The sequence below is a fragment of the Lonchura striata genome, chromosome 22, assembly GCF_046129695.1.
Source record: "Lonchura striata isolate bLonStr1 chromosome 22, bLonStr1.mat, whole genome shotgun sequence".
Taxonomy (NCBI): domain Eukaryota; kingdom Metazoa; phylum Chordata; class Aves; order Passeriformes; family Estrildidae; genus Lonchura; species Lonchura striata.
Window position 1 is genome coordinate 11,355,827 of NC_134624.1, and position 56,455 is coordinate 11,412,281.

A 56,455-nucleotide genomic window follows, 5' to 3' on the forward strand; every position below is an offset into this window, starting at 1 on the left:
GGCTCGCCCCCGAACCCCGGGCTCTCCCCCGACCCCCGGGCTCGCCCCCGACCCCGGGCTCGCCCCCGACCCCCGGGCTCTCCCCCGACCCCCGGGCTCGCCCCCGACCCCGGGCTCTCCCCCGACCCCCGGGCTCGCCCCCGACCCCCGGGCTCGCCCCCGACCCCCGGGCTCGCCCCCGACCCCGCGCTCCCGCCGCCCGCTCGGAGCCGCGTGCGCAGCCGCGCTGCGGCCGCCAGGGGGCGCGGGCGAGACGGGCGCGGCCAAGGACGGCGCCGCAGCACCTGCGCTCGCGCGCTCCCGCCCCGCCCGGGCCATTGGTGCGCGCTCCCGCGCGGGGAGGCGGTTGGCTGGCGCGCGCGTCAGTCCGCGCTCCCCCGCCCCGCCCCGCAGTCCCTGCCGGGCCGGGCCTCGTCCCCGGGGCGCTGAGGGCGCGTCCCTCTCGCCGAGAGGGCCGGGGGCGTCGTTGGGGGCACCGAGTCCCGAACAGGTGAGCGGCGGACGAGCCCCGCGTGCCCGGCAGGAAAGGCGGGACAGGCCGCCGTAGCGCCTCGTCCCTTCGCCTTCTGCCGTCCCCGCTCCGGGCGCGTGTTGCGGGCGGAGCTCTGCGGCGACAGGCCCGGCCGGGCGCTCTCGCTCCGGCGGCGCCGCTTGCGGCAGGCCGGCGGCTCCCGGTTGGCCGCGGCGGCTCCGGGCGCCTCCTGCCCGGGGCAGGTGCGCGGGCGGCGGGCTGGGCTCCGGCGGGGCCGGGCGTCGCCTCCCCGCTCCGGAGCGCCCGGTCAGCCCCGCGGCCTCTCCCGGAGAGGGCCCCGCGCCCTCCCCGCCGGGAGATGTCGCTCCGGCGCGGGGCCGGCGGGCGCACGGCCCCGCCCGCCCGCGGGGCTCCGGCACCGGCCCGGTGCGTGCGGCGGGCACGGGCAGCCGGTGCTGCAGCTGAGCCCGGGCGGACAGCAGGAGCAGCCTTGGTACGGATGCGGGGTCTGGGGGGAACAGGTGGAAGCCACCTGGAGTTGGCTGCGTTCTCCTGTGTCCTTAGGCATAAATTCGAAAACTATTTGCGTATCATGTGGATGAAACCGTGCGGGGCTTGTTGAGAGCCTTGACTGCGATCTGATTTCAAATCACTTCAGATAGTTTTTGGTCTAGCTTCTGCAGCCTCATGTCAGCCTGGGGCTTTGGCATGATGGAGGAATGGATGTTGAAATTCTTGGTTATAGAAGCACATCGTGCCTTTTGTCTGTGGTTTGTTGTTCTGAACCCTACAAAATAGAGCATATGTGTTCTTGTCACACCAATTATTGAAAAAATTGAAATGCGTTGGTGTCTCTGAAATAGAGAAGAACATTCCTTGCCTCAGAAACATTATTTATGAATGTTGCAGTCTGTCTTTTATGTCTAGCTTTGATAGTCAGATATTTCTTCTCTTGTTCACCATTCGTGCTATGCCTGGTAGATATTCTTCCTGCCTGAGAAGAACGGGAAGCTGCTGTAAAGGGCAGAACTACACACATTTGTTTGTTCATTTTCCGTATGTTGCCCATCCTGCATGATGTAGCACGAGTTGGAAGAAAAATTATTACAAAACACTTTCAAACCAAGTTATTTTATTTGTTTTTCAGTTTATTTGCCTTATTTTAGTGAAGACATCTAGAAGTTCAGGTGCATAGTAATTACAAGGTTTGCACTTAAATAAAATGCCATGTGATGCAGGGCAGACAACAGGCATCATGTCTGTAATTGGATTGAAATACTTAAGTAGATGCTAACCCATTTTTAATTTGCTGTTTTGATTATTCTATGAACTGGGATCATTTACTCATGCAGAGATTGTCTATTGGATGAGTTTTGGGTGTGTCAAAAGAACACTGCTTTTCTGGCAAAAGATAGCTTGATTTGATGCTGTAGGAATTGCATATAGTTATAGTCTAGAAGACGGACTTTTTTAAGGGAGAGGTTCCCTAGTGACAGAACAAAAATAAAGACTGTAATAGAGGCACAGTTGTAACACCAATTGACCTGCAGTGATTTTTTTACCTTTATCAAAGTAACATGGGCTTTAATGAGATTTTCATGTCAGTCTATATAAAATAAGCTGTCTTTGAGAATTTCTTCTCGCTTGATGTGTACCTTTATTAAACATTAGGTTTTATTAAAGATGGTATAAAGCAGAAGAGGAGAAAAGGGAAGAGTTATGTGTAATGTAAATATCACCAAAATGAGTTACCTAAGCAGTATTTTCCTCAGGTTTGTAGCTGTTGATGTTTGCTGTAACAGCAATGGCTTTATTTGCTGATACAGAGATAAAAGAATTATTGTATTTGGAATTGTGTCCATTTTGCTTTGTTTAGTTAAACCTTGAAGAAGATGGTGTGAGGATGAGTAGCATTTACAATTCATAAAGCACCTTGAAAGAAGTGAGTGAAGCCAATAAATAATGTGGGTTCGCTTGGACCTTGTGTTGATTGACAGAGTGAAGGAGAGTTACAAGCACATATTTGGAGTATATTTAGTTATGAAACATAGAGTACATTGCTCTTCTCTCTGTGATGTATATGTACTTCTTTTGAGTTTGGGAATTTATCACATACCAATGAAACTAGAACAGGGAACTAACAATGAAAGTTGTGAGGGAGAGGTAAGAATAAAAATACCACAGTACGTGTTTCAGGTGAGGAGTGCATAGTTTGAGAAGAATTGACTTGTAAAATAAATGTCACCATAATCCTGTTTGCTGGTATTTACAGGAATGTTATGCTTTTAAGCAAGAGATAAAACTACTGAAAAGCCAGAGCTAGACCCAGCAACAAACTAATGGAGGTGTGCAGCAAAATGGGTTGAGAGCACAGCTGTCTTATTCCATCGTAAGTATGCAATTGTATTTAAAGTTACAGCTTTCACATTTTCACCTACATTTGATAATCAGAGATTACAGAAGTGTCTGTCAATTCTCTTCAACTCAAGTTTAGAGAACTTGAGTTGTTGTAGTATTTTACTATAATTTGCAGATATATCTTTCTTTTCCTGTAACTGAAGATTTTTTCCTTTCATGAGGCTTCCATTAAAGTAAAACTTCCCTTGATCGTCTAAGATATTGAAGTTTGCAGACTTGCTTGAAGGGTAGTGACTTCTGAAGGAGGACTTCTGCTGGAGAGAGCACTGCAGTTCTGTCTTGATATGGAACCTTGATGTAAAGATTTTGAGACACAGATAAAATTCCAGTCTATGCAAAGTTCTTCAAATGGTTTCTAATGATTAGAAACCCGCACTGTATTTCTTAATTTGTTTAGGTAGTCAGATGGAGATCTGTCTACTATCTTTACTTAGTAGAATTCAATTTATTGTACTTTTTTTAGCTTATACAAACAATTTTGATCATACTATTACTTCCTGATGCAGTAAGTAATGTTGCAGATAGAAGAATGGAGAGAAGAAAACACTTAAGAGTACATTTGTAAATATAATAAATGGTTATTAGAGTGAGCTTTGTAATCAATGGATATATAAAGACGTGAGGCATATTCAGAAGAATAGCATTGGACAGCATTGTCAGCTTCCTACTCCTTCATGGTTTTAGCAACTGAAGATTGTGCGAGATTTGAAATACTTTTTGACAGCCTTTTGTTATGAAATTTTGCATACAGCTCTCAAACTAGGAAAACTGAGACATTAAATTCATTATTATTTTGAAAAATAAGACATCCTTATTTTTATTCCACTTATAGAATGTTAGCTTACCTTTTTGGTATAGTGATTGCCATGTATGTCTTTGTATCCAGGTTGCTCTATGAAAGTTAGTTTGAAAAGTTGGTATTTTAATTGTTGTAGGGCAGCTTAGTGACAACAAAGGGACCAAGGGCAGTCTAGTGTAACATGTGACAAATCAAGTAAAGCATGTCATAAATGCATGACCTGTGCATTAGGTGTTGTTTTTAATATACTGTTAGATGTAATTCATATCAGTTACGTATTCATAAAAACCAAGAGTTTAGGACTTGGATTCTGAAGTTGTTTCTTGAACTCATCACAGCAGCTGCTTCTCTGCTCATAGTTGAACTCATTTGAGTTCATGCACTGGAAGGGTGGAAGTAGGAGAGTTGAGAGAATTTTAGAAAGGGAAGTCAACTTTGAATGTACTTTTTCCTGACTTAGACTTGATCCATTGGTAGCTATTGGGAAATGATGCAAGATTCAGTTTTTTTCAGCCTATTTACTCAGGGACAATGCATGTTACTGAGGAATAGTAGTTATTTACTTGAGTGATTTCAGTTTATGGTCAGCTGAATTAATCCACAGCCCCATTTTATTTCTGTTATGTTTTCATTATATATAAAATGAATATAGTAAGAAGTTACTATATTCATTAAATATAATAAGTTTCTCAGAAAAGGATGTGCATGAAACTGTTAAATCGTTCATAGTGTATTTTATCTGTAGGTGGTACTGTTGCCTAAAGCACAATGAAATATATTAAGGATTTCCTGGTGAAATGGACACTGAAAATACACAAGTGTTTGCTTTGGAAGATCTTTAAAAAGCCATCACATTTCTATGACTAATCTTCTGTAGCCTAATTGCTTTGTTATTAATAAACTTAGTAGGCAATTATTATTTAAATCCAAGCTTTCAAATGCTCTAAAAATTTTTCATGTTGTCCAAATGTCCACCGAGATCTATTGTTTTATTACTTCAAAAGGATTTTTTGAAATTAAGAGATTTTTCATATAAAACATTATGACTATTAACACAGCTCAACTGTGTGGTCTCATACCTGTGTTTTTACGTGAAGTGGACATCATAAAAGGCCTCAGAGTGGCATACAGATAGTTATTTTCTGAAGGAAGTTGGGTTTACATGGGTAATTTCTATAATTACTCTAGGAGATAGGGTTCTTTTCCCCTCCACTTTGCAGCAATCATGTGTGAGGGGATGAGAAATAGGGTTTGAGATGTGATACTTACTGGATGGGGCAAAAATGAAGACACGTGGTGTTTGTACTTTTGGGAAAGGATGCTGTTAGGAATTAAATGATCTTGCATCGGTGTTGCTCAGTGCTTTTGAGGTTTGTGTTTCTCTAGGTTAGCAAGTATACATGTAGCACTCATCAGCTGCTGCTTTGAAAGAAGTAAAGAAATTCTCCTCTCCAAATCCTTCCAGGATGGTTTTTTCTGTCACTGCAATGACAAACTGCTTCTAAATTGTGCAGGGTCAAAAGAATTTTGAAATCCTTTTGAATGTACTTTTTTTTTTTTTTAATAAAGTTATGATACTGAAGTAAAAGAAACCTAATGATGGAGGGGGTGGAGAAGATATGTAAGCATCTGGATGTGGAGAGCAAGCAGTGCATTGATTTAGATACTGCAATGGTATTTGCCTTTTTGTCTTTATTACCAGTACAACAAAAAGATGGCACTTCTCCCCAACCACCACCCTGCCCTCAAGAGAGCTGAAGCTGGACATGATGTAGACGGTGATACAAGTTTCACATCAGTGACTGATTGCAAGCACAGGGGCAAAAAATATAACCCTGTTATTGTTTCATTCTGTTTTTGTAATAGAACCTTTTTCTTCCAGTAGTTAGCTGTGCTAACATACTTTGGTTTGTACTCTATGTCCACAGCATCTGAGTATGACTTTGTTCATGATTCATCAAGGAAAGAAATGTTCTAGTGGTGAACATCTGGAAGAATAGTTTAGGAATGAAGAAAAGGAAAATGAATACAATGATGAAAAACAGTTCAGAACTGAATATGAGCTCTGAATATATGGTGTGTTGTAAACATGTCTTCAGGCTGGGTGTTGCCAGTGGACTGTAGTAGTATATTGTTGGTCTTGCTAAAGGTAAAAAGCAGGATTTTGTAGGTATTCTTCATTGTCTTGATCAATGCCAATTAACCGTTGTGATGTCTGATAGCAAATTCTGGAAGGCATATTCTCTGAGGAGCAACTGACAATTTTGTGTTTATCTAGTCTGGAGAAAAAGAGGCGCTGAGCAGCAACCTCGTTGTTCTCTGCAGCTTCCTGAGCGGGGACAAGGAGAGGGAAATGGTGATCTCTTCTGCCCAGAATCCAGGGTGGGACATACGTGAATGATTCAAACCTGCACCAGGGGAGGTTCAGACTAAACATCAGTAAGCATTTCTTTAGCTGAGAGAGTGGTCAAATACTGGAGCAGGCTTCCTAGAAATGTGGTTGGTGCCCCATGCCTGTCAGTGTTTAAGAGCCTTTGAACAATGCCCTTAATAACATGCTTTAACTTCTGGTCATCCATGAAGTGGTCAAGCAATGAGACTAGATGATCATTGTATGCCCCTTCCAACTGGAACTGGTCCTTCTAAATTTATTTATTAAAAACCACAAATCCTACTGGTTACTTCCATTGGTTCTAACCAAGTTTCAGTGCCCAGGTAGGGTTCTAGTGAACTTGAATTGTTCTCACTGAACCAGTTGTACAGCTAATTTAAGCTTAAGAAAGAACATTTATCTTTTGGTAGAATGCTGAAGTATTTTTTCCTAAAGGCGTGTTGCAGCTCTCAGTTCATGATTCAGTGGTATTAGGAAAACCATAATCAACTAATGAAAGTAGTAAGTAAATGGTTTTTGAAATCAGCTAAGCCAGTTGACTTGTGGAGTCTGGAATGGCTGAGTCAGGGCTGGTAAGAGGCATATATAGCTCAGTATTCTGGTAAAATAATGGTTCTAACGTTTACTTCTGTGCTTGGTTTTGATGGTGATATTTTTGGGTTTTTTTCAGTTGTTTTTGCACTGTCTTCAGTTTTGCTTCAGAAAGTGCTACATATCTAAATGGGTTTGTCAAATTGGCAAAGAAGAACAGACAACCTCTGGTGTCTGTTGCATCCTGATTTATCCACTTTGCTTCTGGCAGCCTATGAAGGAGATCTACTGCAGTGTGCCTGTGAACCTTCCCTGCAAACAGATAAGGTGTTTCCTTAGTTTTGATTTTTAGCACTGTTTGTGTAATGCAAAATTTTAATAATTAATGTGAGCAAGTTGAAATAAATTGTGTGAATCAAAAGCTGTGAAAGGAAGTTGTATGTCATTTTGAGTGACTTCTTATGTTTTATTGCCAACATTTTGGTCCTTTAATAATTTCTGGGATTTGAGAAATTTCTTTTTAATCTTTTTACTGTGAAATAATGGCAAGTGCAGGGGAATATTATTTTTAATATCTTTCCGTATGTTGTCTGACAGCCTCTTCATACAGTGAGCATAGCATTAGCTCCTGTGTTACTTTGTGTGCAGAGTGATGCTTTCTGCAGGTGGGGAAACACTCCAAATGATCAAGTGGACTTGACTTAAAGGATAATTGCTTCCTATGACTTTTTTGAAGGTAGCAAAACAAGTGGGTGTGTAGAGAAGCATTTTTTCATAGATGTGAATCTTGGAGAAATCTTTGCACATAGGAAAAAACAGTGCATTTTTAGTGCTTGTGTTATATTTGGAACATTTTGGGGGACGAGGTAAGGCGAGGGGAATCTATTTTGATCCTGTCTAGAATGAAAGTTTCTAGCCTTGCAAGATTTATGTACGTGCTGAATGTTGAAAGGCAAAAGTCTATTAGTGCTTTTGAGTTTAGGTATTAAAGCATTTTTGTCTCACTTTGGTAAAATGAACATTAAAACTTCATGTAAAACGGAACTTGGGCATGGTACAAATTCACATATAGGATTTTTCTTTCCCCTTTCACATCGTTATTGATTCCTCATGCCCTGGAGAAGCTATTCAGAAAGGCAGGAATGGAGGACACAAGAATATTTTTGTGGCCTTAATGTAAATGCCACATGTTAAAGAAATTACATCTACAGAATTACTTTCCACTTCAGGATTGTAAGGACTTTTAAGAAGAGCAACTCCAGACCTAGAAATACTGAGCAGCCTGTCAGTGCTCAAAATGAGTTAACTTTATCAAGAGAAAATAGAAAAGAAATTGACGCTTGCCTTGTTTAGCAGAGAAGATTTTGGCATTATTTGAAGCAAAATTAGTGTCTCATTTCATGCGAGATCCTGAGGAGAATTGTTTGTCATTGTAGGAATGAGAAGTGAAGACTTCATCTTTCTAAAGAGAGTAAAATAAGAGGCTGTTTTTATTCTTAGCTGTTTTGTTTTTTCAGAATTTTTCTGTTGGTGTGATCAGTGTTGTGGGTGGGGACACGAGGACGCAGCAGGAGATGTGGCAGTATCCCTTGCTGCACATATGAGCAACTACAGATTTTGCTGAAAGAGTCCATTTACAGGAATCAGTGTCAGTGCCTGCCATGGGGTCATCCATGTGTACTGTGGGGAGTGATGACACAATCATGCTGTTTGCTCAGTTAAAGAGAATCAGAACTTGAGCTGACTTGCTAGTTCTGTAAGCAGTTTGTGATAGCCTGCAGTTTCTGAGACTTTGTCCTGCCTGGGAGAGACTTAATTCAACATGAATGACAAATAATCCTTTTTTCCCCCTGCATTTCTTGAGTTGAGTGGAAGTAGGGGTAAGGACTTGGCATGGCTTTAGCAATATTCAATTGTACTCCTTCACAGTTGGTACTTGAAAAAGAGAAGAGCATCTATCTCCTAAAATAATCTTGTTTCCTAAGTCCTTCCTAAGCTCTGAGTAGGAAAAATGAAATATCTTGTATTGCTGGGTTATTTTCTGTGTGCATTTTGGGTTTTTTTATAAATTTAATTTATTCCACAAATAATTTGCTTTGCAGGAATTTCTGTTTTCTCTTTTCAACCAGTGCTGGCTAAGCTGAAACTTCCCACACCTTGTGGAGAGCATGTATAAAAGGAATGACCTCATGGCCAGTGTGATGGTCACCTCTGCCACTCCAGAGGTACAGTTCATTGGGTTTTATTAGCTCCTGTATCAAAATGGAAATTTTGTCTTGTTTCAGCTTTCACAGAAGCCCTTTCCACCACTAGTCAAATACCACACCATTTGTAAATAAAAGAACTAAAATGGCAAGGAGTAATTGTAGAACACTCCATGGTTTTTGGTGTTCACAGCCACGTTTTTTTATTGTTGTTGTTAATGATTATTTATTTTGTTTAGTTTTAAATAGCACCTTTGACCCGTTACTCTGTAACTTAGAGCAGCCATCGATTATTGGTGAGTTCAGAGCAGTGTAATATACCATCAAAATGGAGTCTGACAGAAATAGAACCCAGAAATATACAGCTGCTTTTGTGTGACAGCTCTTTCATTTAGTCTATGATTTTAAAAATGGCTTACTTAATCTGAGAATTTCATAGAGCTAGAATTTTATGTCGCTGTAGTTTTTGCAGAAAGAAGTTGGAAACATTTGTGTACAGTGCAAAACTAAATTTGGTGTCTGAAACTTCTTGAAGTTCATACATTTTCCTGTCATTACTTAGTATTTTTACACATTTATTTCCTGATTTTGAGATTAAATTAATAATTTTGCAGATAAGCCTACTATTTTTTCTTTGTAGGGTAGTAGCAGCTCAGATTCTCTGGAAGGGCGAAGTTCAGATTATGCCAATAAAAGCTATGATGCAGTTGTATTTGATGTGTTGAAAGTAACTCCTGAGGAGTTTGCCGTAAGTATAAATACTATTTTTGCATTTAAGCTTGTATAATACTTAGGGTTACAGAGTACTAAAAAATACATTAAATACTTTTTCTTAAAACCAAACCAAACCAAACCAAAACAACTTTTAAATAAAGCTTCAGTATTTTTGAAACACAAATTTCTGATTTTATCAACTTCAATAAAATAAGCCTGTATTGGGATTTAATCATTTAGTACTGAACTCACACAGCATATTTGTTTTACTGTATAAAGTAATTTGCATTTTTTAAAGTCTTTTAGGAGATCCTAGCATAGGTTAGTTCTGGTTAGTGGGGAATATGTATATGGTTTCTAGTTACTGAAGAGCAGATAGAAGTATGTCATTGTTAGCTCTATATATTACATGATAATTCTGTCTTCATTGCAGAGCCAGATAACATTGATGGATATGCCAGTATTTAAAGCTATACAGCCTGAGGTAGGTTTTCTTAAACCATCTGTTTACATCTTGGCAATTCAGTGCCTGAGGAAATGTGGGAACTCAAAGATGCCTTTTTTTGTTCAAAGATGCTCATCTTCTTGCACTGCACTAATGTTTTTCTAGGTATATTCCCTCTTAGTACTCTGAATCTGTAATCCAGCATGAGTTACTTTGGTTTGTCATCTGTTGCCAAAGGGGATAACTGTGCTTTTCTGGATGTCTTCTTGTCTACCTTTGAGTGGAGTGTTTCTTCAGGATAAGTTCATCAAGGGTAAAAATTCTCTATTCTCCCTTCTGCAGCTGTTTTTCAATTCATGTCTGATTTCAGACGTTTGACTGCTGCCTCTGGCCATAATCTCTGGCCATAAAGTGTTAGACTGCATCAACTGCTTTATAAGCTTCTTAATTTGTACAGTCATTTTTAAGATTCAGAATAATAAATGCTGTGTTTAGATCAGCCCAAACCCTTAAACATTAGTGTATTATTGTCTTTTAAGATTTTAACTTTTTAAGAAAGACACAGAAGGAAACTCAAGGCCTGTTGAGGAAAAGCAGTCAAGGTTAACATAGACATTTGAAAATTAGTAATAAGAACTTGAGAAATGAATAATAAAAGTAATTGTCAGAATATGACAGAATTGCATAAAAATATGATAAATTCATTTACTGCAAAAGGTACAATAATCATGTGTCTCCTGCTTCAGGTGTTTTTAATATAAGAACATGTATCCATTGTGGGCTGTTATCTTCTTGTCCTAAGGTTGGAGTATCCTGATTGTATAAAGGGCTGCCCATGCCTTCCCATAATGTCAGCAGAACTGAATGTCTGACATCAGTAGGGGCAGTCAGGTTTAGAAGGTTTTGAGTGGAAGCTCTGGCCACCTAATTAGGTCACTAACAAAACAAGTCATCATTTATTACAGTAGTTCAGAGAGATTAGCAGGCTTCTATTTTGAGAAAATATAGGAAGGAAATAAAAAATTGGTCTATCTGTTGTCTGTCCTACCTGTCAGATAATGACTTTTTTTCAGTGCTAAAATGTATTAAGAACACCAAGACAGTTTTATAGCTGAAAATGCTTTCATGCTTCTGAAATTACATGTGTCCTCCAGGCAGTTGGGGAGACATTTCTTTCCTGTGGGGAAGAAAATGGCAAACAAATAATGCAATAAGAAATGAGCAATGCCCATAGAAAAATCTGCTAGCAAAAAATTTTCAATATGTACAAATTGATACATAGATACTTTTCCATGAGGAAGTTTTATTTAGACAAATATCAAAACAAAACAGAGAGGGTTTTTTATTCTAACTACCTTTGCCAAAAGCAGAGGTAGTCATACTCTGAGGAGATGAATTAACTAAAAAATAATATATATAAAACTATAGATGTTCATTTTTAAAGCGAATTTTGCATTTACTTTAGTTGCTATGAAAACTGTGCCATACTATTTTATAGCAAAAAATATCCCAAAACAATTGATTTGCTGTTCTTCTTTTCCTTTGTAATTGCTTCGTTTTGCCTTTTGGAAATGAGATTTCCTGAAGTGCTACTCTGGCAAATAGATGTAACCCACTGAGGAGTGATCAGAAGGAAAACTATTGTATTTTCACCTTCTGCTAGAATGTAATTCTTTGAATATGTAGCAGTTACCATGAAGTACTAGTTGTTAATTGTGCTTCCTGATTTTCATTTTATTGGAACTGTCAATATAGTTTGTCAAAACTAAGCAACTGTTTCTATCCTGAAATTCTGCCAACTGTAGGACTAGGTTTTAAAGCAAGAAATAGTCTGTGTATTTGTCATGAAACTGCCCCTTGCTATTAGTTAGTAGACTAAGAAAGTAAACATTTTCTAGTTGAAGTTTAAGGTTTTATTATTTTAACATGACCTTATGCATAGATGAACATGCCTAAGATTTTAAATTTGGTTGCTAAGTCTTATCTCAAACACACAAACATCCTTTAAGTATGGTATTTGCTGAGGCTTTTTCCTGCTTTTCAACAGCTATTACTATAAAACACGTCTGCATTTTACTTTGCAGAGTTTAGAAAGAGAATGTCTAGTTAATAATTCTTTGTTCTCCAGCACAAATAATTATGCTTACATTTTAGATTTTTATCTGACTTTATTTAGATTTTTTCCCAAGTCCTGGAATTACAATCTCCACAAATTTCAGTGTTTTGCACTTGATGGCAATGTTTGCTGTGACTGTGCACATTGAGGAAACTGCCAGCATCCCTCCATGCCAGAAAAAAAAAAGAGATGACGTGTAATTCTCAAACACAGTTATATTGTAGCACTATAAAAAAATCAGCAGGAGCATTTTGAATCACTCACTTGTATCAACCTTATTATTCAGTCTGAATTTAAACCTAGTCAGATAATTTTGCCATGCACGGGATTTTCCATTGTTACTCACTAGCCCTCTTGCAACTGATTAGGTTACTGATCTCTTCCACTTTTCTGACAAAGGTAAGTTTTGCTGTCCCTAGTAGAGTGTCTGAGATTTTTTTCCCACATAAACGTGATTTCTAGTATCATAAGACCAGACATGGACTGTTCATGTGTCCTGACAGATGCAAATTGTCATTTTTATCTGCAGAAGTTTAAAGTCCTGGAGATGGGAATTCAAAATGTGTTTGGAGCTGGAAGTGCTTTTCCTGCTGCTCACACAGGCATGTGCAGATCTCTAGAGTGCGTTCCATGTATCAGCATTACAAAGTGCTTTACAGAGGCAGAATTCTCTTTGGCTGACTCTGCCTTTTCATATGAAGGTGTCTAAAATTAGTATTGTAAATTTGGAAAGTTGAACAACATTTTGAATGAAATGGAGATTTGTGGTTCTAAAAACAGAAGAGTGATTTAGAGTTAGTGTTATGAAGACCTCATTTCTGTTTTTAAGGCAATTTTTAAATGTGTTTCCTAGGAACTAGCCAGCTGTGGATGGAATAAGAAAGAAAAACACACCCTCGCTCCAAACATTGTTGCCTTTACTAGGAGGTTTAATCAGGTATATAATTTGATTACTGTCATGAACAGGTACTGTTTGACAGTTGTCTTTGAGTATAAAGTTAAACAGAACTACTCACGTGAATTAAAACCTATTTTTCCAAACAGGGATTAAGATTTTTAAATTGCAACTCCTGTTTTCAATTGGTTTGTCCACATTTTCATATTGTTCCTCTAGACCATTTGTTCCTAATTATTAGTTCCTGATTTGTTTTGCTATGGTGCAACATTAGCAATTTTTTTATATTTTTCTGGGTTTCTGGGTGCTCATTCAGTTACTTTGTTGTTGTCTCGCTTCTCTACTTCTTATGCTGGTAATGCTTCAGGGCAATTGCAGTGATACAGATGTGAATTCATGGAATCAGAAATATTTTCTTTCCTTAGCCTGTTTTCTTTCTGGAACATTGCCAGTGTTTCCAAATATTTCATCTAATAGACTAATAAGTCCATTTTTTTATAATAAATTAAAGTTGTATATGTTTACTTTATAGGTCAGTTTTTGGGTTGTACGAGAAATATTAACAGCACAGACCTTAAAAATAAGGGCAGAAATATTGAGCCACTTTGTGAAGATAGCTAAAGTAAGTGCAGATTTCTTACACTACCATTCAAAACCTTAATTCTTTTGTGTTTGTTTCTGCACTACTCCTGTGAGCCCTTTCCAGTGTGCTAAAAGCTATTATTCCCTTTTTTCAGAAGCTTCTAGAACTGAACAATCTTCATTCTCTTATGTCTGTGGTGTCAGCACTGCAAAGCGCACCTATCTTCAGGTTGACCAAAACTTGGGCTGTAAGTGTTGCCTTGAACCTTGTCCTTTCTGTCTTGTTTGAATTCTGAGGTTCTTTGGAATTTGTCATATTGTAAACTCTGGAGGAAGATACTCTTATGTTTTTAGCAATATGAGAACCACTGACAAATTAGTCAGAAATAGTGGTCATGTTTTTTCATAACTTAAGACCTACACTAAATGGCCTTTTTTTAACAGGTAGCATGTTTTCAAGCGTTGTGCTGCTTTGGATGATGATGAGAAATTTGATCTTAACTGGACTGCTGTCCTTTACTCTGGGCAATTCATCAAGTTACTGATTGTTAGTTTTGTGTGGATTTGTCTTTGAAAATTTTATGATCTTCGTTTTCTCTGTAGCTTTTGAATCGGAAAGACAAGACCACCTTTGAGAAGTTAGACTATTTACTATCTAAGGAAGATAATTATAAAAGGACACGAGAGTACATCAGAAGCTTAAAAATGGTTCCTACAATTCCATATTTAGGTGAGTGTGAACAATTACCTTATTTATCTGTAGCTCATTGACAGACGAGTGCTAATGTACCATGTTGTGCACCTGAAGAACCCTCTGTGTAGAAGAATGGTTCACTCTATTTCATATTTGGAAAAATTAGGTCAGGTTGAGATTTTTGGGCTATACATATGTTTACATACTTTTGGAAGGAGTTTTTCTCTCAGGTGCTGAATAAATATATGTGTAATTCAATGCTAAAATGTATTAAAAGGGAGACCTACAGTTAAAATGCTTTCCCGTCTTGATATTGTCTCCTTTTCTTTTGTGATAAACACAGAGTAGCCATTTGATGAATTGGTTTTTTTGGTCAGTATTTCACCTGGAAATATTTCTGCACAAAGGTTATTGTTAATCAAAACAGTCCAATATAATTAATTGCTTTCTGGCTTTATTAGTGATTTAGTCAGATGCTAAACTGCAGCTAAAAAGAATAAAAGTTTTTAAATTGGTGACACTGGATAGCAAGACCTCAAGAATTCTGCTTAGCCTTCCTGGGCCAGAATTGCTATCTGTATTGTTTACCCCTAATGCCTCAGTAGCCTTATCTTCTGTGAACACTTTCACTCTTGCTTTAAATACACATAACCTTGCATGCACAACACCTGGCTGGCAGGATTTCTTCAACTCTGTCCAGTACCACATTCTTTTGCTTGAATTGAACATGGTAATTTTTACCTTCACTAGATAAACCCTACCTTGTTCCTTACACAGCTTGAGGCTACTCCTGACATTATGGACTTCAGTCATTATCTGTTGCCTTCACTGTAGATCTTCAATTACCTCTCTTCCAAAAGGAAGAGTCCTTGGATTACTTGATCATGCCTTGTACAGATGCCACTTGGCATCCTTGACAACTTGCCTGGGCAGCGTTTCAGTCCTGTATCCTTTTTTTAGGGGAAGAGGGTGCACACGAAGTGTACTGCCTGCGAAATTCAAGATAGAAGTGCAGGTTATATTTTATACAGTTACTTCAGGAAGCTTTTTGTGCTCTACTTAATAATTTCTGACATTCAGGTACCTCAAAGTTTAGTAGCAATCACAGAGTAGCAAGCATGAACTGTTTATTGTAATGCTAAGATTGTGCCTTTATTGACACTGGTTTGCTCTTCTTGTTTTATATGGAAAGTCGGTATTATTTGTTTACCCCTTGTATGTAACACTGTCCGTAGATTTCCATCTTCTGTTTTACTATCCAAGCAGTTTATCTCCCCTAAATCCTTCCATAGTTCCAATCAGTCTGCCTTTCTCTTTGCTCCTCTCAATTAGTGAATATCATTAGGAGATTTTTGTTTCTGTTCCTTCCCATTTTCAGATCACTTATGAATAAGTCAAGCAGCATGAATCCTAGTACACCTTGCTGTGGAAAACAATCAGTACTGCTTATCTAAAATATTTATTATTTAATGAATTTGATGACCTTTCCTAATGGCCATACTTTTAAAACTGTATCGAAAGCTTGGTATGAGTTACTGAAACTGCTATGTAAATAATTTCAGATTTGAATGAATATTTAGCTTATCAAAAGAGAATATTCAATTGAGACTTGTTTCAATGAATAAATGTCTTCTCAAGGAAGACAACATTACTTACAGAACATCTTTATTCTTTGCAAATGAACAAGTAGACCAATAGATTATTTTAGGAGTACGTACTGAATATAAAACAACTGAATTGAGAATGAGCAGGTGTGAGGACTTGCAGAGTTCTTGGGGATCCTGTTTTGTGCTGTAGAACCTCTTGTCTCACTGTAAGAAAGGTACTTCATTGAGAGAGAATGGTTCTTATTTCATCTGTAGAAGCCTGAGATTGCTTAAAATGAGCTGGAGAATGTACTGGGAAATTAAAACTGCCACTGAAGTTTTCCAGTTACTCTGGTTTATAAGAATTAGCTCACAGCCTTGTGTGAGAAATGTTTTAATACTACACTGTTACTACAAAATCACTCCAAGTCACTTTTATGCAAGATTAAAAATATTTCTGAAATGAACATGTATGTTACAAGCCTAATAAAAGACTTGGGTAATGAAGGGAAAAAATCTGCATGTTTCCTTCCTAATCCAACTGAGTTACAGGCTTGAATCTGAAATTTCTGCTGGTCTTTAGCCAGTCTCTTTGAGACTTTGAATCATCCTGCATATGTTGTATCTTGTTTCATATATGAGAGACCCTCTCCCTGCTGATGGCAAAGACAAGGCAGTGTTGCTTTTCTTGTAAAGTAAAGCTTTGCCTGCATTCTGAGAGGTGCAGTTGGACATTTTGTGTAACATAACTACTGTTGTGTTTCCAACCACAGGCTATAATATGAGAGACTAATACTGTTTAAAAGTACCTGTTAAACATTAAATTTTTGTTTGAATCAGAGGCAGACTATTGTGTAGTAATCTGAACTGTAACAAGATGAAATCTCCACATATCAAAATAACATTTGTTACTTTATTAAGGGTTACAATATTACAGGGGTAATCTAATATATTATAAACCCTACTTTTAGTTATATACAGCACATGCTACATACACATCATACTGTGGTAAAGATATGATGAGGTGCTAAGGGAACACACACACACAAACACTCAGTGTCATACAGGCTGACTATAAAATATGTTGAACTTCTGGAGGCTTTTACTCTGCTTCTTTTATGCATTCTTTAACTTGTATTTTTGTAGTAGTTTGATTGTAATGGGTGTGTTAACAATCTGTTATAGAAACCTATTTCAGAAGAATATTAGAATTATGCCAGTCTGTATTTCATAAGTGTGACTGACCTCTAAATATAAATGAGTAAATCTGTTTAATAATTTGATAGTAATAATTGTGAAATATGATAAAAATAATTTTTTTGTTACTGATAAGTTCTCTATATAATTTTTTATCTAAAGGCTATTAAATAGCTTATAAACTGGTATCCATCATTTGCCTGCAAAGTTGGATAGACCCTTTAATTTATATCCAGTCATTTCTGATTATAGAGGCTACACACAAGGTAATCATTGAAGTCAGGCACAAAATACTGTAACAGTTGTATAGTATAACATGTTGGCTATAGAGCACATAATACCTATTATAAATCTGGATTCATTTCCATATGCAAGTAGCTACTTCATTTTGGTAAGAACATAATTCATGTTTTTAATCTAAAATATTTGAATTAATAGTGAACTTTTATAGTACCAGATTATTTAAATGTACATAGTGAAGGGAAAAGGCCAGATTTATCGGGACAATAACAGTTTGAGTATCTGCTCTCAAAACAGAATTATATAGTGCTAACTTTATTCATGGTAATTAACAAAGATTACATAATGATCACACTAATGTACATATACAAGCTACATAGTTCAAAGGATATGATTCCTGTGTCAAATGATGGCTTATAATAACAACAATAATAATAATTAAACTCTTGCTGTACAGTTTGTAATATTTCCTGTATTTGAGAATATTTATACATAACATACAAAAATACTTAAATGTGGTGGCAATATTTTTATCATCCAGACTTAATTTACAGGGAATAAAAACCAGGAAGTTTATCTACAGTTTTCATCTAAACTGCAAGTTCCAATAGGACCAAGAGGTGTTCTGAATGTTATTACAGTTCCTTTTCTTCAGCTCTTTTTCCTGGGATGATTCTTGAAAATATAATATACAAGCTCTCATACCTTACCATTAAATGTACAGTATCTTACATTCCTCATTTCTGAAAAGATAAATTCAGGTAATAAAACCATAGCTTTATGTGATTTCTAGAACAAGAAAGCAAACCAAGAGAAGAATTATTTCAGTGAAATGTGTTAGGGTTAGGTCTTATCATCATAACAACTTTCTTTAGTGAATATGATCCTCCCCGAAATTCAGCCCAGTAAACACCATCCTGATATCGACTGCGGTAGTGTCCTCCACGATACCAGACTCCATTGAGATTTGAGTGAGCACATGCATTGTACCACCATCCTCCCTTCTGGTAATGAGCACAGTTACCTGTAAAAGAAAGCTCCAGTTCAAGCAAAGTACAAAATTTTGTTGGTTGGTTGTTCTGGGCTTTTGTTAGTAACTATATGTTTAACGTGTAGATATCCTGTGGTACAAAGTCAACTTAGGCTTCTTCAGGAACCAGCTAAGTAGTTAGGTTCTACAGATAGAATCCTTTTTGTTACTTCTCTTGCCTAAAAATCAGTGGGTGTTACTGCCTCAAATAACCCTTCATAGCATATTTTACAGACCCTTGTCTGCTGTAAAAACTTTTAGTTTTGTTCTTAGTATATGTAAGGGTTGAGACATCAGTTTGTATTTCATAAGGTACTAATTGACAAAATCCCTTTGTTAGTACAATTTCTTTTTTCTTTACGTATGACCATGAGTATTTTTCCATTTTCAAAAGAAAGCAATGAAGAAGGGGGAGGTGGGGATGTAAAGGCAAAAATGGCAAGGCAGCTGGGAGGGACCTCCTACCTGTGTATACATCGTGGTCCCGGTCTAGTGTGGTGAACTGTTTGCCGTTGTGCCAAGTGAAAGAATCTCCCGCGTTGCCGTTGTAGCGTCCTAGTCTCAGCTTGTAGTACTCACTCTCTGGCTCCAGTCTGAAGCTGGCATACTCAGCAAATACTTTTCGACCTGACCAGTCTTCCATTGTTATGAGCAGTTTGTAGTTGCCTTGATTTGTTAGCCAATAAATGTTTTCTAATCCAAGCCAATATTCTCCATCTATATTACCAAATCCTTGCTGTAAAGGAAGCAAGAGAAGCATGTTAGTATCTGTGTTAGTGGTAACTCTGAGTGTATTCTCAAGCAGAAAACTGCAGTAACTTATTTTATAGATACTTCCTCTTCTGGAAGGGTAAACACACAGTTCTTTTTCAAGTAGGCTCTTGGCCAGACTCTAAAACCACCCTTTATCAATAAGTTCTAGAGGGTAGAAAACATTAATTGGCTGTCTTGTCCTAACCTTGTATGTCTCCCAGTTCCTGAAAAAGTTTACAGAGCCATCCAACCGTCTCTGAATGACAGTCCAGCCACCGGGGTCATGCCGTTGGTCACACCAGACCTGCATAAGCTGGTTTGTGTTTTCTGGTTTTACAAGGTAGATGGAGCTCGTGTCATGGCCATCTTCTAATGCTTGTAGACAGTCTCTCCAGGGCCCTGTGTCAAAATAGAAAGGCTCTGTGTAAAACTGTCAAGAGCATTTCTTTAATGCAGGGCAATATTTGAGTTGGTAGCTTTTTATATTACTTTGGTTTCACTGAATAGCATATTTGTTTTTCCTCTTATTAAAGAATGAGTATCCACCAAGTGTTTTCAAACAGATTCATTTATTGTAACTTTATTTCTGTAACATTTCACAATGAGTTACTGGTAAAGGTAGATTTTGGAAAAAAAATCTTTTAAGGCTGCTGTACTGGTACTTTCACCATCAATTATATATTTGAAGAAACTAAATATGAATGACTCCATAGATAAATAAGAATTTCCTTTAGAAATCAAAACAGTAATTTTGACCTTGATTCTATCTTTGGGGATCTAAAAAGCTGAATTTCTCAGAAATGTCACTGGCGCAGGCATCAACAGTGGAAGCAACAACATAAATTCTGACTGTAGGTCTTACTGCTGCCACCTTAATAAATTACAACATAATATAGAAATTAAGATTTCTCTCACAAGCACCCTATGTTAAAAAAAAACTTTATATAAATGAGAGGACTCCTAATATATACTTTGAATTCACAGAAATTGCAGTTAACACATTCTTGTTTTCAAAAGGAGAATGCATTTTTTCCTTCAGTTCAGTAGAGTCTATGAAGAGCTTACGCTTTTTGAAGATATGTTACATTCCTGTTTTTTCAAGAAATTTTCTCCAGTGGCAAGATAGATTCTCTTAATGTAGCTGAGATACTCAGAAATAAATTATTTATAAATTCAGATTTAAATTATTTATAGTCTGTGTTAATATGTGCAGATAGACTCCCCCAGCTGCTTTGCTTCCTCAGCAGAAGAGTGAAGTCAACAAGAATCCTCAGGATTAGAGATTTGAGCCCCTGGATTGATTCTCCCTGCCCACTGAAGGAGTAAGGCTTGTCACATCTTCTGACTAGGAGCATATACTGCTATCAAGAGTAATTACTGTTCTAAATTATTTCAGTCCTATGGTTTTTTATAATTTATTGTCCAACACTACTAACAGTACTCAGCAAATGTATTAGAAATAAATTAGTTGTATAGAAATAATCTCAGTGTTTCGAAAATTAAAACACTGAGGTTTTGGTATTTTTAGCTATTTTAATCAGCAAGTCAGTATACAAAGAGGCAAGCCAAGTCTTTGTTCTGTGGATGCTGTGTTCTTGTTGCCTGACTCATAATCAGAGACTGTACTTGGAGCTGTGCTTAAAAGCCCCTTCTCAATTTCTTTTGGGGCTAACTGTTTAGATTTCTGGCAGCTAAGTTATAGATGCCATGCTCTTATTACACCATTGCATGGCTCATTATGAGAGGTGGGGAAAAAAATGTTAATGAGCACTAATAATTTAAATTGCTCTGGTTTATTTTATCACAATGTGTATGTAGTGGCACTTACTGAAAATAAGAAAGGAAGTCATTATTGAAGAAGTTCTAAAATAGCCAAACAGCTTTGACCTTGTCCTTGTAAAAAAACATATAGCAGGATGCGTGTAGTATTTACACCATTCTAATCTTGCAGTTTCTTTTAAGGCACACGGCAGCAGTACTGTGCTACACTACTTTTTTCTGAAAGTGATTAAGAGATTTTTGAGAGAGACTGTCAACAGATTAACAGAAGACATTTACTATTTTTCTTATATTTTGGTCCTGTTTTCATTGCACAGAATGACTGTGATCAGGTGTATAGTACAGCCAGGAGCTTTGGATAAGGTTGAGAACGCAACACATAGTGTGAAAAGGACTTGATAAAGTATGGGTGGATTTTTCCTGCTGGCTGAGCAGTTGTGGTGGTGGGTTTTGTTTTTTTTCTGTAGGATGTTGTTTATGGGTTTCTCTTTATGGGTTTTTTCTAGTTGCCTCCAGACATCTGACTAAAGCATCATTTATGACATTAATTTTAAGGAGGGGTTTGAGATGTGGTTTGTGAATGGAGAACATTCTGGAGGATGAAGAAAAGGTATTAAATGTTTATTGACTGAAAAGAAATGTGAGGGGAAGGAGAATACTCTAAAAATAAAAGCTTAATTAGCTTAACTCCAGTGACTGGAAACTCGCTTGAACAAATAAAAAGCTGCAAGTGAGAAAATGAGAGAATAATCAATTTGTGCAGAAGAAACATGAAACTTCATTTTCTGTTAAGTGATGTGATACAGGGAGAAGAAACAGGTGTGAAATCTATCTTAGAATTGTGGACTGCCAAAGGGACCTCTGGAGAGCAATGTGAAAAATTGCTGGATAAACAGCACTTCCTCAGGTGAAGATCGGGGAGTTTTACAGGGTTGCAGACTGGTTTGGAATGAGCGAGCGTTTTACTTTTCAAAAGCAGGAAAATGTATGAGGATAGATCAGCAAAAGTACTGTGCACCACAAGCAGCATTTCTGTTCTGCTGTTTGATAGTGAATCCTCAGCTCCACTGTAAGGACTTGAAAGCACAAGGCAGATGTGGACCAATTAACAAGTTTTTGTTCAAAGAGCGTAAGGGAATAAAGGGGAAAGGTATTTCAGTTCCAGAAAGATAGGGGAATACTGTTCCAAGCTTGAGCCTACTTTGAGATTGAAGTAAAAATGTAATTATTAGAGAGGCCATGGTTTACTGCTCCAAAGGAGTTGTAGTAGATCTAATTTTCTTCTGAGAATTTTTCCTTACATAGTACATCAGAATTATGAAATTTCTGGCAGAGGTTTTGCATGCCACAATGCAGGCTTTGATGCACTATCTTTGACATTCTGTGGAAATACTGCTTTGTAGTGAAGTGTTTTAGAGACTTAGGCTTAAGAGATTCAGTGCTTACTTGCTTAAGTTTCTTTCGTTATATTTCCATGGAGAAATAGTACAGGGGTTGTTTGGTTTTTAACATGTGGCTGTTGCATTATTGGATAATCCTAAAAAGTTTGTTGATATCCTTTGGAATATTTTGTAAATAGCCATGAAATATATTGAGTGCATTACTCTATTTCACTTATCTCTGAGTTCAGATATCTGTGACTCTTATCTTTTTTCTGAGGAAGGTGTGTGTTGTCCACACAGTGAAGAGCAGTATGGAACATATACCTGAACTAGTTTGGGTTTGTTTTTTTTTTTTCAAATGTGGGACCATAGGTGAAACTGAGTCCTTTACCTGTTATTTTGTTATCACATAGATCAGGTGATCTCTAATGTGATTTCACATCATCAAATCAGGCTTGTGGCAGAACTCCTAAAACTCTTAATCAGGGCTGTATAATATGCCATTACTATTCCACCACTTGCTTTCTTTTGCTCCTGTCTAGAGCACAAGCACCCCATATAACATACAGAGCAGATAATTACTCCTTTTTTAATTACACAGGCACATTATCAGATGCTAGATCAAAAAACTTGTAATAATTTCATATGTTTACACAGTGTCAAACTCCTTCAGATGTCATGAATTGTAGCATTTAAGTCTTGAGCAAAGGTAAATAAAATTTAGATTATTTGAATGGTAAGATTTTTCTGAAAATCCTTTATCTCATACATGTAATATAAATTATGGGTTTGTCTTAGCAAAGTAGCATGAGAAAAATATGTGGGTTTTGAGTGTCTTAGACATTCGCAGGTGTTTTTTTTTTCTTTCTGTGTTTCTACTACAGCATGTATGTAAAGTTCATTAGGTAAATAAATTCAGACTGCATTTTTGATACTACAATTAAAATGTTGTCCACTACATATTAGCATAAACTAATGTAAATGTATCAATAATACTACTTACCAGATGGTTTATCAGTTGAAGTTGGAATACTAGTAACTGCAGGCATGGTTGGTAAGGTAGGTGGCAGAACCTTTAAGTTCTGGTCACTTTGAATCTCATTAGTAGATATCTGATTATTAATGCGATTGTAAGTAGGAGGCTGGTACACTTTAATTGGTGGTTGTGGAGTTTGTGGCAGTGGCTTTATGGATGGCATTCTTTGACAATGTTCTTCCAGCTGGGCAATTATTATTGTCTGATTATTTGCAATTGACATCAAATGTTGATACTTGTGCTCTAAGTCTTTGTATTTGTTTGCAAGCTGCAACATATCTGCAGTTTGGTTCAAAATTTTATTTTCAAGTTGAGAAAGTTCTAAGGCATTATCACGTTTTCGGATAATTTCATGCAATAGCTGCATGTAGAGTTGCGTGACACGAGAATTCATATTTCTGCTCTCTTTTCTTAAGAGTTTAACTTCATTAACAATTCCACCATCCACCTCTACCAGTTGCTGGAGAGTTTCTATTTGTCTCTTTTGTTTAAGAAGTTCATTGTTAAGTAGCTGTAATTCTTGTTTATTTACCCTGTTTTCAAGCAGAACTTCAGGCTCCTTAGAATTAACGCAAATGGCACCTGTCACTCTCTGCTGAGGTACAATAAAGGTGTAAGTGCATTTGTCCTGTGTGTCACTGGAACGCTTATATCTATTCATATAAATGAATTCTTGGGCTTTTTCCTTGTCATTGCCTTCAAATTCCTGTGTTTCACTTGTAGTAACTCCCACAACAGTTACTAGTATTAAACAGATGAATCTTGTTGTCATCATGATCCTCTAGGTCCGGTCAAATATTCTTCTGCAAAGAACTTCGTAAAATCTGTTATAAAATAAATTTAACAGTGATGAGTAGGAAAACAGTGTGGATTTACAAAATATCATTTATTCTAAAACTTAGAAAATAGTACATAGTAACTATGTGTGCAAATGAGGTCCAGCATCAACTTGTGTTGACTAAAGGGGATATCATGGGAGGTAGTTGTATCTTTCTTTGGTCAAAACTGTAGTGACTAGTTGCTAGTTCATCTAAAGCCTGCCAAGAACCATAAGAAAGTAAGCAGTAAATACAAGGATTTGAAGAGTCCTTTCTTCCAGGCAAATACCACAAAAGTTTCCAAGATTGGCGTTTTCATTTAAATATGAATTACACTTTCCATTTCTTACCATTACAAATACAGCCTTTAAATGTAAAGGTAATACAAATCAATATATGTATTAATGCTGATAAAAGTTCTAAAAATATCAAACTGTTAATTTGCAGTATTTTAGAATGGCATACACGTTGCAAGAGATACAGTTTAGGTGACATGTAACAATTTTACTTTATTCAGTAGTATTGAATCTCCATTGCTTAAAAAAAAGGAAAAACTTATTTTACATTGGTCCTTAATAACTGTAAGTTAAAAACTCTACTACTCAGATATTATAGGCAGTAAAATCTGTTATTTTTCTGGACTAGTAGAATTTACAACTGAAACATTTACTGTGACTCTCACTGGAGACACTGTCTCTACCCTCAGCCTAGTCATCTCAATTCAGAGTCCCTTCTTGAAAGGGGAAAAATAGCTGCATATGTGCCTGGTGGACAGTGACAGTGCATGGTTGATTTAAATCAGCTGGTAGTGTCTACTGGCATACTGCAACAGTTGCCCTTTGGTAAAATTGCCCCATCTTAGTTCTCCATGCAGACTCATATTCAAGGTGGACAGCTGAGGCCTTCATAATCTCTCAAAAATTAAGTCAATACTTGAACTCTAGGCAACAGTAGACTTGGAAACATAGGCTTAGCATTGTCACTGCTGCCAGAAATACCCATGTCACAAACCACTCTCTTATCAGCTACTTGAACAGCACTTTGATGTTGTGTATTTCTAAAACCTTTTTGTTGTTGATTTTTAATACTCATGTGTATATGCAACCTAGTTTTCTTAAATAAAATTAATGAAAAATGCAGTATGGAGATTTTTTAGTGTATAAAGTCTCATACTTTTTAACCAAGGTGGTGTTGCCATAATGTTTTTCTTTGCTTGTAAAAGATTTCTCATGGAATAATATTCAGTATTTAAGTTTCTATCACTTTACTGTTTGATACAATATTTTTTTTTAATTACATGAAATGGTGATAGTAACAGCTGTGAGAAACTGGAGTGAGTCCAGCTGAGTACACCCAGCATGTCTAGCTGGAGCTGGCAGACATAATGAATGAAGAGCAGCAGGAAGAGTGAAGTTTTTGTAGCCTCCAGGTGAGAAGGTATAGAAGGACATGTTCAACTACTTAATGGGTGTTTAGAAATAAGATAAATTATTTCTGGAAGTGCACAGTGAAAATATATGGTGGATACAAATTGCCTCAGGAAAAAACTGGGTTTTATTAAAAAAATTAACTTCATTGTGAGGGTGACTGAGGACTAAAGCAGTCACCCAAATAGGTGGTAGAATCTCCATTCCTGGAAATACATTAAGTTTTGTTTTAGGTAAAACTATAAGCACTCTGATCTAATGTTGAAACTAGACTTGCTCTGTAAGACAAAGATAAGGTCCCATCCAATCTAAACTGTTTTATGATTCTAGGCAGCTGCTGACTTTTAAGAGATTTTTTTTTTTAATATCAAGATAATGCTGGATATGCGTCCTTTATTATTCATACTGAGAAGAGAGATGGTTGTCACTTGTATTTTTCTGTTTTTGTGAAATAAACCATAGTTGTTTCTGTAGAAGATTCAAACAAAGTAACCAGAACTTAATCCTTCTTAAAATTTTTGGTTATATATTTTTGCCTCAGTTTCTTATTTGGAATAAACTCATTTTCATTTTGCAAGTAGAAAGGACTTGTGCTGTACAGAACTTTTCAAAAACCTTGAAAACTTGTCAGATGATAATCTGGAGTTTGACACGGTTTCTGTACGTAAAGCAATGCTATTTGGAGTCCTGGAAAATAGGGAACATAAATTCACCCCAGACAGCTTTAACTTGCATAATCAGCATTTGCACAGCAGGTCACACTTGGAAAACCTGGCAATTTTCCTGGCCTCGTGTTCCTGCACAGATGACTGGTTTTGCAAATGTCTCTTGCATATAGGTATAAAATAGTTTTATTTTGCTGTTGGAATTTTAATATCCTTTTTTCCCCCTTCTAAACTCTACTTATTGTGACCACTGAAAAGAAGCTCTTTTTTTCCTCAGAGTTCAGTTCTGTCTGTTACAGCATCCCATATCAGCATCTCTCTGTTTTGAGTATGGCTTTGGCATTCCCATACTTTTCTGAGCTGAAGAAAGAGCAGCATGTAACAGATTTTTCTCCTGATTTTTTTTTAAAGAACTGTGTAAGAAAATATTGGGCAAGAGTTCATCATCCTCGTTATAACATACCATCTTAATGATCATCTAGTCCCACTGCCTGACCATGTGAGTGACCCCTCTCTAGAAAGCCTGGTCTAGGGTTTGACCAGTAGTTGCAGATGGCAGGCCACCAGTGAATGACATCAGCATAATTACACTGTCCTGAAATGTTTCTCTGTCCTGATCTTGCCTGCTTGTCAAGACAGATGTTCTTATAAGAAGAATCAGTGGAAGGAAAGTGACATTGGTTAGAGAATGCCCCAGTACAAACAGAAACAAGAATCATATTGTCATCAGATGTCCTCCTTCCTGCAGTCTGTATATCATAATTTTGTCTCTTACTATTTGTACTTTTTTGGTTAAAAAAAAATGTGTTTAGAATGAGGCCTATTTGTTGCATAGTGGGAAGGACTACATGAATAAATGGCATTACTTCCTTTCTGCAGTTGGATTAAAATGAAGTTCACAACATGGTCATTTGAGCAACTCTCAATGATTAATTTTTCAGGGACAAAAAAAGCTTTCTGGAATGGAGAAAGTAGGGAGGGAAGCCAGAGAAACAATTTTAAGGAAGGTTTTAATGCTTTTTTTAATACCTTCCTCTTTGAGTAGCAGAACAGCAGATTCTTAGGACATTAGGATTCCTTCCAGGTAAGAGGAAGATTGTATCTGATGTCCGGGACTTTAACTTCCAGTTTCCTCCTGTGCCCAGTAATCGCTGATAGTCCTTGTACTTGACTGCTGCCATTGCTTGCTGATCACTCAGTTCTTCCTGTTTCTCTGGCTGCCTACCCCTTTTCCTCTGCCAGTAGCTTTTCTGCAGTGGACTGGGTGGCAAAAGTTTCAGCTACTTACGATTTGCATAATATTGGATAATCCAACCTGTATACCTTTTTTCATTATTTTTTGGTTTTGATGCCATGCCTAGGAGGATCCCATTTTTACTAAAGAAACTGGTTAACTGTCTTTTTCAGGTTTTGTGAAATATTTTGCCTGTGGGATTCTGTGTACAAGTGAAGGTCTATCTCCATCAGGTGAAAAATATGACTTAATAATCATAGAATTATTAAGCTTACATGAAAATGCTGCCAGTAGCTTTTTAATGCTATGGCTATTTTTTGTTGAATGAAATTTGTTCATAAAAGAGACGCTTGCCATATTACTCTGGAAAGAAATGTGTATATGAAAGCCTGAGTATATAGTGTCAACAATCTCACATCTGGATCTCAAGTGGTTTTGCAATGTTGAGTCTTTCAACCATTGAGTGATTGGTATTTTGTGTCTAGGAGTTTATACTATGTTATTTTTATACCTGTGCTTTTCAGTGTCCTGCAAAAACTAGAGCAGGAAGACTACTGGATGGTAGCTGAGCACTGAACTTTATTATGTGTTGCTTAACATTACAAGTCAGTTTAAGGAAGAAAGGTTTTAATACTTAAGACATTACCTGTAGTCTAGCATTTTGGAAAAGTACAAAAGCAAAATAATGATCTGTGTTAATCTTGTGTGGAACACCTTAACTAAGACAAATGGGGAAAGTAATTGCCCGGATTTCATACCAGAATAGAAGTTTTGTATCTTAAATTGCATTATTATGACTTATCTCTACAGATAAGGAACATAACAGATCCCAGTAGGTAAAAGTAACAGAATTGCTTCTTGCTGCTGCTCTTGTATTTCTATGTAAAGTAAACTGCAACAAAGCAGAAAAACATAGGTGTGACATGATGATGCATTGATCCTTGGACAGGCAGCTTTCAAACACATGATACATGACACTTTTGATACCCTCGGAGACTCCTTTACAGAGAAGGCAATTTTCTGTGCTAAAACTCAGATGTTATAAGAAGAGCATTTCTGAGGGCTTGAGTAGCTATTTGGATTGCAGTATAGTTGAGTGTTCTGCAAAGACTAGAAAAAACACTACCCGTTTGGTTTGTGGAACTGATAGTGAGAATCTGGTATATGAAGCAGACAGCAGCAAACTTTAACAAGTTAGAAAAGGTTTTTAGTGGCTTTTATGCTGCAGCTGAGGAACTAAGGAGGCATTAATAGTTTACTGAGCTATGATAATTACCGTAAACAAGGTGATGCAGTAGGTTTCCTTTGTGACTTACTCTTAAGCAGAATGCTCAGAAGCTGTTAAGCTAAAATAGGATTTTCCATTTAAGTCATTGTATCTTTGGGATAGCAACTATTGTTTTTACAATAATCATTGTCACTCAGCCTCCCTAAAAAGACTCCCAGAGTATTACATATCTTAGAAGTTAATTTCAGGATTGTGGGGGTTAATTTCTTTTAATATTTCACTCCATTTTCTGTGTAAGGTTTTCTTTTTGTGGTGTATGGTTTTGGGTTTTTTTTGGGGGGGATTGAGTTTTTTTTAATAGATGACTTCCACTTACTTAAAGAGTGGGTAGGCAGGGTCCAACACTCAGCATTTATTTCCATCTGTACAAATTGCTCTGACTGAGGAAGGGCTTACAGTCTAGAGGGTGGATTGTTAAGAGTTCATGTAGGTCCAGTGTGCCAGAACTGAATGCACTGCAATTACTCTCACACATCAGCCTTTTAGAATACTCAGATAGGTGAAAAACACACATACAAAAAGGATAACACACACTTTTACATAACATTCATATTTTCTGAAATGGTTGCTTTGACCATGAAGAAAAAATTATACTGTACATACAAATGAGCTCATTCAACTATGCTAAACCACTGTTAATTAGCTTTTTTGTGCTAGTTATATTTAATAAAACTAGGCCAGGAGTACTTTTGATGGGCTGTCTTTTCCTCTGTACCTCTGATACACCATATTCTGTGCAGTCCTCAGGCACTGAGGCTTATAAAGGAAGGCATGTTCACAGAAGGCAGAGTGTTAGCTATGACAGCATTTATTCTCTAGAAGATAAACTGCTATATTTTATTGTGAATTCAGACATAACTTGATAGCTGTGCATTCTGAAGAAGAAACATGAACAGCTAGCAACACATCTTCACTGTTTAATACTTTTGTCTTTGATAATGAAAGGTATTTTTATATTAGTGCAGTTTTACATTTTTATTGCATTATAAAAGCAAATGAAGCAAGGGTGTTGAAAATGCAAAATCCTGATATGAAAAGATCAGAAGGCTTGGTTTTGCATTTTTAAAAAACAAATCTTAGGTTTTTTGCTTCTACAGAATCCTTTGATAGCCAGTGTTCGTGGACTTACAGTTAGCTGACATGTTCCAGGCACCAAGCCAGTAATATGATCTGGATTTCACAACAGCATTGTGATAAGACAGACGAGCATGAATTTTTTGAATTTGCTTGCTTTCCTACTCCCTATCCCTTGTCTTAGAGTTCATGCTCTGTGTTTTACTCCTTCACACGTTTTCTTCCATGGAATTATGTTAATTTATCCTGTCAATTTTTACCTCTCAAAAGTCTTTTTTCTAAGAGGAGGGACTTCCACTGCTGCAGGGTTTCTTTTAGAATAAACTCATGTCATAACTTTTAGATGAAAAGTATTGCTGTGAAAAACCTAGATAGTGATTTTTTGTTTTTGTTTGTTTGTTTGTTTTGTAAAGGGAAACAACAATTCACAGTGAAAATACAGCACAGTAATATGTAGACCACATGTATTGAAAAAAAAATTCAAAGTTGGGCTCTAAGTTTTAAAGTAAATACATAGGGAAGGGCTGACATAGTAGCATGCAGTGCTAGTTATGAAAACATGATGCTAAACTGAATTGAAAAATTTAACTCCAAACTTACAGAGGGAATCATTTTTGTGGTTTTGCCACCAGTTACTTCCATTGTTAAAAGTGCCACACTGGCACTAAGCAATTAATTCCTTTAAGATACTTGTGTTAGAATACATTCTCTTGACAGATTTTCTGCCCATTTAAAACTGAGCAAACAGTTTCGTTTTCTTTAGCAGTTTCTCAAGCACCAGTTAAGTTTTCTTTAAAGGTAATACTTTTTCTAATGAGGGGAATGGATGATTAAGCAACACATCAGAACCAGAGTGTCTTCATGAGGTCTTGGAGAACTTTTGTTTTGAAATACTACCAGTTGCTGCAAGAAACTGCAGTTTATGTATCTTTTGTTGCCATGTAACTTTGTTGAAGTTTTGGCAAAAACTTTAGTTACAAGAAGTACAAATTTTCTTCTTGATTACCAAGAATTTCAGTTGTTTGTGGATTGTTCTTTGTGCTTTACTGAAGTTCTGTCATAGATGTGGAATGTAATTACTGAAAGAAAGCACTGCTTTTGTTGTTGCTTCCCTTAACAGCGGCCTCACCTTATTTTCACTTAATCCAATCACTACCAGAAAGCGCTCATACTGTGTGTGCTCGTATGTGTGCATGCACATTGTTCTTAACAGCCTTTAAAGAGATTCATATTTTAATAAACGTGACTCATTTTACCCGTGAAAAATAGCAGTTAGACGACGTAATACTTTGCTGCCTACATGAATGTACTCATAAATGCTAGTTTCTTTTTAAAATTTTTTTGTGAAATACTTCAAATATTTTCAGACTGTTAAAGTATCAGAAAGTTTTGTATCTCCCTAATCAGATATGAGTGTAAAAAAGACTGAATGGAGGTTTAATAATTTTTAAGACAGACATTCCTTTAGAAAATAGTATGTCCTAGAAAAATTCTTGGATGGAAAGTTGAAGGAAGTGTGAAGATCAAAGTTACATGCAAAAATAAGTTTTTTTTAAAAACTAAAATCGTATTCTTGAAAATAATACTAAGGCTTTCACTGCCTGGCACATAATGTCTCAGCTATCTTTATAGCTTTTACGTTAATATGTGTCAGATTTTTGTTTGGGCTCGGGGGTGTTTTTTGTTCTTTTGAAGTCAAAAAGCAGGCTTGCTGCTTTATCTCGGGAGCAGACCTGCTCTGATAAGCTTGCCCTGGCCGGTGGCTCCGCGCAGCCCCGGCGGTGCCCGTGCTTACCGCGTCTGCCCGGCCGCTCCGCTCCGCTCCGCTCCGTCAGCAGCCGCCGCCGCCGCCCGAGCGCCGCGACATCGCCTCGGCGGCCCGCGCGTGCCGGGAAGAGAGGCGCAATTCTTTTCCTCTTCTGCCGTTTTCTTGCTCAAGACCCTTCTGGGTTCGTCAGCCCGGCTGCGCCCCGCGTCGCAAGCGCTACGTTGCCGTGGGGCGCTCGGCGCTCCCGGCCGTGCCTTCAGGCGGCCCGGAGCTGCCTCATTTGAACCCCTGCTCTTTGTGGCAGGCTTATCCTGGCCGGCAAAGGGGGAGAGAGGCAAAGCAGCGGCGAGCTGCCGGGCGCTGGTTGGACGGGCGGGCTGCCCCCGCCCCCGGGCCGCGGCTCGGGGCCGCCGGGCGGAGCTCCGCGCTCCGGCCGCGGGGAGCCGCGGGGCGCCGCGGGGCAGCGCTGATGCCGGGCTTAAGGGGAAGCTGGGGAGACCGCGAGGAACGCGGGTCCGCTTTGTTAGATCAAGCGGCAGTGCGGGTGGGTTCGCACGGGGTTCGGCCCCTAAATGCCGGGGCCGGGGGGCACTTCCTGCCTTAGGCTCTCGTCACGGCGTGCTCAGGGATGCAGAGATGAATGCTCATCCCAGGGACTCGGGCGGGAGCCAGCGCACTCACTCAGTGTAGCGCTGAGGGGCTCCTTTCTTAGTACTTCCTATGTCAGCTTTGTCAGGCAACAGCTCGAAAGCCGAAATAATGGGCGATCAAAGAGACCAGATTAAAGCCCAGATTAAAGCAAACTCTTAAAACGTTCTAATGCAGATTGAGGATTCATTATTTGGCTGAACCTCTGTGCATTTGGATTGATGCTTCGTACTTGTCCCCCTAATCTAAAGCCCACTTCTCATTTGAATGATGGGAATTCCCACAATTTTCCTAGAATGTCAAAAAATTTGCTATTATAGAGCTCTAAGTGTGTAGAATGTTTTTGGTTATTAGCTATTAGCTCTGGGTTTTAAAAAAGATTTGTTGAATGAATTAATTTAAAATCTGCCTTTATAACTTGCTGGGAATCCTCTAAAGAAATTAGCAAAATTAAAAGTGAAATTTGGAACATAATTTTTTTTTTTTAAATTACAGTTTAGGAAACCAAATGGTTGTTTCAGTCACTGTATATCATTGACATCATAAGAAAGCTATATCATATTGTAATAATGGGTTTGTTTGCAATTTGTCAGTCAGTTTTGAAGGTATTTTGGTTTTGTAGAATTGGAGGAAACCAATATGAGGGTGCTTGAGTTAACCAGAGGACAAATAAAGAGGTTTAAAGATACTGTATTAAAACCAGTTCTGTACAAGTTAAAACACGAACATATAGTTGCGTTATAACGGCAAATTACTTCCATCATAAAAGTGAATGTCAGAAAAAATCCCACATCTAGCTATATTACACTATCAATTTAATGTGCCTTAGGCTTTTAAAGTTTTTTGTACCTTTCATGTATGGCCTGTGATTCCTTCAAACTTCCTTATATATTATGTTAATTATTTTCTATTTTAACTCAGAAGCTTATTGCTTTCTATTCTAAAGAGAGAGGACCACTGACTGGAGTGGCCATTTCAGTGCTAGTTAGGAGCATGGTCTGGATGCTTGGGATTAAAGCAGTCCAAAGCTTTTCCAATGTACCAGTTTTATACTGAAAAAGCTGGCTTTAATAGAACCAGAAAGTGGTAATTCTGTTAATCTTTGACAGATTTAGCAATATTCCCATTAAACTTTCAACATATGTATGATTCACACTCCTTCCTTCCCAATGTGCTTTTTCAGCCTGGGATAGACAGAGCTGCTCAAGGGAGGGAAGTGGGAACAGGAAGAACAAAGGGAGTGGGTTGCCATGAGTGTTTGTCAGGATATTAGAGTGCTTGTTTCCTGTTGTCGTTTCCTAATCAGTTTCTCCAGTTCCTAACTTGCAGAGCTAGATAGGTGACTCTCTAGCTAGATTATTGCTTGGGTGGAGTGTTTTGTTTTAATTTTAAAATTAACAGTTTTAGATTCTTTGCTTTTGTAGGAAAATACAGGTTTCTAACTTGAAGTTGTGCCCTGCAGCACCAAGGTTCTTGAAAAAAAATATTTCCTGAGGATGAGGTTGTTGATTTAAGCCCATATTTATAAAGTATCCATAACCACTTGAAAGCTCTTCAACATATAGCTTGCATCCACTGATTTTAGGGCACTTAAACAAATGCAGTTAAATTCCTAAAATTTTTACTTGGTGAAGGAGCCTAGAGACTTCTCTTGTGATGCATTCTCTTGCAGGTAATTTTGTTACAAATAAAATATTTGAAAAATCAAAATTAGCCTAACTCTGTTTCTTTGACTGTCCTCTTTGCTGAACAAGACACAAATTTTTACACAGATCAGCCTTTTGATTAAGTACTGAGTGCTTTTTGGTCTCTAAAAAGCTGTCTAAGTAACCTAAGTAAGCTTTTGTGTATACGTTGTTCCAAATAGCATATGACAAAGCTTATTTCTTCAACCTGTTGCAGTTTTGTCTACGGGGAAAAAGAGAAGTTGTGCTGACTTGACAGACGACAGGGACTTTTATTTGAATGTGCCAGGGGTTTGTAGCATAACTGAATTGTTAGGATAACATTAGGTGTTTTCTCCTTGGGAAAGACTGAAGAGAAAAAAATGGGACTTGCCTTTGTGTGGGCATTCTGCTTGGACCAAGTGGGCATACCTTTTCTTTGTATTTGTAATGCTGTGAAGTGCAGTTCACTGGTTTTTTTAGAGGCTTTAGGCTGAATGATGTGATTTGAAAAAGATTTAATAGTTGATTTGTCATTCATCCTGACAATCTTGGTCATCAGCTTGTATTAAAGTCTATAGTTAGAGAATAAATCCTTCTAGCAGAAAGGTACTAACATCCAGTTATTTCTGACTATGGAGTGTGACAGTTCTCTTCAGCAGGGTAATGCAGTTGGCAAGGAGTGGCTTGAAAGACTTGGCTTTGAGAACGAGTGAAAATACTATAAAACATCTGGTCATAGAAATTAACTTCGAGTCAGTGATCAGAAATTCAAGGTAAGCTTAAAGAGATAAGGAGGCGCCAATCTTAAAAAGGTAAACTTTGAGAAATCAAACAGATTGTTTTTCCAGAAAGAGTGCAGTTGAATTGCCAGATTAATTTGCCACAAGATCTTTCAAACCCAAAAGTTAAAAAAGGAAAAGTGGTTTTTCAGGAATAGGAGGAAAAAGAAAAAAAAAAAAAGGATGGATACAGAGAAAAAACAATGTAAAGAAAAATTACCACCCAGACTTAAACCCAAAAGTGTTTATGTAAGATGTGTCTCAGGAAGTCCCTAACCACCACTTGCTGCTGACAGGAAGCAACATCTTGAAAACAGCTATTGTACCTTTGCCTTTTTCCTATAGTCTTTTTCAAAGCATTTTCTGCTTTCTGACATTGGATAGCATATGTTTAATAATGTTAAAATGCATCACTCTTAAAGCATTTAATCTTCTGTAATATATTTTTCCTGATTCATGGGAAAAGTACTAGGAAATAGCTGGGTTTTGGAGGAAAATGAAAAAAAAATTGACAGAATGCTGGAGAAAATCTGGTTTGTTTAGAGGGAAAGCTTTGGTAGAAAACTCCAGACAGCTTCAGAAATTTTTAGCCTTTTCAGTGGATAACAAAATGATTTGCACCAGTCAGAGATGATTCGTGGTACAGCTTCTTGAATGTAATTCCAGTTGAGTTCTTGGTAACATTTTCTTTCACAAACTGGTATCATAGTTTGAAAGTTCCTTGGGTTTTACTGCACTTATTGATATGTTTTTCAATATGAGACTTCATTGCTGTGGTGACAAATGTGGGATGATTAATTCCTGGGGTTGAATAGAGTGAGATTACTCAGGAAAGAACATGGGATCAACATCAAATTTTAATTTTGTTAGTTGATGTTGCTGAGGCAGAATGAACCAAAATGAGGTGCCTTCTATAGCTCTACATTTTTATTAGGTAAATTTTGCTTATAGCACATGATAAAAGAGATTGCTTGAAGTACTCGTTTTATTCATGGTTAAAAATCAGGGTCCATTATCTGCTTGTACATACAGAGTCTTTCTGCTGCAGCAAATTAATCCATATAACTGCTGTACTTCAAACTCCCCTTCAATAATAGATATGCAGGTATAGGCTAGCACATTTTTCAAACTTGTCATAGAACGGTAGAGTTGTGGCTTGAAGAGACCCCTGGAGAATAGTTGGTCTATCTTCTGGGGAAAGCAGGGCCATAAATTAGGTTACCCAATGTCCAGTCAAGCCATATCTTGAGTATTTCCAGCAAGGAAAATTGCCATCCCCTTCTGGGAAGCCTACTTCAATATTTAAGTGTATCTGCAGAGAAGAAATTTGCTCATATGCAGATAGAATGCTACCCCATCTTTTCTTGACCTGTTGCTATCACTCTGGATAGAGTATTCCCATCTTCCCTGTGACTGCTCTGTGTGTACTGGAAGAGCAATTAGGTTCCCTTCCTGCCCCTTCACTTCTCTAAGCTGAACAAAACCAAATTCCTTTAGCCTTTTTGCCTATGGCAAGCTTTCCAATCTTGTAATCACTTTGATGGCCATCCATGGGGCCATGTAGTAAATGTGTAAAGTCTCTCTTGAGACATTTTATGATTAATACATTTCTGTATGTTACAAATCACATGGTGTTGCCTTAGCAAAGGTTTGTCTTCAGATTTTTTAGAGTATTCCGAATTCTACCAAGGTTAACCAGTATATACATTTGGTTTTGTAGAAAATTTTTCCAGCCCTTAATCCTTGGAAAATATCCAGTCTTCTTGAAACCAGCAATACCACAAAATAGTTGGCTTTTTTTGCCTATGATCTAATCTCCTAACAATGGTGTCTTTGGTTTTACAAACTGCTGACTGTAGTAGTTTGGACTTTCTACCACATAGTTAATTGATAAGTTACTGTCCCTCTGTCCTCTGCTTTGTTTAGTATGATACAACCACACTACTGTATGTAGGAAAATGCTTTCATAAATATAGTTGACTACAAATTGGAAATATATCCTTGTCTCTTCTGGCCCTCCTATCAAACCAGTGTCATTATTCAATTAGTGAGGAGCAAAAATGGAAAAGAATTACTTTCCAAAGATTCTGTTCTGTTATGTGTGCCACTTACTGCATGTCTTGGAGACTCTGCTTCCTGTACTGAAGGAATGCTCTATGCTCAGACATCTGTGTTACACAGCAGCATATGTGCATTCAGAGGCTGTGAATATCTTTAGAAGTGTACATGATTGTAAGTAGGGAACTGAATTCTTCATTAGAACATCTAACTTTTTTTTACCTTCTTTTACAGCATGTTTGTGATTTTCACAGTAATAGTACAATTTATCAAATAACTGTGATAGTTTATTACAGTACTTGATCAAAATGTTACCTAAGAATAATAAATTGAAGTCCTCAGGCTTGTGTGAAATACTTCTATATCAGCTAATTATTTTTTGTTGCAAAGTAGGGAATGTCTGATTGACAAAAATATCATACATCAGCTATTTCCTAGCTTACTTGCATTTGCAGAATTGCACAGACCCTTAACATACCACTATGCATGAAAGTATATATCAAGTATGCAGTAGCGGTGTGATTTAACCACATAATTTTTGTTTTGTTAGCCCTACTATTTTTCACTATCGTTTTATAGTCATTATAAAAAAAGTTTAAAAAAGTAAAAAGTAAAAAAGACACAGTTGATAATAATGCAAGTTTTCAGTCTTTATCTGCACAGTTTTTTTTATTATCAGTTTTGCAACAGTGTGTATTTGTGAAACAATTCTAGGTGTTGTAAGTTTTGGTTTGCACATTGTGCCTGCAAGTGGTTATAAACCTCCCAAATTCTGAATTGTTAAGAATAAATGGTGCTGCTCAGGTAAAAGAAATTTGTGGCAGAACAGAAAACTTGAACTCAGGCTCTCTTTGTTTCTATTACTGCTGTTTAATACCTGCCCAGCTTTTCTCATTAGTATAAATTTGTACATGTGATTTACTCAACTGAAAGTGTTTTGTCTTTCATAGCGTGTTATGTCAGTCTTTCTTAATGAGGAGCAAATTGCACACCACAGTTGTTCATGAGGATTTTAAAGCTTACATGCTCCAGTTCAGGTTCTTCAGAACTGAGTGAAGCTGAATAACCACTGATTTTTCAAAGGCTTGGGAGTATTTTTCTTAAGACTTCAATGTTACCCATCAACTACAAAGTATGCTTATTTATTATCTGCCTCAGTGCTACTTTCTCAGAAGCCTTGAGTATTGAATAAAGAAAATAATAGGAGAAGCTTAACTGTAAATCAAGACACAAGAATACAGACTTAGGTTTGCATCCTGCTGAACACTGCAGTTCTCCACAAATATATTTTTCAGTAAAATTTAGCCTTGGAAATTGGTGGATGGAGGACTGAAAATGTGCTATCCGGGTGGCATTGACTGCTACATTTGAAGGTCACTTTTTTTCTGTATTAATGTTTTCTTGTCTTTAAACTGTTACTAATGTTCCTTCTTTGTTTGAACTCTCCAGTAGATGTTTAAAAGCTTGGTACTACAGGTTTGGTTTTCTTTTAGTAACTTAAAAATAATTTGTCCCCTTTACACAGAGTGATTTTCATTAATAAATGTAGTCCTGGATTATTTGGCCGTATTTTTCCTTAGCATGTGTTGTTACTTCCATGGGACCATAAACTAATGAACACTGTTGTCTGCATACAATATCCAACAGCTGCAAAATTAGTTCTGGTGACAATGGAGAAAAGTGAATTTCACTGGAAAATGATACTTGCCTGTGGAAGAAGCTGCCCATGAGCTCACCCTCTGGAAAATATCCCGGTGGCCTCACATCCTAGCTTTTTTCAGTGCACAGTAGCACAAATGTGAGCCAAAGTTTGAAAAGCTAGTGCTGTGTGTTTGCTTTGGCATGGGGCATCCCTGAGGCTTTCCTTTAAGAAACGAGTCTTGAAGTTTTTTGCTGAAGGGAATAATTTTGTCATTCCTCTATGCAAAATGAACTGATTCTTATCTATACCTACTATATCACATCATATATATAGAAGAGTTTGAAATATCACTGCCAAGATAAAAAAAAAAAAAATCATAAAACCTAATTATCCTTCTTTAAGGGAAGAGAGGGATAGGAACAATATGGGAAATGGGTAGCTTGGTGTGTAATTACAAAAAATGTGTTCTTTTATAACTACATTAAGTTTAATTTTTTTGACATCTGTCAGTTTGGGTTTTTTCTTCCTGCACCCCACTACCTACCAAAAGCCTATTTTCTTACAATTTTATTTGGAATTTTCAGAGCCAAGGCTAGCACCTTTCATCTTTTTTGGTGCGTGTATACCTTGTTGGTCCTCATCTGTATGTTGTCCTGGAAAATAAATTATTTGTCCTGAAAAAATGTTTACAACCACTGCTGCAGAGTGGAAGTGTGTTTATACCTTTAGTGTCAATGAGAAAAGCTGCAGATTTGCTCAAAATAGCTGGAAAGTGGCCTTGACCCAGACTGCCATAATGCATGTTGCAGTGCAGAGGCTATGAGCAAAGGATATTTTATAGTCATAACTCTAACTAGGTTTTGATGTGCCACTTGACAAGAGGGCACAGTGAAGTGCTGCTCAGTCTAGGTAGGATCTCTAGGCCATTGCAAAAACTTGGGGACTCAGGATTTGCTCAACACTAAACTGCTACAAAGCCACTCTAATATTAGGGAAATTGGAGTTCTTCCCTCATTCTGAGGTGTAAGGTGCGTGGTCTGTGCTGGCCTTGTGTAGGTGTTAGGATCTCTTGAGTGTGTGGGATGATGGCCGAAACATTTTCCCAGTGTGGTTGAAACCCTTGTTCAGATAAAGTTCAGAAAAGGTGAAAATAATAATTTGGTTTGTTTTTCACCCTCTTAAAAGCTAAGTAAGACTGAAAAAACAGGAAACAAAGCAGAACAAAAGTGCTGTTTATATTTCTTTATTATGCTATGTGAAACTTAGTATGAGATATAATAAACTGGTATGATTAATAGCTTATCCTCACAAGAGTGAAAAAGGACAAAGAGCAGGTATTGCTACCCTTGACAAACTTTTAGAAAATTCTTTTAATCACATAAAGTCATACTTTTTTTTCTTTTTACCTCTCTGCTTTTGTATGTATTTTGATAATCTAGGAAAGCAAACCCCAATTACTCCCTCTTCCTTTAAACTCATCCTTTGGCCTGGGAAATTACAGTAGCTGAGAGAAGTAGAATCACATCGGCATGCTTAATCAGTAGGTCCAGAACTGCCAACTACTAATATAAATTACAAAAACAGAGGGTTTTTTATTTTGTTTTGTTTTAAGAAAAGAGAGCAAATAGAACAATCATTCAAAACACTCATAACTTTTGATGATACATCATTTTGTCTTTCTAGAGGTAGAAATATGTAGATAGAGAAATGAAGATAAGTAGAGAATGGTTTTTAGAAGATACTTTTTGGGAGAAGGCATTAAATACTGCAGGTTACTGTTAAGATAAAACTGTTAAGGTAGTCTGAGTTACATGAACCTCTGGTTTAAAAACGGTACTGATATTTATGAGATATATAAAAATTATATCAATATTACTATATATTAAAAATTATATATATATATCTCATATATATATATATATATGAGATGTATTTCTTGAAGAGAGGATTTTTAATATGCGATGAAAATTTTTGAATGACTGATCTGTGTCATTGCAAAAATTTAAACTAGACTATAAAACTTGACCTGTTTGCTTAGCATCTTTTTTTCTTTGTTTTAACTCCAGCATGACTGGAAATTCCCATGATTTGTATGTTGTTCAGTGGTTAATCCAGCTCTATTCCACTCATTTACATGGTCTAAACATCCCTTTCAGTTTTGGTGGGATTATGAAATTACATTTGGTCTCTGGAGCACTCTCCTGTTTATCATGTCAGTGGGTCTAATGGGCATATATGGTTTTTTCATAGTCCAAATTCACAGATTGCTGGGGACTTGAGAGACAGTTATGGCCTTATGGTTTCCAGGCAAAGCATTAAACAGTTCATAACAAACTGAATTTGTATTAGCTTGTTGTCGCCTCTTTGTCTGTCTCTTCAGTTTTCAATAACAGGTCATATGATTTCTTCATTCATTCCTCCCTAAGCAGTGTAAGGCTTCTTCAGAATGCATGAATAAATAAGGTAAAAACCTAAAGAAATTAGGTATTGCAACCTGACCAATGCTGGACCTAACACAGTTTGATCCAATGAGCAGTGTACTGGTCAAGATAGTAGAGATCTGAAGAAACAGGTATATGGTGAGCTCAGCTTGAGTGAGAAAAAGTCTTGCGATGGATTTCCATGAAGTATTCCTAAGTCTCAGGGCAGAAAAGTTAATGGAGATCTTGCACACTGGAGGCAGACAAAGGAAGTATTGCAGTGGTCTCTGGTCATGGGAGCCAGCAGTTTTGTGTCCCCACACTGTCAGCACCACTGGCTGGGGCAGCTCTCACTGTTTTTTTAGTGTCCTTTTTATGGTCCTGAAAATTGCTCATAGTAGGCAGTAGCCTAAGTGCAAAAAAGCTTTTCTGTCTTTTTAAGGGGTGTCATAGAACTCAAGCAGTAATTATGGAAATTTTCAAAATGCAAATCCCAAGCTCTCCTTTGTTTAATGGGCCCAGAGCACAGTGGGGATAAACAGCTTCTGGCTGATATATTCATTAAAAATTATGCAACTGTTTCTGTTTGAAACACTAGATCAATTGGTTGATTGATTTGTTTGTTTCAGGAATTTATCTCTTGGATTTAATCTACATAGATTCTGCATATCCCGCTTCAGACAGCATAATGGAGAATGAACAAAGATCCAATCAAATGAACAATATTCTCCGAATAATAGCTGATCTGCAAGTATCCTGCAACTATGGTTGGTAAATTTTGTTATGCCTATCAAGCCTTAACTGAAATTTCTTTTGTGCGAAATTGTGGAAGCAGATTTTGGCCCTGAGGGAACACAAGAGGCTAATGATGGTAGAGTTGAACACTAGTAAGTGATGTAGCTTCCACTTCTGCGTAGCTTCAGTCTTACCAGTAAATTGGGCACATAAGCATGTATTCTGAATTGTAAGAGCTATAACAGAGGTTGTGTAGAGTTTACTGTTAGATGTGGGGTACAAATGATATACTTTCAAGTGCAGCTGTTGCATTTGGCTTATATACTGTTTCCACCAGGGGCAATCAGTAAGAATTATCTTAATATCTTCCCTTTACTTTGTAGCAGATACAATATCTAGAGTGTGGTATGTGTTCATTTGGTTATCATTTGTTGTTAGCATCCTGGTGATATATTTACAAAATGAAATACAAATATTTCAGTCTACCACTACAGTTGTTCAATGTGCAAAGTTTTTGCACTTATGTTGCTCCTGGATGAAGTCAAGTAAACGCAGAATTGTTTCTTTTTGTTAACAGAATTTTACTCTAAAAATTTCTGCAGTTCTAGCCTGCTAGTGAAGCTGCATATCAAGAAATGTGCTGGTTTTGGTATCTTAGTGAATACTCAGTGTACTCTTGGTGACTTAGCATGACTTTTCATTGCTTAAGCATGTAACAAGCTGAAAAGCCTTGAGTGCAGCTAAACAATTAAATTGAGAAAATTTAAAAGCTGCCGTTTTGGATAACTTAAAGAAAAAGGATTGTTAGATTGTGAAAAAACAAGGTCAGATGTTAGCTGTGTATGCTTAAGTACCCAGCCCTTTTTTGTTAACTTCAGTATTTCAAAATATTTAAAGGTAGGAACTAGGGATAATAATGTATGATTCTGAACAGCTAGATTATTCAGGTGTCATTTTCTTATTGTGGGTTTCATATTGTCTCTGAATGCTTTGGATGATAAAGAAACTTCCTTATTTCATTGACCCCTTTCCTTTTTACAGTTTTGGTAGCTTGCTGCAGTGCTATGTATTAATTTTGAGTCCTTTGTTAAAATTACGATGAAAATTAAAATACAGCCTTGAAAAATATTCTGGGATAACAGATGCTTTTAAAAGAGTTACCTTTACAAGAGAGCAAAACTTAAGTTAGGTGCTACAAGGTATGTTCCTATCCATGAACCATGTGTCAAGAGGTTTTTCTGTCATTCTGAACTTACTGTCTTTCATTCTTGATATTCAGCATTGTAATTATTAATTACTTATTTAATAACTTTTAAGTCTCCTCAGTTCGTGGGCAGATGAGAACCACTAATACCTATAGATACTGCCTTCAATTTTCCCCAGAACAATGAACAAAAATTCAAGCAATTTTGCAGCAGATAATATTTTTCCACCAGTGAGATAGCATCCAATAAAATCCACCAGCTTTCATGTTGATGAAATGCATCTGTATTTTCTTTAAAAACTGAAAGCATCACTTTTGCTCAGTCAAGTCAACAATTTTTTAGAGTCAAAGTAGTAGTTCTGCCCAATTTATTTTTTTGGAGGTTCAAATTCTGTTTCTATGAAGGTATCCTAAGAACCAGGAAAAAAACACCTGAAAAAATTATAATTTTGGATGACATAAATGTTAATGGTTTTTGTTTGTTTGTTTGAACACTCCACAGATCATCTCACAACACTTCCCCATGTGCAAAAGTATTTGAAGTCTGTCCGTTACATTGAAGAACTTCAGAAGTTTGTAGAAGATGACAATTACAAGTACGTTCTGTTCTTTTCTTCAGGCATTGGGAAATGTAACAGAAAGATTACTTAGTCATTAGTTTTATTAAGAGCTGAGCAAAAAGCCCTTGGCCCTTGGTTTTAGGGTGTTTCTGCTAAGTAAAATTCAGAATGACTGTCTTTCTTTATGACTATAAGCAAATTTACAAAGTGAAATATACTAGTGAAAAGTAACAGTTTAGAGTGGGTGAAAATCGAGTCTTTATTATATTACATGATGATTGTGTTCTGGGAATTTTGTTCAGTAACACTAAAGTCATGTAGTATTATGAATAATACATTAAGAACATCTACCAATTTCAAGTTATTATTTTAATAAGTTAGTATTTACAATTTAGGGGTTTAAGTTTTGAGGGTTTAAGCATGTTAAAACAATGCTTACAGAAGACCTGGAGAAGAGCTAAGCCACAGAGAAGTTTGACGCAGACACCAGAGACCACATTGGTCACTATGTGAATGTGCTCTAGTTAAAAGAAGTGATACTCCCTCGCCAGTAATTCTGAGAGAACTAGCAAATTAAGTCATAGGCTAAAGAACCAAGGTTTTAAATAGTGCAACCAAGCTAGATGGAATGCTATACAATTAACTATTAACAAATAGAGTAACTATTTAGGTGAGCAGAATTTGAAGTATTCAAAGCAAACATATGTTCAGTCATACAATGAAGCATAAAACAGTATAAATAGTACAAAATATTTTAGCATGTTTTAGAGAGCAGAGTTGGTAATGAACTTCCTTAAAACCTTTCTTGTTACCAGTTTTGTTAAACACTTCAGTTAAGAATTTTGTTTCAGAATTTATGTGTACTTAGACCGTATGCTAATAAAACAGTGATGTAAGGGTTTCTTGAAATAGAATATCACAAAAAAAGAATCTGATGACTAAAATGATAGTGCCACAAACCCCAGAATGTTATATAATTATTCTAACATTAGTTTATGGTGTTGATCAGTAGATAGCTGTCACAAGTGAGATACAGCCGTGAAAGGACTAATTCATCCCTACTGCCTATCAAATATAGTGTTTCTGTGAAAAAATAGAGTTGTTTATACTGCTTCAGAAGGACTTGGTGAGAGCTTACATGGAACATTATATGCTGCTCTGGCCATCCATGCTTGCATGCTTGAGAGTTTAAATAAATGATGGTGCAATCAGATGAATAAAATCTATCTTGTAACCCCAGATGTAATGAACTAGGTTGGGCTTTTACCTGAGAAAGGAAAAGTTTAGGTAAGTGAATCACTGTGTATAAACACAGCTGGAATAAAATGGGGAGGGTAGAAATTTAAATGAAATTGTAATGATATCACAAGGATAAAACGAGGATATCACAATGATATCACAAGGATAAAACACATAGATAAGCTAAATGTTGAAATGTGGTTTGTAAATATCAGAGTAATGGAATTCTGGAACCTCTTCTTATTTGGACTAGTGAGACAAATAATTAAATAATTTTAAGTTGAAACCTGATCAGTTAATTAAGTGAAGGCTACCAGTTAGTGTTTGTGAAAAGAAAAGAGCGTATTCAGTAATCAGAAGACTCTGCATTACCAGTGTGGAGTCATGTACACATGAATGTGAAGAGTGACCTGCACCAACTATTTACATCTTGCTGCAATTACTGCTGACACTGCTGGCATACAGACGCAACCTCCTACTGAGATGGGAAAAAAAGGTGTCATCATAACAGAGACAAAAACCCATGCTTTAGCATAACATGAGTCAGACAAATTTGCCTTTTCAATTTTGAATATATGGAGTTGGTGGTAACTCCAGCTGTTCCTCTGAGCTCTGGCTCCAGCCGCAGCGCATGATGCAGGACTATACCTTGACCAGATCTGTTGACAGGAATTCTTGGGATGAATTCGTGTGGAACTTTGCTTTCCCTGAGAGAACAGTTCTAAAAGTAAAAGCATTCAGATAAGGTGTTCTTTTGGAACTTCTCAAAGTATTATCAGGGCATACTACAAATAGAGATAAAATATCTAAAATTTGTCCTCTTGCTTAGGCTAAACTTCTGCAAAAGAAGCTGAAAGAGCACTGGGTCATTCACTTAAAAGCTTATGCTTGGTGATGATTTGAGATGTTTGTGCTTTTGTGTCTGGTTGATCACAGATACTAAGAATAGTGATGTTTCTCTAGGAAAATAATTTGGGGAAAAAAAAGTGTTTAGTGTTTTCATAGCAAAACTTATCTGCTCCATGGAATTAGAATTCCTGCCAGAGTACTATGGTAGAATGTGTAAATTCTTCCTTTATTCAGTCTTGTGACATTGGATATGTTTCACTCGCAGGCACATTGTGCAAGAGATGCACATTGACCATGAGCAGTTATTTTGCTCATTTTGGTCTCAGCCTTTGAAAAGGTCAAATGGTCCAGGACTTCTGTTAAGGGTAGTCTGAGATTTAAATCTCAGTGTTAAAATTTAACAAATGGTCTTTTATTTACTAATTTTGCACACACTTCTGTGCTTCATTAAGGTTATGAAGACAGAGAAAACTTAAACTAAGTAGTCATAGTTAGTAGAGGCTTTACATCCCCTGGATTGGATTAAAGAAACTGTTCATATTGTTCAATTTGACTTTTAGATGGAGTTTCCTGATGATGCAACAGTGTTAACACCATGTATACAATAGCTTTCATGAACTGTACTATGAACTTTTCATGAACTGTACTATGAACTATTTCAGAAAAAATGAATTAAACAAGTATTTTCCATAAACATATAATATTTGTAAAAACTTGAAATAATTCCATTTTAAATTTGAATATTAATGTAGCTTTAGTAGCAGCCTTCCTAATAATGCTTGAAGGTATTTGATATATCTTAAAGATAATTTAATTATTTTTTTTTAATTTAGTTATTTATGAGATTAATTCAATCAAGTTTTAGTGGTTTACTTTCCAGGCTTCACTGTGGCAAGGAAAAACTGGACTAAACTCACAAATGTATTAAAAAGCGGGGAAGATTTGATTCTTACCACAGGAAAGTTTCTACAGTTTATATACATTGGAAAACTTCGATCTTTTTCTACCATGTTTGTTTCATCAGAATAAAACTTTAATTAAAAAAAAATTAATTTAATTAATTCATCGAGACTCATCACATCTACCCTTAAAGAAGACTCTCATTCCTCTTTCATTTTTACACTTGGTAAGAAGTTTTTGGGTTTTGTTTTGAGTATTTGATCTCACGTTTTCCTCTCAGTTTCCCTTTAGTTTCATAGCATTTTCTGGTTGGTCCCATGCCAGAAGAAACTGTAAGCTTTAAAAATGCCGAGAGTTCTAAGTTTTTAGAGTGGGTAAGAATCTCTTCTGTCTTTTTCTTTGCAGTGACTGCTCTTTTTGAGCCAGGGACAGCATTAGTGCTCTCTGCAGAGAGGTATGTGTCACCTTTGGCATGAAGAACAGAACTATCTCAGTACCAGGCTGTCAGGGAGAGACGCTTAGATCGTTGTCCTAAAATGTATTGGCAGAATCCCAACACACGTTTTGCCAAATGGGAACCTCAATTACACTGGAAAGGAAAATATGGCAGCCGCTTTATATAAACAAAACTTTTCTCAATTTTTTTTGTGCTAGTCCAATTGCTTCCTTTAGGTTTGTGCTTGTCAGCAAGTAGGAATGCTCCAGAAAACCCCTGACAATGATGTCATGTCCTAAAAATAACAGATGTTTCTTGGTCAGCCCATACACTGTTTTCTGCAGAAGCTGCTCAGTTTTAGCAGCATGTAGCATTGTGGCACAATGCCACATCCACTTCTAACCAGAAATACCTTGCAGCCATCCCTGTAAATTTTTTTGCTGACCTTTTGGTGTCATTAGGTCAGGCCTTGTATTCTCATGGCTGTTTTTTGAGTGAAACCAGTTTGAAGACTTTTATTTGTTTTACAGTATTATCTATCTGGACAGGACAATCAGGCTTCTACCTATGCCTATAAATTAGTTCTTCAGAGCATATAGGGCAATATAGAAAAACAGAAAAACAGTTCACATTTAGGTTCAGATAGGCAAGATGCTATGGGAAAACATTCAAGAGAAATTGATCTGCAATTGAAAGGCTATACTGACTCCTAGCAGTGCTGGTGCTATAGAAGTCCTAGCTGTACCATGTTAGTTGCAGTCCTATGGGAACAGGTATTAAATGACAGGTGCTTAGTACTTATAGTAAGTATTAGTACTTAAATTAGTACTTGTAGCAGTGAACCTTGCTTGCAGTTCGTCTTCAATCAGCTCTCGGGCAGCTATATTCACTGGATCTTTTCCACCAAGAATTGTGGTGAAAGGTGGGGTGGAAGAAAACCTTCATTGTTAGTCTGAGGTTCATAGTGATCCAGTGGCCATATGGTTCAGTAGCTGTAATTGTGGCTTGACTGCCTCTCCACAGGACACAAAATAGAATCATAGAAGCATGGAATCACTAAGGTTGGAAGAGACCTCCAAGATCATTGAGTTCAACCTTTGACCAATCACCACCTTATTTACTAGGCTAGGTAAACTGAGTGGCACATCCAGTTTTTTCTTGAACAGTTCCAGGGATGATGATTTTACTCCCTCCCTGGTCAGCCCATTCCAAATGTCTGATAACCCTTTCTGTGGAGAAATTCTTCCTGATGTCCAACCTGAACCTCCCCTGGCACAGTTTGAGGCTATTCTATCTTGACCTGTTGGTTCCCTGAGAGAAGAGGCTGATCCCACAGCTGGCTATACCCTCCAGTCAGGGAATTGCAGAGAAGGTCTGCTCTGTGCCTCTTTTTCTCCAGGCTAAGCTCCACCCGCTCCCTGAGCTGCTTCTCATATGCCTTATCCTTTAGGTCCTTTCCCAGCTTTGTTGCCCTTCTCTGGAACACTCCGGTGCCTCAATGTCTTTCCTGCAGTAAGGTTCCCAGGGCTGAATCCAGGATTCAAGTTTTGGCCTCACCAGTACAGAGGGACAATCACTTCCCTAGTCCGGCTGACCACAGTGCTTTTGATACAGTCCAGGAGGCCGTTGGCCTTCTTGCCCACGTGGGCATACATGAGCTCACGTTCAGCTGCTGTTGACCAGCGCCCCTAGGTCCCTTTCTCCTGGACCACTCTGCAGCCACTCTTTCCCATCCTGTAGAAATGCATGGGGTTGTTGTAACTGAATTGCAGGAACCAGCACTTCATCTTGTTGAACCTCACATCGTTGATCTCAGCCCATCAATCCAGCCTGTCCAGATCCTTCTGCAGAGCATTCCTACCCTCCAGCACATCAGCACTCCCACCCAACTTACTGTCATCCATGAACTTACTGAGAATGCGCTCAATCTTCTTGTCCAGATCATCAACAATGATGTTAAATAGGACCGTGCCCAAGACTGAGCCATTATTAATACTAACTCCTCAGTTTTTAAGTTTCTTGTGGGCAGTCTCTGAAACTGATATCTAGGATTTATCCTGACCTGTCTCTTAGCTGAACTCATGCAATATAATTTTGGAATGTTGAAATTTCATATGTTAACATTTACACCATGCACCAAAACTAGGCTTCCTTACCATGGTAAAGCAAAGATTTGTTTTTTGAAAAGGATTCCTGAAACAAAAAAATAAATTCTAACAGTACTGTGATATTGGATGAATATAGTGTCTTCCGAGATGAAATTCTAATGATACATGGGGAAAACACAAAATAGAGCATCTTTATGCCTTAGGAGTGGTTTATTAGGCATGCTGGAACCAAGGTAGTTTTTTTTATTTAAAGTAATTCTGGTGATTGACATTGAACATTCAGCTGTAAGGATGTCGTTAGGTGTGTGAGGATATGGATGATGCATGTTGGTGGTAAGACATCAGGTTTCAAAGTATGCACTGATCTATTGAAAGTATCACATTAAGCCTCTCAGGGGCCACAGATTCTGGCTTCAGGGGTCTTGTTTGGGAAACACTGGGCATGTATGTGCAAGCGTGGAATTTGTGCTGTTCCATGGAAAATGGAGTGTCAGAGGAATTGCAAAATTGAATTTGGGTGGTGGCAAACAAGCCAGGACTGATTGAAACTGTACTGACTGTCAGTATCTCTTCTTGGAAATAAAGAATGTTTTTGATTCTTTCCAGCCTTCTGGAGGAGAGGGGGAATAGAGGAGAAGGTGGCTCAGGAATGACATCTCATTGTCAGAATATATTCCCTTTGAAATGCTGTCATAGGTTTCTCCCTCCACCCCTGTGCATGTTTTTATCTGAAGTCAGAAAGCCTTTCCTTGGGGTGCACAGCAGGGTGCTGCAGCTAGAAACTTTCCAGCTTTTGTGTGTGTTCACTGCTGTGCAATGACAGCAGTTGTTTCATTTGGATTTATGCCTATTCCATTAAAATTTACTTAACATTGTAGTCCTTCATGTAGACCTTTTTGTCAGACTGGTACAGAGCAAAGGACCCATGGATGTCAAGTTAAGAGTGCCTTGAGAAATGGCAGAAGTGATGTGCACTGAGAGATTGAGATTTGTTGGAGTGCTGAGAGCACAAGAGGAGTGAGCACATAGTAAAACACATGGAGTGAGGCAGCATGGCATATAATACTTTCTTCTAATTACTTTCTTTTACTTTTAAGTGTTGGTCACTTTGTCCTATTGAGCTTCTTTTCTATAAGTCACAGTAACACAATTGCTATTTCTGTGTGCACATGGTAACAGTAAATATGCTTTCATGTTTAGATGGAATAAAATGTTAGGTTTGTATCTAAATTACTAACTTTGTGAGTTGGTTTTTTTTTTTTTTATTTTTTTTTTTTTCCCAAGGTAAAAGGCTGGATGAAGTTACGTTTTTGAACTGAGAGGGAGGATTAAATAATGTTTTCTCTTTCTGCTTTCATAGACTTTCCTCAGAGTTTCTTTCTTGGTTCTGACAGATAGTGATTTATTTTAAAAAATAATTGTTTTGTTACATCACAGAATAAATAACTACACTTCCAAGAAAGCAAAATTCCTAGTTAGCACTGCCAAAATAATTACTTCTTCAATTTTTTTCAACTTCTATTGAGAATTTTTTTTTTGTTAATTTCTCTAAAAACTTGTTTTTCCAGATTATCTTTAAGAATTGAGCCAGGTAACAGCTCTCCTCGACTGGTTTCCTCCAAAGAAGATCTTGCAGGTATAAAACATAATTTGAAAATTTGAGTAAGGAAATAATTTTAATTACAGAAATCCTCTACTGAAGTATATGGGAAAACCTGGAGGTACATTGGTAACATGAGTCAACAAGAAAGATTGCTGACTTATATAAAAGCAGTCCCAATTCAAGGGATGTCACAGAGTGTTTGCTAGTGTTGAAACAGGTGTCAGATTGTGTGATTTTTTTTACAAATGCTTGTGTTTTCATCATTATTTTATAAGTGAAGAAAAAAGATCCCTCTTGCAGTACAAAAAAAAAACCAATGCAGTGAATAACACAGGAAATTCTTCCTTCAGGTTTCTGTGTGATCACATATATTTGAAACAATTTCATTGTCAACAGCAGGAGGACAAAAGATTTGTAGCAACAACAGCTTCTAGCAACATCTGAAAAACTAGAGCACCATAAGTTGACAAAAATTAATCTGCTGTTTATTGCTATGACCAGGCTAAACAAACATCAGGCTATGTGAAATATACTTCCTGCTATAAGAGCCATTATCTCAAAAGCTGTTACGTTTTAATCTCTTGAACCTGAGTGGCCAATTTTCTGGCTCATTATGTAAAACCATGTGTGAATGTAAAAACCCCAAGGAGTCCCGACCACATCTGACATGCAGTTTTAATTGGCATTAAAAATGTCTTTTTTTCTCACCAATGAAAGTCAAAGTAAATGAGAGAAAGAAAAAGGAAGATGCTAAATAAAAAATGAACAAAAATCCCATGTGTTTTTCCTCTGCCTCCCAGCTCTTCATGTTGGCTGCTGTCAAATGACCAGTTGTTTATAGGGAACCTCTTGTTTGTCCTTGTATTGTGATTGCTATTCACAGAGTCAGATAAACATTTGACCTGGTCTTCAGTTTCTTTAGGAAGGTGCTTTTCCTTTCCCTGCTTAATGCTCAGTATTATTAATTGCTGCATAAAGGAGTAGTTCACAGGAATTTTTTTTATTAGATGAGTTCAAAAGTAGTTTGTAATGAACACTTTCTTCATACAGAAATGCATTTGCAAGTTGACTTCCCCACAGGAGCCATCACGGTGTTGTTCTCTGAATCTGTGTCTGGAAAGGTGTTGATAAGTTACCAGGCTTCTGCTAAGCAGTGCCCACTGCATCAAGGCTATCTCTCCAAACCCAACCCCCTGCCAAAAAGGCCAGTAGGTTGGGGGATGGGCAAGAGGTTGGGAGGGTACATAGCCAGGACAGCTGATTTAAGCTGCCCAAAGAGATATCCTACACCATATGACACACTCATCAATAAAAGCTAAGACAAAGGTGGGAGCAAGGCATTTATTATTAAAGTTTATCTTCCTAAGCATGGGCTACAATGCTTGGGTTAGGCCATGGCTTTTTATTGCCTGCTGATGGGAAGTAGACGATAATTTTTTCTTTTTATTTCTTTTGCTTTTGGACACAGTCATTGCTTTTTAAAATCAATTTGCCTTTATCTCAGCCCACAAAGGTTTTGCATCGTATTTTCTTCACCCTGTCCTGTGAAGGATGGGGAGTACTGACAGCCCATGAAAGTCAACCCACCACATCATGCCACATTTTCTCTTGCTTTTGTGAGGATTTGATTTTTCAAACTAGAGACTTGAAACAAAGTCATTGCCTCTCATTTGATTGCATTTTTCTTACATATATAAAGCAGACAAGTAAACATTTTATTTTCTGGCTTTTACTTTATATTACTCATGTCTACATGCTCAACTCTTGAACTTTGATGTTAACACTTCATTTATATGATTATGGAATACGATTTCAGTCATAGCAGCATGGCATGTGGTCATCACCAGTACTCTGTAAGTCTTAATCAAGGGCTGAGACTTTATTAGAACTCTAATGGAAGGCAATTAAAAATACAGTTCCAAAGTTGGAACTGTACAAATTTGAATTTGTCTGATCTAGGCAAAGAATACAGCATGATACTGCAGTGAGCTCAGCTGGAGTCCACAGAAAATGATTGGGTCAATATTCAGTAGTACCTACTTCATTGAATATGTGATCCTATAGTATCAGTTAGTATTAGGAGTGGGTGAATTTTCTCTTCTAAATCTACAGTGCCCTTAAGTGCTCTGTAAGATTGCTTTACTTAGAGTGAGAATTAATGTGATGACTAGACACCAAGTGCTGAGTCATTCCTATTCCTCCATTCTTGTGTTAGTATTTCCTTCGAAAGCTTGATCCTTTTGTGGACTGCTGTATTTATTTCTTGTTCAGCTAGAGGATTCTCATTTACTGCCAGTTAGACAATGAATGCCATCAACATTTTGTAATACCCACAGGAATTTTTGAGTGAGCTGCACCTGTGTGGCTGGAAAAATGCTACTAAATAGAATCCAGTACATTTTACTGAAAATAAATTTTATTGAAAACTTTATTCCTGGAGAAGGTTTAGTAAGTAAGTTAGCATGAATTCAAATTGAAATCTAACTAAGCATGAAGGCAATACTTTATTGTTTATTTCACAACATTAATAAATAGGAGTATTGCCATATGTTAGTTTTGAATAATTCTGAACAAAGATACTCAAATACCAATAATGAGATATTTGAACATGGAGAATTAAAAATAGCACATTTAAAGGTATTGCTGTCAATTTTATTTGGATTCAAGTTATACTTTGAAATTAATTCCACTTTGGACATTGCATGCCAGAAGTAAATCCTTTGCAGGCTGTAAGCTACAATGATAATAGATGATCTCAAAATACTTTGGGCTGTAGTTTAATGTTCCAGTTAATAGTTTAAGGCATGGGAGTCTGATAATAGTGATTTAAAGTTAAAGGTTCTTAGCCCATAAGGTCAGTCATCAGTTAAGTTGTCTTGATAGTACAAAGGTTAATACGTTACTAATAGCAATGTCTAGTCGAGTTTTGCCTGTGACATGCTGCCGCCTTAGAGATCAGCATGTGTTTCCAGAGACAAAAAAAAAGTTCAATGCCATTGGTATTAATTCCAGAGCCTATAATGGGATTAAGTGCAGAGAATAGTGTCATCTTTGTATTCTAAAATATAATTGCATGTGTTGATGATAGAAATGGATTTTACTTGCCAGCACTGTGAATTTATCTTCTAGCCAGTTTTCTCTCTTTCAAAAAAATTGTAGCAGTTTACTGTGGCCAGAGACATTGTGGATTTCTTTTTTTCCCCTTGAAATATCTTTATGAGTGTGAGGCTCAATAAAAACAGTTAAGTCCTGCAGCATTTCTGTTTGCAAAGTGCTGGAGAAAACCATGTGTCCATTTTCCACTTCTTTTGCCAACTAGTTTTCCAGTAAATTCAAACAGGAGGCAGGAATCTGATTAAAGTGACTGTCTCACAACAAGCTATGTTTTGTATATTAGTGGCTAAGAGGGTCTCATTTAATTACCAAATGCATATATAATTGTGAATAGTGCTTTCACAAAAAGATTTAATGTCTTCCATAACGCTGCAGAGTTTCTTGTCCCTCACAAGTAGCATTTAAGAAGGAGCTTTAAGCAGTTTAGTTGAATGCTTTTGGGAACCGTGTGATTCACACAACTTCCTTGGCAGCAACTTAAGTCTGTTCATTCTGCCTTGCTGTGGTTTGAGAGAGAGAGAGAGGATGTAGCTGCAGAGCTTATAGTATGCTAACTGTTCACAGTTTCTAGTTGGATTAGCTGCAAAAGACATCTCTGTTGCTGCAGTGTTAGCTGAAAGGTGCTTGTCATTTATGGTATGGCTGTTAGGTTGTTTTGGAAGGTATAACTCAATAAACTTTTCCAGAACAAAGGAAAAGATTTAATGCAGTAAATGGTAAATGTAAGCCTTCTAAGCAACTGAAGTGCCTCAGAATTTGCACACTACGTGTAGCTCAGTCAATAAATATTCTGTTATGCTTACTCTTTCTCATCATATTATTTGGAAAAGTTCAGGGTGCAGTGCTAAGCAGAACATACAAAGTGGTTACTCATTCTCTGGAATATAACATATTTACTCTTGAAAAACAATATAAAAAGTTAAAATAATGGTAAAATAATTACCATATCCAGAAAATTTTATCTAATACTAAGTGACTCAAAGACTGGTCTTGATTCTGTGATTTTTAATTAACCCCTTCATTAAAATTAATACCTAGCATTAAATTTTAGCAGCAGCCAAGCCTCTGCTGTGGGTAGCCCTTATTTTGGGGCAGGGTTGGACCTCGCCACTCCTTTTTTCGTTTTTTTTTTCTTTTTTTTTTTTTTCTTCTTTTTTTTTTCTTTTTGTTTTTTATCCCAAGTAGGTCTTGTTGTAATTCTTGAGGGGAATATAATTAGACCAGAGGTTTTCTATTACCATCATATTGGGAAAGTGGAATAATTTATCTGAAACAGGTATATTCTCTTCTTTGTTACTGGCGTAAAATTCAGCCCATATTGCCAAGTCCATTCAGCTTTGAGAGCTAGCTCATAACAAGCTTAGAGTACATATTCTAATTAATTAGAAGAGGTCAATTATTGGATGTAGAGTATGTGATATATAAGAGTTGAAAATCTAGAAACAGAAGGAAGAAAGTCTGGGGAAAGTTTGCACATTTGTAACCCTTTGAACTATACTACATCAGTGATATCTTTACAGCAGTTACAGCATTTTATAATAAAATACCCCCACACCATCATTTTCCATGTAAACACTGAGTTTGACATTTTGTTTTGTGATTTGTTTTACTGGTTGCTTTGGCAACTAATAAATAGTTTGTGCTAAGTGCTTTAGCAGCCAGTCATTCTGTGGAAATGAGGATTGTTTAATCCTTGTGCAAGTTCTTGGTCATTGCTTCATGTGCACCATGTCTGCTTTTCTTACACAGGACTTAGGGTAGAAATGGAAGAAGTAAGTTTTCTTCACATAAATTTACAGACTGTCCAGAAAACTTTACTCTTTGGTTTACATTCTCTTCCTCTATTATACTTTCCTCAGAAACTTCTACAACTCACTGGAGTATTTTTGAAACAAATCAATACCAGAGAAATCTGTGGATTTACATGTTATCAACCACTAAATCCAGCTGGAATTAGTGTACTGTGGGTTTTTTCTTAACATACCAAAGCTTTAAAAAAATTGTAGAATAATAGTCTGTCAAAACAAATTCAAATTTTCCATGGAGAGAATGATTGTGCTCAGTTTTTAACTTCCTTGCTTTCTATTACTTTCTGTGACTTCCTTACTAAACAAGACTAATGTCTTAGTTCATTGATGCTTATTTTAACTATTAAGCTATTATCCTGAGGAATGTTACAAATATAGACCAGCCAGAGGACAAAGGGCTTTTCTGCCTTGTTTTTTGGAGGTTTAGTTGGTTTTGGTCTTTTGGTTTTGACTCCTTTTTCACAGCAGTCACTTGAAATGGTTTCTGTAAAAAGTTGGGGTATTTTTGGTTTTTTGGGTTTTTTTTTTTTGATTGATTGGTTATTTTAATTTCCCTGCAACTATGCTCTCACAATGGCTATGTCTCCATTGCCAATCTTGATGTCACCCAAGCCCATATACTGCTTTGTAGATCCAACTGCAAAAACTTCAGCGTTTTTGCTGAAGTGTAAGTCTGGGGTTTGCACATTCCACTGGTACAGAATAAGTAAAAGAAATGCTGACAATTAGTGATTCCATAAAAGTGACATTTAAATTGAAAATATCACTTCTATACAGTAAGTGTGCTTACTGTGCAGTCAGAAGTACATGTGTGTGTGAGTGTGTGTGTCACAGCTTTTGGGGAGCTTGGAGAAGCATGGGAAAGTGCAGTCAAGAACTCAGATTCTTGTTTTTAGTTTGCTCTTGTCTGAGAAACAGCCATAACATACATATCTCTTACATGTTGTATACATTAGTAGCCTTTTGTTTAATTGTAAAGCAATACTCTGAAAATTAAAACTGCTCTTTTATAATAGCCATCATTCTAGATATAATTTGTTTCTGTCATTCTTGATTCTGTGCACAAAATTAATCTAAAGTTATTTATTGTGTGTTTTGTAATTAGGTCTTTTTCTTTGAAAGTTTTAATTATCACATACTGGTTAC

The 56,455-nt window shown here is 37.2% G+C and overlaps 2 protein-coding genes across 4 annotated transcripts; one reads left to right on the forward strand and one right to left on the reverse strand.

Moving 5' to 3' along the window:
- The first annotated feature begins 373 nt into the window (after positions 1 to 373).
- RALGPS1 (Ral GEF with PH domain and SH3 binding motif 1) lies at positions 374 to 50,736 on the forward strand. 2 transcript variants are annotated; one of them, XM_077787938.1, is made up of 13 exons: positions 374 to 490; positions 2,745 to 2,861; positions 6,752 to 6,939; positions 8,715 to 8,837; positions 9,457 to 9,564; positions 9,964 to 10,014; positions 12,945 to 13,028; positions 13,519 to 13,608; positions 13,724 to 13,816; positions 14,172 to 14,298; positions 41,383 to 41,520; positions 43,195 to 43,288; positions 50,353 to 50,736. In XM_077787938.1, the coding sequence occupies exons 4-13, from the start codon at positions 8,781 to 8,783 to the stop codon at positions 50,444 to 50,446; spliced, it is 936 nt and encodes a 311-aa protein (XP_077644064.1). In that variant the 5' UTR covers positions 374 to 490; positions 2,745 to 2,861; positions 6,752 to 6,939; positions 8,715 to 8,780; the 3' UTR covers positions 50,447 to 50,736. The 2 variants fall into 2 exon arrangements, with proteins under 2 accessions (XP_077644064.1, XP_077644065.1); XM_077787939.1 differs by lacking the exons at positions 41,383 to 41,520; positions 43,195 to 43,288; positions 50,353 to 50,736 and adding an exon at positions 27,583 to 30,662.
- Positions 17,585 to 31,899, reverse strand: ANGPTL2 (angiopoietin like 2). Of its 2 annotated transcripts, XM_021543749.3 has the most exons (5): positions 31,567 to 31,899; positions 23,233 to 24,089; positions 19,274 to 19,467; positions 18,781 to 19,051; positions 17,585 to 18,309 (listed from the first exon to the last, which is right to left on the reverse strand). In XM_021543749.3, the coding sequence occupies exons 2-5, from the start codon at positions 24,038 to 24,040 to the stop codon at positions 18,110 to 18,112; spliced, it is 1,473 nt and encodes a 490-aa protein (XP_021399424.2). In that variant the 5' UTR covers positions 24,041 to 24,089; positions 31,567 to 31,899; the 3' UTR covers positions 17,585 to 18,109. The 2 variants fall into 2 exon arrangements, with proteins under 2 accessions (XP_021399424.2, XP_021399425.1); XM_021543750.3 differs by lacking the exon at positions 31,567 to 31,899 and having other exon boundaries at positions 23,233 to 24,812.
- Positions 50,737 to 56,455: the final 5,719 nt, after the last annotated feature.

Excerpts from the sequence above, each read along its gene's own strand:
- RALGPS1 (XM_077787938.1), top strand. The coding sequence starts at position 8,781 with ATGTATAAAAGGAATGACCTCATGGCCAGTGTGATGGTCACCTCTGCC. Across the intron at positions 14,299-41,382 it reads TCCTACAATTCCATATTTAG|GAATTTATCTCTTGGATTTA; the intron begins GTGAGTGTGAAC and ends TGTTTGTTTCAG. Across the intron at positions 43,289-50,352 it reads GTAGAAGATGACAATTACAA|ATTATCTTTAAGAATTGAGC; the intron begins GTACGTTCTGTT and ends TTGTTTTTCCAG.
- ANGPTL2 (XM_021543749.3), bottom strand. The coding sequence starts at position 24,040 with ATGATGACAACAAGATTCATCTGTTTAATACTAGTAACTGTTGTGGGA. Across the intron at positions 19,052-19,273 it reads GGAACTGGGAGACATACAAG|CAAGGATTTGGTAATATAGA; the intron begins GTTAGGACAAGA and ends CTTCCTTTACAG. Across the intron at positions 18,310-18,780 it reads GGACCACGATGTATACACAG|GTAACTGTGCTCATTACCAG; the intron begins GTAGGAGGTCCC and ends TTTCTTTTACAG.